The 70,272-nt window shown below is 36.5% G+C and overlaps 3 protein-coding genes, 2 long non-coding RNA genes and 1 pseudogene across 6 annotated transcripts; 1 reads left to right on the forward strand and 5 right to left on the reverse strand.

Moving 5' to 3' along the window:
* Positions 1-6,622: 6,622 nt before the first annotated feature.
* On the reverse strand, positions 6,623-11,221 carry zgc:56493 (Thioredoxin-like). The gene is made up of 5 exons (XM_027145798.2): positions 11,067-11,221; positions 8,977-9,081; positions 8,211-8,276; positions 7,098-7,163; positions 6,623-6,949 (listed from the first exon to the last, which is right to left on the reverse strand). Exons 1-5 carry the CDS (start codon positions 11,088-11,090, stop codon positions 6,887-6,889), a joined length of 324 nt encoding a protein of 107 aa, XP_027001599.1. The 5' UTR covers positions 11,091-11,221; the 3' UTR covers positions 6,623-6,886.
* Positions 11,222-20,685: 9,464 nt separating this feature from the next.
* Positions 20,686-29,780, reverse strand: faah2a (fatty acid amide hydrolase 2a). The gene is made up of 11 exons (XM_027146068.2): positions 29,341-29,780; positions 27,636-27,718; positions 27,409-27,545; positions 26,381-26,590; positions 25,602-25,721; positions 25,373-25,508; positions 24,719-24,836; positions 24,515-24,634; positions 23,807-23,918; positions 23,511-23,699; positions 20,686-21,710 (listed from the first exon to the last, which is right to left on the reverse strand). Exons 1-11 carry the CDS (start codon positions 29,530-29,532, stop codon positions 21,490-21,492), a joined length of 1,638 nt encoding a protein of 545 aa, XP_027001869.1. The 5' UTR covers positions 29,533-29,780; the 3' UTR covers positions 20,686-21,489.
* Positions 29,781-34,577: 4,797 nt separating this feature from the next.
* tesk1a (testis associated actin remodelling kinase 1a) lies at positions 34,578-56,025 on the forward strand. 2 transcript variants are annotated; one of them, XM_027146052.2, is made up of 11 exons: positions 34,578-34,781; positions 36,476-37,119; positions 43,816-43,937; positions 44,116-44,164; positions 44,269-44,415; positions 45,302-45,384; positions 47,530-47,620; positions 48,869-48,952; positions 50,309-50,395; positions 51,025-51,121; positions 53,155-56,025. In XM_027146052.2, exons 2-11 carry the CDS (start codon positions 36,940-36,942, stop codon positions 54,225-54,227), a joined length of 2,013 nt encoding a protein of 670 aa, XP_027001853.1. In that variant the 5' UTR covers positions 34,578-34,781; positions 36,476-36,939; the 3' UTR covers positions 54,228-56,025. The 2 variants fall into 2 exon arrangements, with proteins under 2 accessions (XP_027001853.1, XP_027001852.1); XM_027146051.2 differs by having other exon boundaries at positions 36,600-37,119.
* Positions 56,026-56,685: 660 nt separating this feature from the next.
* On the reverse strand, positions 56,686-57,482 carry LOC113642378 (annotated as a pseudogene).
* Positions 57,483-65,370: 7,888 nt separating this feature from the next.
* On the reverse strand, positions 65,371-66,639 carry LOC125141092. Its single transcript, XR_007140452.1, has 2 exons — positions 66,464-66,639; positions 65,371-65,847 (listed from the first exon to the last, which is right to left on the reverse strand). It is a non-coding gene; the product is annotated as an uncharacterized LOC125141092 (long non-coding RNA).
* A 65-nt stretch (positions 66,640-66,704) lies between these two features.
* LOC113637536 lies at positions 66,705-67,925 on the reverse strand. Its single transcript, XR_003439397.2, has 3 exons — positions 67,135-67,925; positions 66,913-67,002; positions 66,705-66,778 (listed from the first exon to the last, which is right to left on the reverse strand). It is a non-coding gene; the product is annotated as an uncharacterized LOC113637536 (long non-coding RNA).
* Between the last annotated feature and the right edge of the window lie 2,347 nt (positions 67,926-70,272).

Raw genomic sequence — 70,272 nt, forward strand, 5'->3', positions numbered from 1 at the left:
CATTACAAAAACTGTGATTTCACAGTCTATACCAAACCAAGAATTCACTAAAGATTTACAAGTCACAGATCCTCACATGACCTTAGCAAGTTGTTGCAGTCTACAGAGCACATGAAGGCAATAGATGAACAAATTTACACCTTAGCATTCAGCTTGACCAGATCCTCAGAGTAACTAGCAGAAGACAAATGCTCTGTCCCAAATGCCATATGACACACTTACACTAAGCACTCTGTATTTTAGAAAAATCCTAGAAAAGGAAACAGAAATGCTCATTCTGAGAAGAACTGGCAACCCATCCAAGTTCACACCAGAGATTATGGGCTAGACTTCATTAATGTCATTAATTAATAATAAAGATGGATGTATGCTTGTTCACTGCCAATACATTACGACACACTAACACTATACACTCTGTACTCTGGCTTCTAGTGTATGACTTTTAGGAGGGTCGTATCCTATCAAATAGAACTCTCTGTGAAATATTTCTGTGACAGGAAGTATAAGTCCTTTGGCAGTCAATGGCTTGACATGCTGCCGCTAGCATTAACACAATACATTGACCTAAATCTAATATTACAACTAGACACAAGACATTTACAAGACCTCTTGTCTACTTGAGTGGTGTCGGCCATCTTGAAAATGTCCAGTGTCTGGTAGCCAACCCTGTGTCCTCCACATGAGTGTTGAGTGTTTGAAGTGTCCAACAATCCACACATGGTTTTCCCAGTTGAATAAGCGACTCATCCTGGTTACTCAAAGTGCACTTCATCTCAGATGAATTTTCAGTGTGAACACACAAATAAACTAAATAATGGCATTGACCAGTGCACAACTGTGCATTATGGGATGCGAATAAAGAGATGTGGGGAAAATTTGGGGAAAAATGCTTGTTCACTGAAAATGTGAGTAAAAGAAGACATTTTGTGTGTGGATGTGAGTGTGTTCGTGTATGCTGTGTGGGGTGAGAACGAGAAGAAGAGTCTCATTAGCATAATTAAGACCACATGCTAAAGAGCAGCACTTAATTTTGTTCTGCAATCAATCACCCTTCCTTACCTTTCCTTTCCTTTGTCTGACTTTCGTTCTACCTCTCCCCCCTCTCTCTCTCTCTCGCACACATTTTCTCAGATTTTTTATTCTCTCTCTCCTGATGATGATGAATGGAAACGTACCTGTGTGACACCATCATTACTCATCTTCAAGGGTGAGATGTTGTAGCACACAACAGGAGAAAGAAGAGGATGAGGTTTTGTTTGGGGTCTGTTTTAGAGGGGTTACACACACACACACGCAAACAAACACACACACACACACACACACACACACACACACACACACACACACACACACACACACACACACACACACACACACACATTCCCCATGGGGTGCCGTGCTAAATGGGGGTCACGTTGTCTAGCGGTAACTTCTCCATTAGTGTAATAAAGATGGCTTTAATCTAATAAAAGCAGGCTGCGTGAATAAGCCATCTGGAAGTGGACACTAATCACAAGCTAATTTTACAAGCCTAAATGTGTACAAGAGTTTCTGTGAAACAATAATCAAAAATTTGCTTTTTTCTAAACTTCTGAAATACCAGCTAATCATCAGCATGTGTGCTTTTATTTTGGTTTTAGATTTTCACACTTGTTACCACGATTCAATATATGGTAATAAAGATTAACCCTCTCCTGCTAAAAGAGGCCGAGCCAAGCAGCTGGATGTTCTCAGTGGGGGTGGAGCTAAATTCAATTCCAGAAAAACAAACAAACAAACAAATAAAATACCATTAATAAAGAAATTATCCAGATCCACTACACTGCAATATTGCAACTATCGACATTCTTTCCTGCTGTATCCAAATTGTACAGCAAATATTACAGATCACGTTACAAATGACAATCTGCAGCTTTAAGGGGTCAACAGAGAACATACTTCTTTGACAAGGTAGAAAAGTACAACATTGCAGATCTACAATTAGCTCATAGGCATGACAGACAGACAAAGGAGCCACTGGTTGGTGTACTACAGCAACATTCTGGCCACTAAGCTGTGTGTGTGTGTGCGTGTGTGCGTGTGTGCGTGTGTGTGTGTGTGTATGGTGGTCTGCTTGATGGATGCTCTTGAAACCCTGAATGCAGCAGAGCCACAGAGGTTCAGCAGATAAAGCAGTGTAATGAGAGGAAGCTCTATTACCTTGTTCAGTTTGTGATAAATAACCCTGACACACACAAACCTCTGTGTCCTCACAGATCACTGAGGAGCAGCTGCTTGAATAATGTTACTATCTGGCGCCCTCTAGTGTCAGGGAAAATGGTAACATGCATTGAAATCAAAGCGCTGAAAGCCAATTACGGATGTACGATGATGCTGTGCGATTTAGAAAAATAATCATTTAGGGACAATGACGTGGCACTCTGAACACATCACTTTCTTACAAAACATGTCACACACGCCTCTTAATGCTGCACAGGTCATTTTCAGATCGACACACGTCACATTTCTTAAAGCTCCCCATCACACATATCACACATTTTATTTTTTGTTGCACATTTTTTTTTCTATTTTTTATAATTTTTTTTTTTTTACCAAATACACCACTTTACGCTTTCTTATCAATCCACATAGAACACACCTCATTCTTAACAAAGCACATCGCAGCAAAGCACAGACAAGAAGACAGATATTTAATGTCATTTAGTCACACAAGCCACCACTTATTTATTATATTTATGTAATTATTAAAGTTCATATTTCTATCCTTAATAATTTATTATCAAGGGCCTATTTATCTATTTATTAACCTGTTAGCCTGGTCACTTGTATTAAATGGGTTTAATCCAAACCTCAAAAACATGTAGGCCTATAAATAATAAATAAATGCCACTTCATGCCTTACATCTGTCGAAAATGAGCTCTGTCGAATTTACTTTACAGTTAAAGAAAAAAAAGATTTCTTAACAATATAACCAGATAATCTAGCAAAATGGTTGAAATATCACATCCTAATTAAAGGTAGACACTCTGACTATATCTGGAAATAAACCGAATAATAGTCACACATTTTTCAAGGATTCATCCTGTAGACCTGTGTGTAATGCTGCATGTCACCAGTCTCAAGCTCTTCATTACACCATTCTCCAGCAGATGGCAGGAGAGTGAATAAAAATGACATCATTGACACGCTTGGGAGGTGAGGGACGCATGGACGCATGGATGCATGGACGCATGGATGTATGAAGGGAGTAATAAATAGATGTATGGATAGAAGAAGGGAGGGAATGAATAGATGGACAGATGGAGGGATGTGTGGATTCATGGACAAATGGATAGATAGATAGATAGATAGATAGATAGATAGATAGATAGATAGATAGATAGATAGATAGATAGATAGATAGGACTTGTCAAGACAGCAGATAATAACCATAACCTTATGTATATAAATATTCTATACAATGATACAAACAAGATTCATGAAGAATTCTCACATTCACGTCTTCCATCCCTTCTTTTCAGCCTTGCACAGTGACAACGTCTCTTACTGCACAGGTTGATTTTATATACAAGCATGTTGGAAGCCACCGCTGTGCCAGATATACAGTTTTATATTACATTGTAACTGTTGAGATAAAACGCTGTCTCTGTCCACAGTGCTGAAGAATAAGAAGCAGAAGTATTAGAGCTCTCCATGGTGCTGGTGTTTAACTATAGCAAAGTGCACGTTTTCTACTGAAAGGTCCCTGACTCCACATTCACATTTGATATATACACATTATATTTATTATCATTTTATATATACAAATATGAGCAAAAGTATTTAGACCCCTGACCAATTCTCTTTCATTTCCAAATTATAAATGGTATGCTAAATTTTATTCTGATGGATATTTTATTTAGGGTAACATTGTGTTTTTGTTGGGAAATATATTTAGTAAAGATAAAAAACATAAGTATCTTGCTTGCATAATTATTTAACCCCCAACTAACTGCTTTAAGTCTTTTGGATACATTTGCACACAGGGATGAAGGGATTTTGACCCATTCTTCTTGGAAGATTTTCTCCAGGTTTTTCAGATTGGGTTACACTTTGCTGCAATTTTCAAATAGAGCCACAGATCAACAGATCTTTGACAGGGCCAATGTAGGACATTTATCTTTTTTGTTTATAAGCCTCTCTAAGCCTTGTGCTTAGGACCATTGTCCTGCTGAAAGATTTAATTTTCTCCGATCTTTAGTTTAACAGTTTGAAGCAGGTTCTTTTGTAGTATTTCCCTATATTTTGCTCCACCTGTTTTTCCTTTGATTCTAACATGATGCCCTTCCCTGCTGATGAGAAGCATATATGCAAACGGAAAGGACTCGAAATGCCATAGCAGCAGAAATGATATAATTTGGCATTGTATGACATTTCTGCCCCGTGTCTGAAATGTTTACATTACATTTATAACATACAGATTTTAGAGCATCTCTAATATGATCGGTCACGAACGTAATCCCTACATGATATAGTCTCAAATATCTTAACATAGAGACAAAGTGAATGCTTATAATAGACCAGATTTTAAAAGCACTTCTATTTTATTTTTATTACACAACCAATCATAGTCTTCAAAAGAATGTCATACCAAGTAACAGGGATAAGCCCCGCCTCCTCTCGAAGATAAAAGTTGTATATTCCTTGCTCAGTGTTACTCTATGATTGAACCTGAATCCCTCCTCTAAGCTAAATTAAGAGCTTTCTGAGATTATCCTTAGAAGCTTAATGTCTGGGCCCAAATTAATACATTTTTAATAATCAGAATTAACCTTGTAGTAATGTTATGATCAGTAATACTGTATATAAGTGATTAATATCACTCAACACTATCAAAACAAACTAGGTCCCAAGGATGAATACAACACTGACAAATAATAGTATTTACACAAACACTGTATATTTTTGGCATAGACATAAAAATCACACCTCTATGCAAAGCCCACATCAAGGCCTCGTTCAACCAATAGACTAGTGCCATTGAAATACGCTACAAAACAAGCAAAACAATGCAAGATAAACCGCAGCTGCTAGCAAACTAATTACTAGGCTAGTTGAATGTACTCAGTTTTGCTAAGAGCAAAAGAGAAGTAAAATAATTGTCTAGTCAAGTATTTTACAGTTTTATTCTTTCTAGGCTAAATGTTATATACGTTTATGATCAAAATGCCTTACATGATGAACTGAAGGAATCGAATAACTTCAAACAGATGAAGTAATCAAACCCTCCTTAGCGGCTTCTAAATCACATGATCAACAGCATGGCTCTCTATGAAATGGAAATTTTACCATTCCACATGAATATAATAATAATGCAACATTTTCCGATGGATACGTGTCAGCTGAATGTAAAACCTCATTGCATTAGGTTTAATAGAGAAGTAAATTGTGACCATGGGGTATGTTTGTTTGTCTTTCAATGTTATGCTACTTAATCATAATCATGGTACTTAAGCATTCCCGGAAACACAGCTTACTTTAATCAGTACTGTGAGATAGCATCTTTTCTTTTATGTTTCTTTAACTAATATTTGTGTACTGGATTTATATTAAAAAGGTATTTTATATATGATTATATAATAGTTACTTTCTTACCATCGTCGCTTTTCTTCAGCTTGATATGAGGGTCTTTGTAACCTGTACTTATTCACAGCATCTGTTGGGTGCAGAGATAATTACACACCTAATAATCTTATCTAGATGGAAATTCTTAACTGTTAAAGAAGGAAAAAGCAAGTCTCGTCTCTAATCAGGAAAGTTCTTTGCTCATCCAGACAAACACCAGCTCATCCATGGGGCAAAGCTCCACATTATATACATCAGCTATTCATCAAATGTTAATTTTCATAAAATCTTCATTCAATTCCATACATTTTAATTTCTGGTGAAACACTAATGCCCCCTTTCGAGTACCCAAACAAGTTAAAAAGAAATGTTCATATTTGACAGATAAGCCTATTTCCATATAAATGTGTGTAGTTTATTTACTTGTTTTTAAAAATAATGTTATTGATATGAATACTTGACTTGTGACAATAAAGGTGACTTGATTTTATAATTAATTCATCCATGAGGCAAAAAAAAAAAAAGTATGAAGATACTCCACTGTGCTCATGTGCCAAGAGGATGTTTTAAGCTGGAGGTCACATTGATTGCTGTGGTTGGAGTAAACAGAGAACTTTAATTCATACTGTTACATAGGTATCTATATAAAGGCAAAAAATTTACTAAAAACCTTCACACAGTCGTACTGAAATATTCTGCTATTCTGAATAGAAACAATATTCCACTACTGCATGCATCTTAACAGGGAGTAAAATTATTTACAGCATACACGTCCTGGATTTCTGCGGATTCCACTGAACTGCACACCTGTACATTTATTTCATAATTTATTTCTGACACATTGTAAATAAATTAGGAAATTTATATCCTAGTATATCTTATCTATCCTTTCTGTCTTCCTTATTCCCCATCATTCATCCACCTTCTGGTTGTATAAAGACAAACTATTGTAATATTGTTTGTGCACAGCTCATCAACCACTTGTCTTTTTTCATAAAAGAAAACAAAAAAGAAGCATTTTTTATGCTGTAGATCTCTGTTTATTAAACCTGATTTAATGAGCTGTTTTGAGTTACACGGCTTTAAAAAAAGTTATATAATAAATAATATTTATTAATGATAATGAGTATCAATAAATTGAATAAGGCATACTTGTTAGAAAATACTATTTCTAGAACTCATGTCATGGAATGAAAAGTTCATTAGGCAAAGAAAATTATTAGTAAGGTATGAGAGACTGTAGGATGTGTTAAGAGTCAAGTTTCTATTTATATTCATGCTTCACTTGAGGGTCTTCACCAGCTCCTCCAGTTTTGTCTGATTGGCCCCAGAGAACTCGCTGATCTGCAGCAGAAATAAGAGTAAAAAAAAAAAAGCATCACTGTGAGATAGCTATGGAAGAAGAAAACGTTATGCATGGCAGGTTGTAAAGTGCTGTTGTTTTTGTGTGTGTTTTAACATGAGTGAAAAAACAAATCAGAGAAAAGCATACCTTCTTTCCTTCCTTGTAGAAGTAGAATGTCGGCATGCATCTGATCTCACAGGACTGGGCCACATCCTAGAGGGGGGAGGGAGAGAGAAAGGAAGAGAAGAGAAGAGAAAGAAAATAAATAAAAGCAGCATTGATGTATCTCACTTTTTTTTCAGCACCAAAACTCAATGTCCTTTTTACACTCAAAAATAGTTCGGTTGCATTTCTCTCAATCTTCAAAACATTACATCCTGGTGTGCTGCTGTTCACGGGCATATTCAACATAGCTTGAACTTTACACTTACATTATTATTGAGTATGGCATTTTATCCAGGTTAACAGAAATGCTGTCTCTCTCAGACATGCATTTAAATGCTTTTGTCCATTTAGGGCAGTGCTCTAGAACACTGTAGAAGCAGTAATTTCCTGTTCTTTCATATACACTAGCTAGGACATCTGATCTCTCCAATGCTTTTAAATTTACACGAATACACAGTACAGCAGTAAAGTAATCTCTGAAGCAAGATTTAGACGACGAAGCCAAACAACCGAGAGAGCTTTTTATGGACCATACAGCTGAATCACTAAAATAAAAAGGTCTACATGCAACATCAGATGTTGTTGGATACAGAATCAAACACGAATATATTATTCAGAACAAATCTGTTATACAAATAAACACACTATTCAGGTTTTGTTTGTTTAGGAATTAATAAAAGATTCATAGACATGCCTTAGAAAATACTTTTTCAGCATCCTTAGTAACTGCCTGGGTTTTGATGGTTTAAATTTGGTTACTAGTCTTTATGTTTTCTGAAATAGAACCAAGTAAATTTGTTAAACATCAGAAAGGTAGAAACATAACTGTCTGTGCAAGATTATAAAAATTCTTCAGACACACACACACACACACCACCACACACACACACCACACACCACACACACACACGACCAATTGAACTGGGATAATGAAGCTGTGCTTAGTGAGCTGTCAGAGACAGACGTTACCACAGAAATGACCAAAAGCCTTAGCAAACACCTACTGCAGATTTAAATCTAAATACATGCACAGCACTAAACAGACGATCTCACACTCTACAGCACTGAAATAAAAGACCAGCAGAGATTACTAACCTGTGCATCATCCACATCTACCTTGAGGAAGACCACGTTGGCATTATCTGCTGACTCAGAGAGTTGCTGAAAAGGAGAAAGGGAAGGTTAAGGATAAATATGTCTAACTAAGAATTAAAATGTTAGTAAAGATGTTGCTGGATTGGTTGAGGAGAAACTGAGTTAATGCTAAAGATAATCCATTTACAATACCCAACTCCATGCAACAAAAAAAAACAACAACAACAAAAAAACTCTATATAGAAAGTTCAGTGTGTATTCCATAGTCTACACAAGCAGATTTCTTGTACAATTAATAGCAATGGTTGTCAAATGAAAAAAAAAAACTTCAGTGGATCTATTCACAAGATATTCCCAATTTGGATGATAGATTGAGTCCCATGGTGTTCCAACTGCAGTCTGATTGGGTAACCACCATGACAATTTCCCTTTGCATTAAGTAAGTTCCAAGCATCCTGTACAGAGAACCATCCTCAACCTCACTGGACACATTTGAGATTAAATGGAACATCGACTGCACCCCAGACCTCATCACACATCAGGGCCTGACCTCACTAATGGCTAAATGATCACAAATCCCCACAGCCACACTCCAACATCTAATGGAAAGCCTACCCTGAGGTTATTATAACAGCAAAGGGGGATTCTGTCAGGAAAAATCTGCATGCATTTCTACCCAGGTCAAATCAGCACACCCAACCAGGCCTATGAAGTCTATAGGTGGCCTGATAGGAGAGGCACTATGGTAAAAGCTGGATTTACTCACTTTGAAGAAGGGAGCGATACCCTGGCAAGGGCCACACCATGTAGCTGTGAAGTCCACAACAACAAGTTTATCACCTGCATCAGCCAGAGCTTTATCAAAAGCTTCCTGTAGAGGGGGGACAATATTATAGGAAACATTAAACCTGCTAGACAGAACATTAAGACCCATATTCATAAATATTCTTAGAAAATGTGGGCGTTTCCACTTAACATTAGAGAGATGATTTAATAATTTAGTGCTATAATGGAGTTATTTACATTAAATCTGTTATACACATTTTAGATGATCTCTAATATGATCGGTCACAAATGTAAACCCTACACGATATTGTCTCAAATATTTAACATAGGCAAATAGCAATACTTTAAAAGCTCTCCATTTTCGTTTTTATTGGGCAACAATCACAGTCTTCAAAAGAAAGCATAATAGCAACAGGGTTGAGCCCCACCTCCTCTCTAAGATAAAAGATGTTGTATTGCCCTTGCACAGAGTAGCTCCGAGGTTGGGCCTCCGAGATTGGGCACTCTTAGAAAAGACTCCTAGTTAGAAATTTTTAACCTAAATTAAGTGCTCTCTGAAATTATATATCATAGAATATTTATGAATAAGGGCGCTTTGTTTTTTCCTTTTAATTATTATTATTGAAACTAAAATCAAATCATACACAATTAGAGAGACACACACATGCACATCATTTTATATAAACACTAATTTCCAAATACTGTAGTTGTTGCATCTGGATAATGACAAAAGACAAGAAAATAGCAGTTCAAAATTCCCACGTTTAGAAAATAACCTCATCCCCCTATTTTATTCTAAAGGGATCTTAATGATTGGAAATGCTATGTGCAGTTACATGAATACTTGACTCATGTTTAAGTAAGACACATAACTGGCTGTGTTTAATTCCTTTACACTGTAAATGTACAAAATATGGGTTATGGGACAAGGAAACATCTGAAGACTACAACCTCCATAATTATTACAGTAATGCCAAGCCCACGTGTTCAGGTGTTCATAAAAGTGCTTAGCATTACATAAAACTAAGGGGGAAAAAAACCCAACAACAAACAAGTCAAAATGAGAAATCACACGCGTGAGAACTTAAATCCCATTACACGTGAGATCCACGTGTTTGAGCTGCAGCGCGCGCGCACTGTTAGCACTGACAGCTAACACGGTGTAAAACTGTACATTTATTGTAGGACAGATTGAGGAAAAACATTTTCTTCAGCAAGATTTCAGCCTCAATTGTGAACTCGAACATCAAACGTGCGTGTGTTTAATGTTAAATAAACAGTATATAAGCTGAAAAAGTAAAACGTACGGCGTAAGTAAACCTAGAAACTTAAAGGATGTTAAAAAGTCTCTCAACTGACGAACACAAACTAATAAATCCATACAAACGATCCGAATAACTCCAGTTAAAGCATAAACCGCATTCTGCATTCTTTCTCCTTGAGATATCGACATTTTGTCTTCTTCAGGGAGTTAGCTTAGCGTAGAATAGATTAGCATAGATAACGGTTTTTTTGTTTGTTTGTCTTTTTATGTTTAAAGCCCTCACAGACTCTGGGTTTTTTTTTTATGAAACTTTAACCCAATAATTCAGTGTTGAACATGTTAAAAGGTTTATCGAAAACGTGTAGATGTTGTTTTAGGTCTGAAGCCGGAGGACGTCAGACTGCTAACGCGGCTAGCGCCATTTTACACAACGGCTGAAACAGCGGTGACAAACTAATACTAGGAGAATACTAATACTAGGAGAATTAATACTAGGAGAACTGGAGTTAGGGTTTTTTGGCACATAAGTAACAAAAACACCATCTACGTATAACGAACACTTTAAAGTTAAAGCTATACGAATGTGGTTTGGTTTGTTAGGAAACTACACAAAAAGGTGCTAAACCTGGTAGATAAATAAGTCAGTGATGCTGATTAAATGTTTATAATCAGGATGTTTATATTTTAATATCTTAATAAACAATACACAGAAAAATTATTTTATAATCAGAAAGATTTTATATATAACTTAATACACAATACAGAGGGGGAAAAACCCACAGATCAAAAGCACCACTCGTGCTTACCTGATTCTCGATGATGATGATCATGATGATTAGTTCTTAAAGATTAAAAAACAGAAGTAAAAAAAAAACTTTCCTAACACAATTCTTTAACTCTGGAAGCTCTCACTGAAATGCTGGCGTCGCGCGCTGGGCTCTTAACCAGAAGCCCCGCCCCTTACAGGAGTAACATTGTAGTGGGTTGCCATGTCTTCAGAAAATAATTCTATCCACACAAAATACTTAAATATACCGTTACCTCCGTTATCCACCACCACGCTTAGTAAATATGAATAAAACAATAATTCGTTATTTCCGACTGAACGAACTGTAAAAGTATATTTTACTTATGAGCTATAGTTTACTATAGTTGCTGTGCAATAAAATTTGGTCTTGTTACGCGTTTATTCCAGACATGGCAACATGACTGTTAACTGTGACGTTACATAATGCTGCATTTCAGGGCAGGGCGCCATGTTGTGAGTCACACCGTCATAATATGTCATTTATGTAAATGAGTGGAAATCGGGAAATAGAAGGACAGTTGATTATCAAAATGCTAATATTTGCAACAGCAAATAACGTGCTAATCAATTTCAGGTGACATTCTAATTTCCCCACCAATATTTATAAATAATCATGATTTAGATGTCATGTAAACGGTTGCATAATCACACACACAGGTTCAAGCACAATTCACATGAGCTCATGACTGATCTCGGTCTCTTCCAATCTGTGGAATGTTCTAGAAAAATTTCTGACTAATTCAGGGACGTCTCTGGACGGGATGTCTGGAGGGGACGTCTAATGGAACATCTGAGGGGACATCTGAGGGGGCGTCTGGAGGGACGTCTGGGGAATGTCTGGAGGGACCAGAAGGTCATGAGTTGAAATCCCAAGTCCACCAAGCTTTCACTGCTGGGCCCCTGAGCAAGGCCCTTAACCCTCTGTTCCTCTATAAATGGAAATAAATTGAAAGTCACTCTGGATAAGGGTGTCTGCTAAATGACTGAAATGTAAATGTAATCTTATCCGGAAAGGGCCGATGTTGGTGCAAAAGGTTTTCATTACAACAAAGCAGGATCCACACCTGAAGTCTTGGCAGTCTGTTGTAAACCAAGATCAACTGATTCTAAGGGTGATTTAATCAGCTGAATTGAACCATCGATTAAACCTTTGTGGAGGAGTTCGGACACCCTTGATCTAATTTGACAAAGTAAGCAAGGGAACTATCTAAGTACAATTTTCAAAAGCCATTTTCTCATACTGGACAATTCACAGGGTAAAGTACACATTACTTTTTCAGTGTAAGAGGTTTTTACACTTCTCTTATTTCGAGTAACTGAGTTCATAAAAATGAGTCTTAACATATCTTAAGATCTTCTTAAGATCTTAAGATCTTTACAGAAAATCCTTAAGAACAGCATAATAAACATTAGTCGAGTTTACATGAAACATCCCAAGAAGTATTATTAACTCAAATGAATTTAAATCAGAGCCAGTAATACAATCTAAGAAGAGGATCAGATTTAGTTTCTGTGTTTGTTTCCGTTTCTGAAAGACTGGAAAATTTAACTTGATATGCTGTCACAATTTACTGTGAAGCTGGGATGCAGTGCCATGCCATTGTAAAACCTGTTTAATTTTACAGCAAGGTCATCTTCTTTTAATAACAACAAAGATTTTTGCACAATATGGACAATAAACCTACAAGTTAATATTTTTCATATGAATTGAACCATTAATTTTTGAAAACATCAGCAGAGTTATTCTGCCCTGTGTGGGCCATTCTGTACATAAAAGCATTTTTCAGTTAATTTTGGGTCAATTTGAGCTATTTAATGCCAATTTCTGCTGGTGCTACTGGAGCAAACCACTGAAATCTCTAATGATGGTGTATATAAATGTAGGAATGATGAAGCAGGTGATTCTCTGATGAGAGGTTGTATTTGTGTTACTATTATCTATCATTTGAACGAGCACCGGTCGGCATCAAATGAGCCGAGTTTCCAAGGAGACAAATCCTAAATGAGATTCTAGTGCGAGATGTGAAGCAGAAAACATTTCAAATAACCAGAAGTGGACAAGAAGCACACTTACATTCATTGACAAACCATTAATACCATTTGAGTAAGAGACCAACACACACACACACACACACACACACACACACACACACACACACACACACACACACACACACACACACACACACACACACACACACACACACACACACACACACACACACACAAGAGAGCAGATGCAGGGGGTCTTCTAATGCTTTTGTTGAAAATTGCAAGAACGCATTTTAAATTCAAGTAAAACGAGACAGTTAGAACTCTCTGAAAAGCTTTATGAATTAATTATTCTTCAAACAACAGCATAAACACTGATAATAGATAAAATGCAATATAAATTGCAGTTAATAATTTAAAAGCTTCAATGACATGATATACAGAAGAAGCTTTAGATTAGCTTTATCCTGAGAGGAAGAAACAGTCAAATCATTCTTAGGGGGGAAGTCGTGGCCTAATGGTTAGAGAGTTTGACTCCTAACCCTAAGGTTGTGTGTCCGAGTCTCGGGCCGGCAATACCACGACTGAGGTGCCCTTGAGCAAGTCACCAACCAGCCAATCACAAGGTAGCAGTACATCGTATGGCATCATGAAGATACACATCAAAAGCTACAGTTAATGTTCACATCAGTAATCAGAATGAGGAAAAATGTGATTTCAGTGAATGTTGAGTTCCTGACTGATGAGATAGATAGCCTCAGATTCCTGTTCTTGGCTGACAAGAGTGAAACCCAATGTGGTCTTCTGCTGTTGTAGTTCATCACTGTCAAAGATCAGCTGGTTGTCCATTTTGTGATACTTTTCTCCTCATCATGGTTGTAAATAGTGTTTATTTTACTTACTCTGAACATCCTGTCAGTTCAATCCAGGCTTTCCCTGAGAAAACACAACAAGTAGAAACGGTAAAGATAAAAACAATAAAACATCTTGTGAACAATACAGTGTAATAGAAAATGTGAAGTAAAAATTGACAGGAAGATTTTTGACCTTATTGGAGTCATGAATTCTCACTTTTTACGATTTGTCTCATTCACATGCCCAGCTTGTTTTTGTACATACACTCCTTTGTTTCTAGGTGAACACTTATGAGCTTTGACTTGATGCTGTGTTCCTTGTTGCTTGGTTATTTTACATTGTTGTCCTTGTCTCTTATTTGATTTTAGTGCTACTGTTTTTGTCTCTGTCTGCATTTAATGCATTAATTTATCTCTGCTATCTTTCTCTGCTGTCCATCTGCCTCTGGTTCTCATTTATTACACTGTATCTCTGATCAGCTCTGGACATCAAGATACCACAGACATGTGACTAAAACTCCAAGCCAAGAAAACCCCAAGAAAATAATCACATGATAAATTGGAGGAAGTGAAAGCTGCATGACTCATATATAGAGTTTAATGTAACTTACAGGAAATAACAAAAAACAATTATCTTAATTTTAATCCTTATATTATGTGGTGCTCAAAAATGTTGTTCTCCTTTTGGCTTCAACCGTCAGGGGTCGCTACAGCATATTCTTGGTCAGCATATTTCATTTTGCACAAGTATTATGCTGGATAATTTTCATACACAACCCTCCAATTATATTCATGCTTGGACCAGCACAGTGAGTGCAGTGGCCTGGTTTGTTTCCTACCTGGCTATCAAACCGAGGACCTCCATACAAGCTAGACCATCAGGGACCCATGTGGTGATCAAAAGTACTAGTTGTAATTTTCTCACTTTTCACTGGTTTCTGAAACTGTACCCTTGGCATAATTTCTTAGCTGAACACAAAAAAACTATAGAAAATATTTAGAAGAACATGTAATTTTGTAGTTTATTGTGTACATATATAACCAAACTGTGATTCATAGCTATTTAATGTGCGAACAGAAATAAATTAAAACTGAAAATAAATTTCTGAGATTTTTCTTTGCATTGTGTCTAAACAAAGAGAGTCAGAGATTATGACACATCCCAGGAGTGAGCAGAAAAAAAAGGATAAAATAGTGGCTCTGTTGTGCAGTTAGTGCCATTTAATTCTGTTTCTGCTAAAATTAGAGTCACTGCATGGTGACGCATCAATGCAAAACAATACAAAGTTATTCTACCTGATTAGCTTCATTTAATGATGATTTAATGAAATTTTCTCATTCTCATGTCAAGAAGGCTTAGTGAATATTTTGATGAGGATGAAAATGATGGAAATCAAATGCTACGCCCATCCCTCTCACTGGATCTCAACATAACTGATGATATTCCTTCATCACTGCCTTACAATTCTCTGTTTTATGTTAGGTTTTCCTATCAATCTGTTACCTTTCTATAACGATTATTGCTGACCAGAGATTAGAATGATAATTCTGAGTATGCAGTTAGTCTGTAGTCATCATACACTACATTACAAAATATCAATCAGGACCAGCCATTTTTTTTTTTTACATCTTACAGTATTTCCATCACATTTACTTAGTTTCCAGTGTAGAAGTGGTGAGGGATTTACTGACTTTGATAGTTTCTGATCAAATCAGTCAAAAGTAATTGCAAGCGAATACCACAGAGCCTAAAAAAATTGCTTTTCATAATAAATGTACATGGCACAGCAGATGCCAATATTAGATATACACAGACATGAAATGAATACAAAGGATGATTGTAAATAAGACTGATTGGCCACATATGTATAAGAGATTTCATATTTCGAGCCGTGAACCGTCTATTCTGTCCTTTAAGGTGTCTCTTTGATTCTCCTCTGTTACTCTCATCCAGTTCAGGGGCATTTCATTAAATTCTATTCAATAACATGTTAATCAACTGCTTTGAAAACTGCTGCAAAATTCATGAGAATGGTGATGAGATGGGTTCTAATGGGTCTATAACTATAATTAAGTAGCACCCTTTGAAGTCTTTCTGTATTGTGTGGTGGCCAGCTGCTCAATTTTTTCACCCTCTCTCTCTCTCTCTCTCTCTCTCTCTCTCTCTCTCTCTCTCTCTCTCTCTCTCTCTCTCTCTCTCTCTCTCTCTCTCTCTCTCTCTCTCTCTCTCTCTCTCTCTCTCTCTCTCTCTCTCTCTCTCTCTACTTTTACCCAGTCTAGGAGTCTCTGGAGTGAGTCATGGTCTTTGTGCATCCATCAATGCACCTTAAATCCCTCTATATGCAGCTGCTTAATGTTCATAAGAGTGTGAATGTATGAAACAGACACCATCACATGACAGGACCAAAAATATAAATCTACAGCTAAAAACTTGAATTGTTTGTAGTTCACTTTCTTTTATAGTTGTGTCATTTGTTATGCATTTATATATTGTCACTATGTATGGTTTAAAACACAAAAGGAAGTGCTGCTGTTATAGGAAAACACCTTCTGAGCAATCCGAAGAGAGAATTCAGTAGCGTTGTGGTATAATTTAATGCAATTCAGACCTGTATTAAAGGCTTTTCATACATTTATGCATGTACTGCACCATTATTATCTGGATTATCTGGACTATTACCTGGATTACCTTATTATCAGGTAATTAAATCAGCTAATGAAATAAATAACTGGTGTAAGTATTTTTATACAATTTATTATGAAACAATGTTAAAACTTATACTTTACACTGTGTTTTGTAAATAAGCTTGAAATGAATGGCTTTACATGTAGAATTGCATGTAGTGCTTATCCTTTGCTTCATATTGAAAACTTCATATTGAAAACATTCCAGTTATTTTGTGCTACTGTAGTAAAACTGGTATGATCCCAATCCTGTGTACCTGTTTGTAATTCTTCGATGTTGTAGATGGCGATGTGCCCACAGACAGCGATCCAGCTAAACTCCTTCATTTGTGTTAGAGCAACACTGCTGAACTTTCCACCCACCTACCTATGCAGGGGAATAATCCTGATCCTCAAATAGGTTATACTTCGATATATATCAATCAGGACCAGATGTTTTTTTAAACAAGAGTTTCTACTTGCCTCTGCTATCATTACCCTGAAAAACTTTGTATATTTCTGTTGTATTTGGGTCAGGGGATTTAAATATTTGCTGTCTGTTACATTTTCCCAGTATAGTCATGGGAGTGACAGAGATAGGAAGACTTTTTCTGGTTACATAAGGTATTACCATTGCAGGCAAATATACCGTTCTAAATATTATAGCAGTACAACTAGAGAAGTAAGCAAATACACATAGTAAATAAGTCATAAGAACGTTCACCAATCAAGTTAACAATATACAATACAGAATTTCTTTCTGTTTCTCTTCTGTTTCTTAAAGCAGAAGCATCTAATTTCTCAGATCTAAATCATTTCCTTAAATTTTCAATTCTGTATGTGTGTGTGTGTGTGTGTGTGTGCCTGTGTGTTTTTGCACAATAAACACTGTTATAAATGTATAAATCCTACTTGGACACTTTGGTGTCTCCTTCACACCGTGTCTCCTTCCTTTGTTCGAGATCAGCTGAATGGCCTACAAATGTATAAACACAAATTACTGAAAATACTTAGTGTATACTAAAGATCTCTACTGAACTCCATCTAACAGCACCTGTGAAACAATTCCAATACAAAATATCATTACACTTGTTTTTACTAGTTTCAAGACATTTTGCAAGAAAAAAATCTATTAAACAATAATTAAATCAATTCATTCATGATCCTTTAGATGAACTTTAAAAAAAGAAATGAATCTATCTATCTATCTATCTATCTATCTATCTATCTATCTATCTATCTATCTATCTATCTATCTATCTATCTATCTATCTATCTATCTATCTATCTATCTATCTATCTATCTGTTCTACCTTTAACAGATGCCTTCAGAATCTTGGTACTGCAAGTATTTTATTAAGGAAGTATATTTCTAAGAATATGTTTGTTAGGGTTCGACAATTACTATCTGTTCTACTACTAATTGTACTATCTGACAATTACTATGTTGTAATTCTGCTTCATTTTTTATTTTTTATTTTTTGCACAAAATCAACTTTATATCAAGGGAACTCCAGAAATTAAAATGCACAAATCAATTCCTAGGCAACAAAGTCAGCATTCTGAACCAAATCAAGATGATATGTGTGTATGTGTGTGTGTGTGTGTGTATGTGTGTGTGTGTGTATGTGTGTGTGTGTGTGTGTGTGTGTGTGTGTGTGTGTGTGTGTGTGTGATGCCATAGACAGATGCCTGTTTTGACATATTCCCTATACAGAACATTAGATATATTAGGAGCTAATGTTAATAAAAGCTGTTGCAGGATGTCTTCAAGTCATTGAGGGCTGCAGCACTAACATTTATTTTAATTATTTATCTGATTATTCACTAAAATAAAAATGTCCTTCAGAAAGGAGAGCTGATACCACGGTTCTCTGAGTATGAACGTGCATCTGCCTGCTAATTGTGAGAGTGCTGACACCTTGTGGTGCACCTTTTTCAATACACAGAGGGTGTGACATAATAATTTTCATCATTAACCCAGCATTCAGCATTTAAAAATAAATGTAATCTTACTATAAAAATATTATGGAACAGAGCATAAAAATGTTCTTACTGAAGATGATTGAATGAATGAATGAATGAATGAATTCTCTTAAATCAATGCAAAAATTTCTTTAGTTTATTATAGTCAATTTCTTTTTTGTCAGAAACCTGGATCTTGTGTTTCTGGCAGTTTCTCTTCTTTCAGTTCAAAGTCTCTGTTTTGGGAAATGTAGCCTTAACCATCATCCTGGATTAGAAATAAAAAGACAAATAGAGAGTTTAGTTACATTTAATCTAACACAGAAATTAAAATAACAGAGGGTTAGTTGTGCTTTGAAACTTCAGCAGATTCATTCATTAATTTTCTACCGCTTACCTGAACTGTTCTCGGGTCACGGGGAGCCTGTGCCTATATCAAGCGTCATCGGGCATCAAGGCAGGATACACCCCGGATGGATCCCATCGCAGGGCACACACACACTCTCATTCACTCACACACTACGGACAATTTTCCAGAGATGCCAATCAACCTACCATGCATGTCTTTGGACCAGGGGAGGAAACCGGAGTACCTGGAGGAAACCCCCGAGGCACGGGGAGAACATGCAAACTCCACACACACAAGGAGGCGGGAATCGAACCCCCAACCCTGGAGGTGTGAGGCAAATGTGCTAACCACTAAGCCACCGCCTTCAGCAGATTTGAAAGATGTTTTTAAATCTTTTTAAAATGGGGCATTAAATAATCTTCTATCATACTTCGAGGCACATTTTCTGTGTTTTTTTCTGGGTTAAACTTAGAAGCAAATCCAAAATTATTCAGCAGCAATGCAGTGGAAATAAATCATGAATATACATGTCAAGAGCTTTAGTTACTGTTCACATCAAACATCAGATTGGGAAAAATGTAATTAAAACGTAATGTGAAATGTAATGTGGTGACTCAACCGGTTAAGGCTCTGGGTAGTTGATTGAAAGATTGGGGTTCGATTCAATTAAAATTTATTTGTATAGCGCTTTTAACAATTCACATTGACTCAAAGCAGCTTTACAGAAGTATAGGAACAGAATTTTTTTTATTAGAATACAAACAAATAAATTTAAGTTACTATTTATCTCTAACATCTATCCCTAGTGAGCAAGTTTATTCTGACCAAACCATGCTGGTCTGTGAATTGAAGACTCATGTCCCAGGCCCCATGTCCCTACTTCGATGCTCAGCTTGTGTTACTGTCTGTGTAGTGTTCCTCTACACCCATGTCCATGTGCTTTTTCTCCAAGTTCTGCAGTTTCTTCCCACCTCCCAAATAACACACCAGTACGTGGACTGGCTTAGATAAATTGCCTGTAGCTGTATGTGCATGGTGCCCTGTAATGGATCTGGGTCCTTTGGACTTACCAAAAGTGTGAGTAAGGGTGATGGACTAGTGCATGTTACATCCAGGATGTATTCCTGGATCTGATTCAGTATAAAGCAGTGTTTTAAAGTGTTAATAAATGAATGAAGTAATTATTCTGGACAGAGACATCACTAGCTTGTGTTCATCAATAAACCTGGAGATGAGGGTCATGGACACTCACTCAGCATTAAGAGGTAAAGGAGCAGATTTTCAGGATGGTATCTGAGCCTGTGTCCGGGATCATGTGTAACATGCCCTCCCGAAATATCCGCTGCACATCCGCGTTGTCCTCGAACCGGAAATGGCACACGTGCCCCTCACGTGTCACACAGTGTTTTCAATACACTGTTATGCATCTCTGATGTCTGCATTGCACAAACTATGTATTAATAAATATAATAATAGCTATACAGCATGAATTATACTTCTTTCACTATTCTTTTTCCCCCATTGTTTGTTGCCGCAATTTGGGAAGAGTAACTAAGAAAAATGTATGTATCAAATAAACAACCTTGAACCCTGAAAACCACCTGTATAACATCAGTGCTCCAAATGGCCTTAGACCCTTATTCTGCTTTGTGTGGGTGTGTGCGTATGTGTATGTTAGTGTATGTGTGCGTGTGAGGGTCTGTTTGCTGTATGTGAACACACAAATCTACACAGACACCTCTAAGAGTGCCTTCACATTTCAGTTCTTTTTAAAATAACCATACTCAGTCCTGTTAAAGTCTGAAAGCTGTTTATTTTACGGAAATGTTTTAATATGACACTGCATTTCATTCCTACTCCTTGTTTCTTTAATAAATGTGTTTACAGGAATCTGCTATACTATTCTTCTGTTTATAAGTCACAATAAAATGACATTCATTTTTGTAACATGTTTTACACATTTCTTTCTTTCACTCTGAGGCATTTCTTAATAAGATTATTTTTATGTGTATATTATCATCTCTATAGTGTAATTCTAAATGAAAAAGAATTTAAATTACAAAATTACATATTAATCTGTCATACTCGAATAGTGTTAAATATGTAATAGTGTAATTCTAATTTTAAAATAATTTAAATTACAAAATTACATAATAATCTGTTATACTTGAATAGTGTTAAATATTTCTTTTACTTCTTTCTTTCTTTCTTTCTTTCTTTCTTTCTTTCTTTCTTTCTTTCTTTCTTTCTTTCTTTCTTTCTTTCTTTCTTTCCAGTAAAATCTCATTGAACTCTGTGGCATGTTTTAATAATACACATACTTCCCTTTCCTGTCTTTCCTTTCCTTTCCTTTCCTACTTTCTTTCTTTCCTTCTTTCTTTATCTCAATAATTTAATAGTAATTTAATAGCTAATTTATTATAATTTTACAAATGAATCCCTGTGCCATATTTTATTATTACTACATACAGTATTTACTTTCTTCCTTATTCCTTCCTTCCTTCCGTTATTTAATATTCCGTTAGCCACATAATTATGTGGAAACTGTAAGCTTTGAGAAGATAAAGAAACTAATTAATGCATGGACAGTTTAGCGGTTATGTAGCATTACTGACATTATTCGAGATGCTGTTCTGTGTGTGTTCTGTGTGACCCGGCTCTCTCCATCCACCAAAAGCTTTCTCCATGTACAGAGCGGTGGCCAAAGAGAGGTGATCCTGTAGCTTTCCTGTGACAAGCTGCAGTCCAAGAGGCAAACCCTCCACGCTAAGTCCTATAGGACACTGGGTAACTGGCAGCCCTAGGATATTAAAGATTCCTGCACACAGAGAGACATTTACAGTATAGGAGAAAAGCAAGACAAGTAAAGTGAGTAATAAAATTCTTTCTTATTACTATGCAAGTCCTTTGGCTTGCTAATACATGAGATGAGAACATACAAAACCAATAAGAGCTCTGATAGAATTGGCTATGTTACAGTACGTTTACAAAACCCTAATTGAGTTGTTTTCACTTTTCCTTATGAGTCCCAAAACTGTCTCTAGTGACCACTTGAATGGATTTCTTGACCACTTTTTGAGGTTACCCATGCTTGCTGGGTTTATTGGGCATTTTCATAGCATTGTGTGTAAAAGGATTATGGGGTTCCTCTAGGTGAGTATTGCCCACTCTGTCCACTAAACCCAAGAAGACTTTCTTGTTCTGCTCCTTGGCTTTCAGATGTGTTGCGCAACAATCAAAGAGAGCTAAGAGAGCTATCATCTGAGAGAAAGTGGAAAAACTCACAACTTGATGCAGATCTTGACTCTTACTGTATACTCCTGGCCAAGTTTTCTTCAGACCTGACTTCTGACAAGACTTCCTTCTACAAGGAAAAGCTTCGACACAAGACCCTCGTAAGTTCTACAACATCTTCTCTTCTCTACTCAATCCCCTGGCTTCACTTTCTTCATCTTATTACTGCAGCAGACTTTGCTTCTTTTTACCACAAGAAGATTGAGAAAATCTGCAGGACTTTCACTTCTGCCCCGACTGCACCTACATCTCACAGTCTGGATTCCCCTACTCCTTTGTCGCATTTTTCAACTGTAGCAGCAGAGATTTTAGAGCTCATTCAGTCTTGAAATCCTACCACCTGCCCACTGGATCCATTCCCTTCCACTATGCTCCAGACCATCTCAAAAGAGCTTCTGACCTTCATCACCAAGATCATCAATAGATCCCTAACATCTGTTCAGGATCCTGCATAACAACCTGATCTCCCCTACAGTCACAGCTCTGAGTCCTTTTCCTCGCATGTTGCTGTGATATGCTCATGTCGGCCATCTCAGGACTGGACTACTGTAACATACTGCTGGCAGAGCAACCTATAAACGCAATTCGTCCTCTGCAAATGATCCAAAATGCACCTTCCTAAGTTCTTGCATACCACCCCAGTGCTGCCTACAAAGCTAAAAATGGACCAGCTCCCTCTTACCTCAAAGACCTCATCACTCCTCGCACTTCACCTCGCACCCTCCAATCTATCAGCACTGTTCAACTGGTTCACCATCTCTCAGGGTAAGAGGCAAGTATACTACAAGACTCTCTTCTGTTCTGTCACCAAGGTGGTGGAATGAACTTCCCCTACGGGTCTGGACAGCTGAGTCACTGGCGATGGTTTAAGACCTACTTCTTCATGGAATACTTGAACTAGCACTTTCTACTCTTTTTGTTATATGTGTGTATTTAAAACAAAACAAAACAAAAAAAGTCTGTAACCTAGTGAACCAGTGTTAATGTATTCAATGAAATGCACTTTTGTATGTTGCTCTGGATAAGAGAGTCTGCCAAATGCTGTAAATATAAATGTAAATGTATCGTTTGCTACATGGCAATACCAGCGACGAGGTTCATGACAGTTGACAAGGTCTTTAATTTTGGGACCATCTCAGAAAATCTCAATATGGCTACCTGCCAAAGTGGACCTTGTTGACACTTTAGATATGATTATTCAGGGTGAATTGGCACCAGATGACAAAAAGGCAAAGGGTGCTTTGAATGCTTTAGATTTGTGATGGAGAAACAAACAGAAAGAGATTAAAACATAACATAAATACAAGGGAGTGTCAAGGCTGACCTGTGTAAGAAAAATTGAAGGGAGTGAACAGAGGCTGGTGGTGTTTAGGGGCCAGTTGCGGATGTGAAGGATATAATAGCACTCCATCAGTACCCAAAAGCTCCTCCAGATCCTTTTGCAAACTCTCTTTCTGCTGCAGAATGAACGGAGATGGCTGTGAGCTCTGAAACATCTCCACCAGGGCCAGACCTGAGCAAAAGAGACAGGGAGCAATATAACTGGATCCTAGAAAGTGTTGTGATATCTATCCTCCATATATACTTCTCTTTTATATACACAGAAACAGAAGCATTTACCTATAGCAGCCATGGTGTGAGAGGACAGTCCAAGAAACCATTTAAAAAACTCCCACACAGGCCACACCTTCTTCTCTCCTCCACCCATCAGCTCAGCAAAAGTAGTAGGGAGCTGATAAAAACAAAAAACAAAAAAAAACCTCAGTTTTGTCTTAAAACTGATAGTTGACAACCTAAGCCCTCATCACCACCATTTACAGGATGTTTTTTGTACTTGTGTAAACTCTAGAGACTGTCAAATGTGAAAGTGCCAGGAAATCAGCTAACCATCCCATCACAGTTTGACAGTCACAGTGATCATACTTTATCTTCAATCTAATGTTTCATTTAAACCTAACTAATGTTATTGGCTGACTGGATAACAAAGAACCTCAGCATTGTTATGTCCTGTAAGATAATTCTTACAAGGGAAAATGCTAAAGAGAAGTCAATAGTGGAACACAGTCGCTAACTTTTAAGGATTCACTTTCAATTATCTTACTGTACTTATGTGTATTCATGTTCCATTGTATTCCTTGTGAACATGCCTCATTCAAAGAAATACAAAAGAAATGAAATTTAAGAAAGATAACTTCGGTCATTTGGAGAAAATATCCTACAGTACAGTCAATTATCCTATTTTTATATAATTGGATAGTAATTACCTTTTTTTTTGTTTAAGATTGTGTCTCTTAACTTTTATTAACCCAACAAACAACACAACCAAACCTTTCCATCCTTGCCAGGCGAGGACATCATTGCTCCCCAGATCTGAAAGGAATATTTGAGCTGAGGGATGCGCAATTCTTGAACTTGGACCCCTAAATCAGCCTTTAAATGTTCAACCACCTGAAATACATAAAGCCATTACATTTAAGAAGATTGTAATGTTTGTGTGTAGCTATTAAAAAATGAGTCAAAACAAACACACACCCTCTTCTGTGCCTGAATCAGTTGTGGATCTACAGGAGAGAGAAGATGTGATCCTCCATCATGAGGAACAGAGAAGAACCGAAGTTTCCTCAGATCCACATTGGTAGAGAGGGATAATCTGTGAGGAGGTACAATAGATTTATGGGATACACAGGTTCATACGTGTTTACTGAGATTGCATTTCTGATTATGCAACCTGACGATGAATTGATTTCCAGTTTAAAACCATAGTATATAGTAAACATCGTATAGCTCATATAGAGGCACTGGATAAAATCATTAAATAAGGCATTGGACCTCAAAAGCAAAAGATTTTAAGTTTAAATCCTAGCAAATCAAAACCTGACTTAAGCAAGGACCTTAACCATCAACATGTATAAAATGATACAAGTCCCTCTGGATAAAGCATCCACCAGATGGCGATGGTGCTATCTAAGCTCAGTTTGGCGTCTGTCTAAGAAACTGCAACTCTAGCACCAGTAGATGTCCCGAACACATTCGCTAATTTGGCTAAAAGCATATATGGAGATTTTTCAAAAACTAGTATACATGCACCTTCAAAAACTAGTATACATGCTCAGTCTCATTTTATTTTCAGTCTAAAACAAACAGGAGTGTGGAAATGACACCTAAAAAAAATCTGATCGGAGTTACTTTTCTGCATTGGGTCCTGCCATAATCCTCAACATGGGCAGAAGATCCTCAGCATAGCGACACATGGGGCCTGTACAAAGGAAACTTGGCTGCTGTCCAGACGCTGGGGGATACTGACCTCTGTTATTTACTATACCTGCAGATACAGACAGACAGAAGCAAAATGACAGTGCACCTTATTTCAGATTACACAAGACTACAGCATTTATCATACACACTCAGTTCCTACCTGCTGTTGGCTTATGTCCAAAGATACCGTTAAAAAAGCAAGGAATGCGAATGCTTCCTCCAATGTCTGATCCCACTCCAATCACAGAAGCACCACTACCTATTATACTTCCCTCTCCACCTGAAAGAGTAGTGAGTGAGAAAACAGATTTGTATTTGCTATTTTTTCTGTGCATTTTTTCTGAAAACAATAATTCAGCAAAAAACTCAAACTTACTACATGACATATGAAGCAAATCAGCCAAGTTTGCCTAAACTATTCAAAGGTTCAACCAAGGTTCAATCCCATCTAATAGCTAAAAATAACAAAATTGGTGTGAGTTCTAATATTTATTGATTTGCACTTGAGGCTGGGTTATTTTAGGCAGATTTGGCAACCATTCTCTTCACCAATTGCGATGTGGTCACTGAAGATGCCAAGTGGTCACTGAAGATGCAATAACCAATAATAAAGAAATGGTGAGAAAAAAAAATCAAAATAAATTGCAGACAATATAGTTAAACAACGTGTGTGCGACCTGTAAGTTAGTCATGACCCAGAGTTAGAAAACATACCAAAATAAACAATACCATGGAGATCATAAAAGCAGATCCAGGACAAACGGATCTCTCACCATCTCTAGAGAGAAGCTTGGTGGTAGTAGCATTGTGTTGAATGTTACTCTTGGCATTGCGGTTGCTTATCTTTGCAATTTCCTTCAAGGATGGGTGGTAAAAAAAGGAAGGTGGATAGAAAGGGTTTAGGTGATTACTTATTCAAGGCACTCTATGTGTACTAACCTGAGCTGCCCCCTGCTATCCTCTCGAGATCATAAGGGTTTCTGGTAATGCCATAAAGGTGGTTGTGAGACTCCAGCCACATGGCCAGCTCACTGCAGTTGGTCACACCAAGTGGAATAGCTCCAGCACGCTTTAACAGAGCTACAGGTGGAGCATCCACTCCTGAAACCACCGTCCTCCTGCTAAGCAGTCCTGTAGAATTTGGCATGCCTATGAGAAAGAGAAAGAAAGACTGAGAGATGGAAAAAACCTACTGGTTTTATTACAGAAGGGCCTATTGGCTTATATTATACTGTTGGTGTGTCTTTAGAACGGATTCATGGCTCTATTGAATTGTTCATGTTTTTTGATTCCAGTTAACACGCTATATTCAGATATTCTGTCAGACAACCACAGCAAGCTATCAAGCATGAGCATTGTAGTTAAACTACCAATCCTATTATTTTATCAATCATATTAATAGTCAAATTCACATCTATTAATAGAACAGTATCTCAGAAATTATATGAATATAGTATTGCACACATTTTCACTTAATTCATCAACAGCAATACTACATTCATAACATTTATATCACCATGTTCAAATAATCAGTCATTGAAAAATTCTATGTTTGACTTTTTTTATTTTGAGTCTATGACAATATTTCGCTGCCTGTTGTGTATGACTGTGTATGTGAGCAATACAATTTTAATTACAAAAAATTGTGAAGAAAACAATTGTTCATTTTGGAATTATGATTTCAATATCGCTTTAGGAACACTCATGGTTCATAAATTCATAAATAGAAGTTAGCGACTCTTTCAGAAATCTTGTGAGGTTGGCTTGTACAGTATATGGAACAAATATAATGTGTCATATTATGCTATGTTGTAGTCTGTAGTATCACACCCAGTATATTCCAACATGACATATACTGTCTGCATTACTGTACCATTTTGCATATACCACAATCTTTCGTTTCACTAATTATTTCAGCTAAAGGACAGATTCTTATTAAATGAACAAACATGTGGCTGTAAACTTACCCTGCAGGGCGAAGGCCTCTTTCACGGTAAAGGGTACACCGAGGAGAGGAAGCCTGTCCTCCAGTACATCCTCACCTCCTGTCTCCTCCTCTATCAGTTTATCCACTTGTGCTGCTTCTTGGAGAGCTGCAGCAAACCTAAAAGAGAAGGAAAGAGAGACAGAGATCAGTCTATAATCAGTTAAAAAACAACCCCATAACAAATAAGAACATTTAAGGCTCACTCACCTGTCTTTAACCAAAGCATTGATTAGTGGGTTGACTTCCTGGATGCGATCGATGTAGGCCTGAACAACCTGGACACTTGTTACCTATGGTACAAATAAGGATCTGATAAAGAAACTTTAAAGACTTTCCTGCTCAACATGAGGTAGATGCCACACTAGTGGCATTTAAGTTTCTTCACTAAAATGTACCTTTTCACCTTTTCAGGGCATAAAGCCTGTGGGCTATTCACAAGGGTGTTTCCTAAACATGCCTTTAATGAGAGATGGTTGTGGGTTCGAGTCTCGGGCCGGCCACGACTGAGGTGCCCTTGAGCAAGGCACCGAACCCCCAAAACGGCTCCCCAGGCGCCGCAGCATAAATGGCTGCTCACTGCTCCAGGTGTGTTCACGGGGTGTGTGTGTGTGTTCACTGCTGTGTGTGTGCACTTTGGATGGGTTAAACGCAGAGAACAAATTCTGAGTATGGGTCACCGTACTTAGCCGTATGTCACTTCACTTTCACTTCACTCACTTTCACTTTACTAAATTCCATTAAAGTGAATTTAGTCAAATTAATGCATACAAGTTAGACATTTTTTTTTACATATAATGCCATAATAAATATAACTGCAATAATAATCATACTATAAACAATTTGGGACTAAATATTTTAATGTAAATATTTAGTTATTATATATATGTGTGTGTGTGTGTGTGTGTGTGTGTGTGTGTGTGTGTGTGTGTGTGTGTGTGTGTGTTATATAAATACTATATTTTAACTACTAAAATAAACTGTACCTTTTCAGCTGCAGTGTTTCTTATCCAAAGATGATAATAATGTTTAAAAATAACTCTCCACTGCTATGGAATTTGGTTCCCACATATTTAAAGCCATGTTTGGATTAGGAAGTAAGCCTTGAACAATAGGCTGCTCATTGTCTTGCCCTTTATACACTCTAACATGTCCAAGTGCTGTACACAAATCTGAAGACATCTACTAAACTAAAAAGGCAACTAATATAATAAACTATCCCTTTTCAGCTTGCAGGAATGTTGCAGTGTTTCTTATTCAAAGATTTGCAAAAACAACAACAACACAAAAGGGGCGGGGGGAGGGTGTCCATAAATCTTGGTCATGGGATTCGTTATTATTATTATTATTATTATTATTATTATTATTATTATTATTATTATACTAACAACAACAACAACAACAATAATAATAAGTATTATTATTATTTCTTTTTAAAACAATATTTTAATATTTATTATTATTGTTGTTATTATTATTATTATTATTATTATTATTATTATTATTATTATCGAGCCTACTTATATTGAAAGGGTTAAATCCAAACCATAATAAAAAACCTTGTGCCCTTTTTGTGTAAATAAATAAATAAATAAATAAATAAATAAATAGCGACGATTTAATTTCACCTATTTCTATAATGATTATAATATTTGTACAGATGAATTAATTACATTGAAAAGTGGCAACAATATAGCCTTCCTTTAAACCTATGAAAAAAAAGTTGTTTAAGGTAACAACAAAACTACACTTCCCATAATTCCACCCGAACATTTCACCTTGCAGCTGCTCCCAAAACAGAAAAAAAAAGACTCGCCACAGCCGTTTAAAAGGAGGTCGTGTTCAAATTTGGGTGTTTTTTTCTTGTCGGGATAAAGTGGAGCATTAAAAGTGAATCAGTGAATCGGTCTCTCACTTGTTTACGGCGGATGTTCCGCGCGAGCTGAACCGCGGAAACGCGCAGCAGCGGCTCGGTGATGCGGGGAAGCCCGAGACCTTCTGTGCGTCCTCGCTGTTGTGGTGCGAAAAGGCTGAAAAGTGCTAAAATCGCTTTAACGCCAACACGCAACAAACAACACCAAAACCTCTCCCACCGGGTCGAGGCCATTGTGAACAGATCGGGAAGCGAGGAGGAAACGAACTGCTTTATCACAGTGAAATTAAACCGGATTTAGATGCTTCACTGCCCCCATCATGCAGCGCGGTGCAACTACTGTACGCATCAGGTGCACCTTCCCGTGCTTAATAAAGCCTTTTTTGTTTAGGTAGAACAACTCATAAATTTGACATGATCTTGTAAGGAAACAAATATGGGCAAAAAAATAACCCTGAGATAATAGTTTAATATTTGGAAAGGATAAGGCATGTTTCTGAGATCACTATTAAACTAGAATCAGAATCAGATTCAGAAGGTCCTTTATTACCAAGTGCGCCTGCGCATACAAGGGATTTGTTTTAGTGTCATACTCTTCCAGTACACATAAACAACACACAGACATAGATCAAATTAAGATAAGAAATTGGGTGAAAAAATACACATATTTAAGTTAAATTGAAATATAAATTGAAAAATATATAATAAATTAATTTCAAGCATTTGGCAAGTGTGCTTATCCAGAGTGACACATTATCTATTTTTATACAACAATTGAGGGTTAAGGGCCTTGCTCAGGAGCCCAAGAGTGGCAGCTTGGTACACATGGGATCAAACTCACACAACCTTTTGATTAGTAGCCCAACACCTTATCCACTAGCCTACCGCATACCAAGTAATATATAAATTGTATTACAGTACAGTACAAATTCATTTTTACATACATTAACAGGAATAATTATTCAGATAAAGTATACTATAGCTGAAAAAAAAACTAGCTATTTTTCAGGGTCTATAATATACAAATAAATATACCTTACATGGCAACCCACATCATACCAGTGTTACTCACATCAGTGTTTAAACCCCGAACACTTCAGGCCCTTACTATATAACTGAGGTATTTGTTAAAATAAACTTTTTTTTGATGTTTGTAGCATATCTAAAAAATAATACATATAATAAAATATAATGTGGGTATCTAAAATTTAAGCCCATGTCAGATTTTTTTGCACATACTTTACAGTATTTTTTACATTTTACATTACATTTTACATTAGAACAAATCTCCTTTGTAACAATATCAGAAAGTAATGAACTTCCTCTGAGATTGTTGAATAAATAAAGCTCATGTCTCTTTGCACATTTAAGGAGAGGATATCGTTTCAAGTCAAGAAGCTTTTATTGTCATTTCAACCATATATACTGTAGCTGTTGCAGTACACAGTGAAATGAGACAACGTTTCTCCAGGATCATGGTGCTGCGTAAAACAAAGACAGGGCTAGGACTTAGTAAGTTAGTCCTAGCCACATAAAGTGCAACTGTGCAACTTGGTGCAAACAGTGCAGGACAAGACAGACAAGACAGTGGAGGACAATACAGACAAGACAGACAAGACAGTGCAGACAAAAGTTTACAAGACAATACACAAAATACAAAAAAGACAGTACACAAAAGACAGTAAACAAAAAACAGTGCCGACCAACCAGTGTCAATACTGTATGTAAATACTGTAAGTTCAGACAATACTGCGTGCAGTAATACTCGAATGAACACAGTTTCTTAGCAGCAGGTCCCTGAGATAGTGTATAAGTTTGTGCAAAAACAGCAACAACTGAAATATTGTACAGTATGAGCAAAATGACTGAAATGTTAGGCAGTGTGTGCAAAGAGCAAAAAAAGTACAAATATTGTCACTACACCACATGACCATTTAGACCATCATAATTACATGAAAATAATTTCACAAACCAAAATATTAAGTGCAAAGGCATTATTTCATGAGCAGTCTGTTTTGTGCAGGACAAACACAGCCAAACTGACAGAAATGTCAGTTAATGCTCAAAAAGTGGCTTTGAGATCCTTCTATATAAATCTACTATAAAATATACCTTGAACAAAAAGAAATAGACATTACATTGAACCTCGCTCTTAAAGCCCTTTGCGAAACTAGGACCAGACTTGTGCACTCTTTGTTCTGTAAATTGCCACATAGGTATATTTACATTTACAGCATTTGGCAGGCAACCTATCTAAAGCAACTTACATTTATCTCACAGCTGAGCAATTGAGGGTTAAGTGCCTTGCTCATGGGACCAGCAGTGGCAGCTTTGCAATGGCAACTAATAGCAATGCACATGGCTTCTATTGTAGAGCCCAATACCTCAAATATCTTCCTGTTAGATCTCGAGTCCGTGCCCAGTTCCATGTCAGTGGATGTCTGCACTTCTAATGGACTCCAGTCCATGTCCATGTTCATGTCAGTGGATCTCTGCACTTTTTAAGGACCCCAGTCCATGTCCATGGCAGTGGCCGCCTGGAACTAGGACCAGACTTAGAAGTGGATGTCTGCACTTCTGAAGGACTCCAGTTCATGTCCATGTCAGTGGATTTCTGCACTTCTGAAGGAGTCCAGTCCATGTCCATGTCAGTAGATGTCTGCACTTTTAAGTTACTCCAGTCCATATACTATTTATATTCAGGAAACCCTTTAAAGGAGGACACAAATGCAATGATGCTTTGATGATGCAATGATGCTCCACAAAACATGCTAACTACGCTAGTAAACAGTCTCCACAAGAACGGGCGGCTACAGCTCAGAGATTGACGGCTAATTTACAGACTCAGCAAAATCTTTTTCACAGACAAACTGCGATTCAAGAGTCAAGTACTAAGGCAATTTTTTTGCTGGCATTCAAATTATCAAAGGCCAGTAAGCCTTTCTCTGAAGGCGAATTTTTAAAAGAATGCATGGTTGAGACAGCAGGTCTCTTGTGTTCAGAGAGCAAAGGCAAACTTTTATGCTTCACTTAACGAAGCCACGTTTCCAAACCTCCGGAGGATGGCACAGAAGATGCTGACGTTGTTTGGTTCAACCTATGTGTGTGAACAGACATTCAGCGTCATGAACATCAACAAAGCCCGTCACAGATCCAAGTTAACTGACCAACACCTTGGATCTTGAGAATTGCCACAACAAATATAATGCAAGACATTGATGCACTTGCAAAAAAAGGAGACCAACAACACTGTTCCCACTGAAATTGAATGGGAGTTTATTACTACTTTATTAAATTAATAAATTTGTAAAATAATTTTTACAATAAACTAAGCACAATGGTGTTTTGCTGCCTGTTAAAAGCCAAATCTTTTCATGTAATGGTTTTAACATTTAATTTATATTAGTTCACACAAATACACCAATCTCCTATTCTAGCCCGGCCCCTCTGTCAAATTTTAGAAACCATTGTGGTCAAAAAGTTTCCCCACCCCTTGTCTAAATAAACAGGTCGAATTGGCTCCTAATGGCCTAAAAATACACTAGGTAGTGTGAAAGACTAGTTATAGAATATGTAATACACAAACTTGTGTGTTAGGGATTTACATTTACATTTACAGCATTTGGCAGACGCCCTTATCCAGAGCGACGTACATACAGTAAGTGCTTAAATCCCTAGCATTGAATACATTAATGCTGGCTCACTAGGTTACATACTTACGTAAGATACCATGAGTTTAAAACATTTGTTCAAAGTTACAATGAAAGTGTCAAAGTGGTTTTTTTTTTAAATACAAAAGATAGGGAAAGAAGTGCTAGTTGAAGTGTTTCCTGAATAAGTACTGTAGGTCTTCAACCGCCACGTGAAAATAGCCAGTGACTCAGCTGTCCGGACTTGTGGTATGCGAAGGTTGAAAACAAGCCGGGAAGCTGCATTTTGGATCATTTGCAGAGGACAGATTGCGTTCATACAGTACTGTAGGTAGACTTGCAGCAGTGCATGCTAATGCTATGGATCTATTGATGATAGTGGTAATGAAGGGCAGATGGTTTTGGAGATGGTCTGGAGTATAGTGGAAGGGAGTGGATACAATGGGCAGGTGGTAGGATTGCAGGACTGGATGAGTTGTAAAATCTCTTCTGCTGCTACAGTTGAGAAATGTGACAACGAAGGAGTGGGGAAATCCAAACTCTGAGATGTAAGTGCAGTCGGAGCTGAAGTGAAGGTCCACATATATGTACATATGTGAACATGGGGCAGTTGAACATGAGGAGAAAGTGTTCAGCATCCTGACTGTCTGAGTGAGGAACATTGTAAAATAAATCAAGAATTTTGCTTAAATTTGATTTGAAATCATTTCAGAATGACTAGTTACTTAATTGTGATAATGAACAATATACATGTTCATAAGTTGCCTTGTTATGTATAAACTATTGAGCATGAATTAATAACAATCTTAATAACATTCTTAACTGTCCTTCTTAAGCCTTTAGGTTCTAGTGTTAAGTGATTTCTGCAGTTCATGCTTTGAAAACTGTTCAGCCCGATGTTGTCAACTGACAGGGAAAAGGGCTGTAATTCGTGGGGTCACTAAATAAATAAATAAATAAATAAAATAAATACATATTAATATGAAAAAAAATGAAGTACTTTGTACTTCATTTTTTTGTGTCTAACTCACATACTATGTTGTAGTGTTCAGTGCTTTCCTTTCAGTAACCAGGTTAAGAATGATTCAAAAAACTCCTGAATGTTTTTTGTCCACTACAATATTTAAATAAGATAAAATACAGGGGTCCATGTCTAATAACATTTTACAACCTCTATATTATGTGACGTAAAATAAAAGAGAAACTGTTCAACGTTCATTTCGAAACTGAAACTTTTCTTTCCTTGCTCTATTTATTCACTTATGTAATTTCTCTGGAGTTTATTTGAATAATGCCTGGCACAGTGACGAGGGAGTCAGGATCTATGACTGTGCACATCCATCACCATCTGGTTTGGAGCAGCAAAAAAAAAAAAAGAAAAACTGGTGCTCCCCTGCCCACTCCCCAGGATTTGTACCATACAAGAACCAGATATGTATAGTCTGTATAGTATAGTATATTGTTATTTATGTATGTACTTTTGAGAGTCACAAACAGCTGGAACTTTGTGTGTTTAAACATCAACACACTTGGCCAGTAAACCTGATTCTGATTCTGACAGCGAACATGAGCGCCGCTCTGCTCTGCTTGGACTGCGCATGCGCTGCACCCCGGCGTCCGCTATATCCCTCCCCTTTACAGGCGCGCCCCGAATCCTGACCAATCAGAGCGCAGGATTAGCGAGCGATGGCCGAGACAAGCCGACGGTAATCCGAAGATGGGCCGACGCTGTAAAAACCAGACCAAGGTGGAAAGATTAACGACCGCAGTATCGTCTAATCACGACTTCCTGTATTTCCAGTTGTTTGAAGAGAGATATATCGCGGAAATAAGGTAAACTGCTGTCTATTTATGTCTATAATCATGGTTAAATACGGTCGCATAAACGGGATTAAACCGGCGAATTGTTCACATTCGGATGTTTTATAGAGGAGGGAAAAAATACTTTAAATGATGATCAGTGGACATGAAGGTAGTTGTGGAATTGCGGATAAATCATAAATCCCGCATAATATTGAGAGTAAAATCCGCGCTGTTAGCGCGTGTAATCCGGGCAGAAGGATCTCCGCAGTGGATCCCTCACTATAATAATCCCCTATAATAAACTGATCACAGCAACGTGGTGAAACTGCTCCTCTCTCTCACACCTTACTTCACAAACATCTCTGCGAATAACTTGACTTATTATTTCAGTGTTGGATATGTAACAAATAAACGAGGGGTTTTCATCATTTCATTCTTGATAGAGGGTTGCCAGATTGAATACAATCCCTCACATTAATAATACAAAAAATTGTATATGCAAGCACAAAGCATTTATAACTTCCTAGTGAGTTAAATTAGACCTACTAGTTACTTGAACCCAATAAGTAATTATATGTGCAGGTGGCTGCATTTCTAATATTTATATTTTTAAAGGGATAATTTTTGGGTTGCCAGATTTGATACATTGTATAAATATGTCTTTAATGACCACAAACCATGCTCAACTTTAATCAAATTCTATCCACAAGTACAAAGCATTTATACTGTCCTAGATTAAAATATACCTATTCTGTTGGTTTCATTTGTACTTATTTATCAGACTAATAGTTTGGATGAACTGGGTAAAGCTGTCTAGATAAACCTGATTTAAATTCTTTGAGAGACTTTGTAATTCAGTAATATTTGAGACAAATTATGAATTCAAGTTTATTCAACCTCATTCTCAACAAACAAACAAATAAATTAAGCAGACATAGGCCTACAAGTTACTAACACTGACTGACAAGTAGTGTTATCAAATTTGCTATCAGTTTCTTCTGCATCTTCCAGTTTGATCTGTAAAGTTGTTTTAGACCTTTCTATATAGTTACTCCTAAGGTCTAAACAATGAAATAACGCTAATCAAAATCATAAAAAAAAACTCTTACCCCAATCTCTATACGAGCACAGTAGAGTTTATCCAATTTTACTGGATTAAAAATAGCAGGCAGTAACAGACCCATTTGTTACTAGCACTCTATTAGAAATGAAATCCAATTGAATATTTAAGCAGTTTATCCTATTTGTGCTGTAGATTTGGTTATTGCTAATGTGCTTTATTTTTTTATTATATATTACTAATATACTAATTACTATTATTAAAGATGCATTTTGGTTGAACATCAAATTTGAAGAAAAAAGTTCATTGATTCCATTATTTAGGTTTCTCTGTACTTGGGATGAATGTTTGGTTAAATTGTGTCCATCCATCCATCCATTCATCCATCCATGCGCTATCTTCATTAACCTCTTTACAGTAGTTTATCCATCCCAAATGTATTCAGTCCTTAACTGTAACTGAATTATCTATAATGTAAATTAAATCTACCATCACAAGGGAATTATCCCATCACAGTTGTATTAAAAAAAACTACTCGGTTAAGCAGGAAATCCACGCAGTCTGACTATAAGTCTAATACAGCAAAGGCACCACAGAGGTCATAATTTTCTTAATAAGAATATGATAAACATTATAGATTTATTGTTATTTCTTATTTCAACAGCTCTGGCGTATTTGCATTAGAGACGAGTACAGGAGAAGGAGGGCCAGGAGTGTTTATCTTCTAGCTTTGACCACCCCCAGCCATTAAAAGCGTCATTAAACACTTACTGTCTTTTTCATCCTAGGAGCATGCATACTTATCAAGTTTACAAAGGGAAGTAACCACAGGGTGATCACACACAGGAGAGAACCCAAGACCAGAGGCTTTAGATGAAATTAAACCTGATATACCCTGCAAATGAAAAAAATAATCATCTGGAATTTAAAACAATTTCACCACAATCCTTTGACGTGTGCTTAGTAAAAGGACGCTCATCGGTTTTTCCTTTTCTGGAATACAGACCTGTGTGGACATCACGCTAAGAGCCGAGACGCTGTTTCAGCAAAAGGATTATTTATATTCTTTGAGCCATGGGACGAGTATCCAACAGGACTTTGTCATAACCTGTATTTGCATCCATCACTATGGATCAGGATGAGACGAACACAGATATTTGGGAGCCGCCTGTACATGGACTCCATGGGCCAAACCGCATGCGCCCTTCATCATACCGGGCTCTGCGGAGCGCTGTGTCCAGCCTGGCACGAATCGACGATTTCTTCTGTGAGAAGATCGGCTCTGGTTTCTTCTCTGAAGTTTTCAAGGTGAGTTTTCTGTTTGTTTTTCCAGAATAGAGAATAGTTACTGTAAACAGCCCTTTAATAATATCACAGTGTTTGAACATGTATTCAATTTTATTATTTATGTGATTACAAAATAATAATTATTATTTAATGTTATTCAATTATGATTTATAAAACATAGCAATAAAAAAATTAGACACTTTTAATGTTTCTTTAAATGGTTAAAAAATAAAATATAATAAATTGCATTTGTAATCATTATTAAATAAAAATGATTATTAACTAATTTAATTTTGTTCATGTGAATGCTATGAGTGTTTTGTTATAAGAAGAATAAAACACTTTAGGGCATCAGTTGAAAATGATCTGTAGAACAATGATAGATTTAAATTCATTAATCAAATGCAGTTTGTGATTTTTTTTTTAACCATTTAAGTTGTAAAATGTCTATAAAGCATGTTTATTTATTTAAATACATCCTGTTATAGCCCAAAGAGTTGTTCTGATATGAGCCTCTAGTTGTCTTACTACAACAAGGAAAGGAACCTTGCCATGTTTACTCAGAAACCAGAAATCCCATAGTCTTGACAATGGAGAATCACAAAGAGCTGACAATAAAGACTCCTTCTATAAATGTTATATAAACATCTTCACCAGCGTAACTATTAGAGAGAATTTTCTTTAACAATTTCCTTTTACAAATTGGATGTTGTTTGGTTTCATTTTTGTGCTGCTTTCACCATATATTTGTGGCATAATCCGCAATCCCTGTGAATTGGATTCTTTAGATATTACTGTACGTCAGAATCAGAATTAGAGTCTGGTTTATTGGAATTAGGTTCAAGCTGTTTGTGACTCTCAAAAGTACAGACATAAATAACACTATACTATACAAATAATACAGACTATACAAAACAATGCAGATGTGATACAATAGACATTATGAGTATTAAATATGAGTACAGAATATATGACTGATCAGCTATGTACATAAATTGTGGGAAGTGCAAATAAAAATATTGTGCAATATTATGCTTTTTGTGCAATATACAGCAGCAGTAGTGTGTAATGTACGGATGATGTGATGACTGACAGTCCTGATAATGCAGTACTTATGATCAGAAGCAGTGAATATAATTATGGTGAGTTGTTGATCAGAGTGATTGCCTGGGGATAGAACCTGTTCCTGTGTCTGGCAGTTATAGTAAGCAAAGTTCTGTAGCACCTGCCAGAAGGGAGGATCTGAAAGAGGTTTGTGTCCAGGGTGCGAATGGTCAGTGATGATTTTTCCTGCCCAGTTTCTGGTTCTTGTGTCATACAGATCCTGGGGATTGGGCAGGGGGGCACCAATAATGCGGAACGAGCATATTAAAAATGCATACATATTTCTTGTCAGAACTGCTGTTATAGAAATATAAACAACACCTCTTGACCAATCAGAATCGAGAATTCAGCAGATAGAAATAACAGTATGAATTTTGAATCTTATCAGCCATTCATAATAATCGTAACAGTACAACTCTTTCTTATCACCATATTAAAACATGCCGCTTTACATTCATCAATGGTTAATAGGAATGATCTCTCCTTCTGTACTCTTCAATAATATTTAACCAACACCTTTGGCACTTCTTTGTAAATCTTAGAAAGCTCCTGTTTGGTGTGAATTGGTAACCTTGAACAAACATTTTTTGTTTCTCGTCACTTCCTTTTGCATTGTTTGAAAATCTCCTGTGTAACGGTGTACAAACACTACATGACCTCTGTCTTGTTTGCTTTTGATATGAATTGTGTTGAGTCATTTGTGACGCAGGAGAATACATTACGTTGTGCGTTAGATACAGAATTAGATACAGAACAATATGTGCAGTATTATACAGATGTCAGAGGATTTCTTCGCTTTACAGATAAATGCAATGTAAACACTATTGTGAAGCTTGTTTCATGACAGCTTAGGATTTTGTTTTTCACCCTCTGTAGTATGCAGACTATAGACCACTTACGCCGATGCAACATTGGATTTATTACCAAATGGAAAGCACTCGAACAATCAAATTTATTGATCAGAATCGCATTTGTAAGATTGTGTAAACTACAATGTAACGACTAGTTTATATGATTTTCCATCTCATCTGTGCTCTCATGCTGGAGTGATATTGATCACAATAACAATCAAGGTTGTAATTCTTTCTTTTTGCATTGATGTTTTGCACAAAAGGAGTGTTAAATCACATTTTAAAGCTCTTGAGGTTGGCATCTAATTGGGGTTTGACATTTTGTGTTTGACAGTCACACTGTTTAATATCGCAAAGGTTAGCATAATGGATTTATTAGGCCTTTATTTTTTTTGTAGTTGCATGCAAGTGCTGAATGTCATTACTGTGATTTGCCTACACAGATGGCAGTGTGTGTGGGAATGTTTAGTAGTTCACAAGTTTTCTTTATTTTATTTTATTTTATTTGTACAGTGCGATAGACATTATCACAAAGCCAGTTTGCAAAAAAGTGGATGTAGATTTATCGTTTCGAAACAACTTGTTTCAAATATTCATTGTCTAAACCTTCTTTTATTTTCATCAGCATACTTTTACATAACAGCATACTTTTTGCAATTCATGTACATTTTTTTAAATCAATTTGTTTCAATTAAGTGAATACTCTCTCTTTATTCCTGATTTGTTGCTATCTATCTATCTATCTATCTATCTATCTATCTATCTATCTATCTATCTATCTATCTGTCTGTCTGTCTGTCTGTCTGTCTGTCTGTCTGTCTGTCTGTCTGTCTGTCTGTCATCTAACTACCAATAAAGCATGAGTACTGTATTAAATGGAGGGAAAAAGTACAATTATAAAAATCAGAACGTTATCATAAGCAAAACAATCTAAAATGATAAAAATATGGATTTCATCAAATGGAAGTAAAAATGTGAAACTTTATTTTTTAAATACTGCAGTTTATCATGATGTAGATGCTACATCATGATATTGCCCAGATCTACTCTGTAATACAACTTGAAACAAAATTCAGGATTTTTCATCATTATGATTTATCTATTCATATAGTTACATAAACTGTATTCAGAGAATTTGTGTTGTGAAATTTAATTTAAAAACTACAAGGTGGTAAAAACATTCAGTGTACAATTTTCCCTGATATTTTAGTGCATACCTTCTTTCCATTGCTGATCACACAGAGAGATGTGTATGATATTGTCTCTAATTAAAGCATTTGGGTGAAATTAATGGTGGCAAACTTTGTAGGTGTTAGAAGTTCACCCAAAATAACCATACAATACAAAATGAAGAGAATTCTCAGAAAATAGCAGTTCTGTATTTATTGAAAGACTGAAATTAATGAGAGTTGGTGCTCAGTGATCTTGATGTGTGTAGGTTGTTGGCATGTGTGTATTATGTGGATGTGGTCAGACAAACGGAAAGCCACAAAGCCTATTAGTGCTGAGCAGCCAGTAATATCGTCACTGTTCCTGACACTCGTACTATATAATGCAGAATGCCTGAACATGCAAATCAGCATATAACTGCAGCAGAAGTCTACACAGCAAATCTGTGTTCAGTGCCCTGCCCAGTTAAAGACTGAACTCTTCTGAATTAGAGTCTTTCCTTTCTGCTTTTTAACTCGGCTCATGTTGATCTATGGATGTATGAACTTGGTGTTGTCTGTATGTAACTCTTGTCATATTGTGATGTGGATGCTTTGTATCATAGTTAAATCTGAAATGATTTAAGAGAGCTGATATGTAAGGAATATGATGTTTGGGGTGTGTGGTTAATGGAGTATAATCAGTGATGGTGTGGTAGGATGTAGCTTAACTCAAAGTGAAGCTATATTTATAGCATGCTCTGAAATCTTGTACTACTCTTATACATATATTTTTAAACAAACACACACACACACACACACACACACACACACACACACACACACACACACACACACACACACACACACACACACACACCAGAATACTCATTTTAAAGCACTGACACTGGAGACTCCTTCATTCTCATTTTTACTCGTGTATTGAGCATACAGAAACTCCTCATTGTTGTATGTTGCAGAACTGTTTAGAACTGTTTATATATATACCTTACACTGTAAGCATAATATGCAGATACAAATATAAATATAGTCAAATCTGTCATAACAAAAGAAAATAAAACTAAAATTTTCAAAAATAAAATTCATTTCAAATTAATTACAGTTAAATGTTTGCAATTTTTTCAATGATGCTGGGTATCCAATTTTTGTTTACTTTTTTTTTGGAGTCCTGTTTTGAAGTCCTGTTATCACTTATGTCATAACAGCTATAAACATTTGTACTCTAACTGATCTGTTTTATAAGCCATTTATATTTTCTTGCATATTGCAGGAGATCCTCATGCTTAATTGTGAGGTTGTTAGTGCCCATACTATCCCTCATTTCTGTCTTATTGAGTACTGGTTGAAAAAACAAATCATCTGACATATAAATCAAAGGAAACATAAGACTAATGTCTGCTTTCACCATCAGTCTGGCCAGCATATTGCAGCACAATCTGCAGCTAACAGATTGTATCCCTAATATGAAACTGAGTGTAAATCACACACAGCCCGAGTGCCAGGTCCAGGATGAGTTACATTTCATGCTGAGTATCAACAGACATCGATATCAAACTATACCATGGTTGGGATATTCTGTGAGCTTTCTTTCCAGAGATGTTCCTGTTACGATTGTGGCTTGTTTCTATCCTTGTTATATTGTAGCAGCGTTTCTAATTTCTAATTGGATTCTAATTACCTCTTGTTGCACAAGAGATAGTGAAAACCCCTGAATGTGCATGGCAGCAGCACTTCATCTCCAGGTTTGAGAAATGACCAGGTTCCATGTATCTTAATAAACATTAATAATAAAAACATTAATAATTGGACTGGACTAAGAATTTTGAAGCTGGGACCAGAGTCATCTCTACTTTCTGAGGAGAGTATCTTCGACATCTGCAGGATGATGCTGAAGATGTTCTACGAGTCTGTGGTAGCCAGCGCTATATTTTATGCTGTTGCGTGCTGGGGCAGCGGTCTGAAGGTAGCTGATGCCAACAGAATGAACAATCTCATCTGTAAGGCCATGATGTTGTGGCAGTGGAGCTGGACTCTCTGACTGTAGTGTCAGAAAGAAGGATGATGTCTAAGCAACTTGGCCGTCTAAGACAACATCTTCCACCCACTCCATGATGTCCTGGACAGATACAGGAGTGCGTTCAGTCACAGACTCATCCAAATAAGGTGCTCCACAGAGTGACACAGGAAATCCTCCCTACCTGTGTCCATCAGACTTTATAATTCCTCTGTGCAACACCATCTCACTGTGCAACAATATACCTGCATAGTTATTTAAATTCTAGTTTATTTATATTTTTGTATTTATTACCTTAGTGTATATGAGTCTCTATTTTTATATTCTTATTTTGGTGAATTTGAGATGCATTAACAGACTTAATTTCCCCTGAGGTTTAATAAAGTATTCTTATTCTTATTCTGATCTTGTGTAGAATTACCCAAACTGCTGTGCTAGACTTGATGGATGGCATAGACTAGCAGGCAAGGAAGTAGTTAATGAAGCTTGCTCACACTTTGTTGATGAGCTTCATTTCTAAGTGCACACGGTTTCAGAATCGTTTTAGCTGAGCCACCAGCTCATCTACACGAGTGTGTTTAAGTATCGATACGTCCTTAAATTTAATCTATCACACATTTATTGCACAGGTTCTTGCACCCAGACAAGGATGAGGTTCCTTCTTTAGTCTGGTTCTGCTGGTTCTTAATGCCATCTCAGGCAGTTTTTACTTGTCATCATCGTCTCTAGCTTGCTCATTGGGGATAAATTTAAAATGTATAATTTATATCCGAAATTTATATATTTCTGTAAAGCTGCATTGTGACAACATTCATTGTTAAAAGTGCTATACAAATAGAATTGAATTGATTTTTTTTTTTGCTTATCAGTGTAGTCTTCTGACTGTAATTTGTAGCCTGTTTTTAAATCAATATTTAACTACACAAAAGCAAGTGGCCTAAACAATAAACATGTCTAAAACCAGTTTATTGCTTTGTTTAGTCGATCATTTTTTATTAGTTGACTGATTAGAAAAAATAAATGCTTCTGCACCCTCTATAACCTGTATATAGTGATTTCCTTCTCGTCCTTCTCATCCTGCTGAAACCATTGTTTTATTGTTATTATTAGTATTTGTAGTATTAGACAGATCATAGTCTGACAAGGATCCTTCTCTCTGCTTCTGTCACCATTGAGTCAAGTCTGTCCCAGTCGCAGTGCCGCAGCTCTCTTTCTGCAGCTCCCCCCCAAGCAGACCACAGCAAAGAAAAGGACACTCGTGACCACAGATTGTTAAAATATGTGAAGCAGTTATTTGCAGATGTTAAAGGATGCAAAGAAGTATAGACAGCTCTTTCCTTTCCTGAGGAGTATTATAAACCCTGTGTATTGTCTTGGATATTGTATCAGTGTCGTGGAACTTTGACATTTCATCCCACTCTGTACATGTTTGTGAATATGATCATGGCAGAACAATTTCCTTGTTTTGACTTGATTTGTAATTACATAAATGTTAAAAGTGCTTACATGTGTAATACCAAGAACCCACAGTTTTCTAGAGATGCTCGGTTATTCCTGAAAGTTCCTCTGTGTGTCTCAGGTCCAGCACCGGATCACAGGGCAGGTGATGGCTTTGAAGATGAACACGCTGGCAAGCAACAAAGCCAACATGCTGAGAGAAGTGCAGCTAATGAATCGTCTCTGCCATCCCAACATCCTCAGGTCTAACATACACACACACATATACACACACACACACACACACACACACACACACACACACACACACACACACACACACACACACACACACACACACACAAGCACTAAACTCTCCACTTATTTTTTATTAGTCTTAAATTGTCCTCGGGTGACCATTTGAAAATGTTTTTTTCAACAGATTCTTAGGTGTGTGTGTCCATGAAGGGCAGCTTCATGCTCTCACTGAGGTGAGACTTTGATTTTTATAACACTGTAAAACTGAAGCTCCATACATTTAACACAGTGTATAATACTAAAGTAAGAAATTGCCTTCTGGTTTGTTTGGTTGTAGTACATCAATGGGGGTAATCTGGAGCAGCTACTGGACAGTGATATATACTTATCCTGGGCTGTGAGGATAGGACTGTCCTTGGACATTGCACGAGGACTACAGTACCTTCACAGCAAGGGGATTTTTCACCGTGACCTCACTTCCAAGGTGGATACACACACACACACACACACACACACACACACACACACACACACACACACACACACACACACACACAATTACTAAGGAATAAAATATGTTGGGTGTGCTGTTATAGGAAAATAATCAAAGACCTGGAACATCAATGAGAGCTTCTGAAATGATCTCATACCTCATTATTTTTCCAGAACATTTCATTTTTATTTGTTAAAGAATGTCATAGGTTTTATCTGTGAAACAAGTTAGTGATATCAGTGATAGCAGTGATATAGTGATATGTACACTTCAGGGTGGTACAAGAACAAAATAACAAACAGAAACACACTAAGATTAAAGACTAATTGACCTATACATACACACAACTATTACCAATTACTAAGAAGACAATTACCTTCTCTACCCTCTTATACCAAACAAAATCAGAGACAAAACCCAATCTCCAACAAAAACACATACACAAATACACACAGTATTTACAACACAGTTATATTACAATCAAAGCAGCCATGACCACAGCAGGGAATAGAGCACACTCATAGTAGAGGCAGAAATTGAAACCAAAACCTCAGGAGCCAAAACATGAAATGGAATTTCACACAAACACATCAACACGGCAAATAAGCCTTGAAGCTCCTGTTACTGGTTTCTGTTCCAGTTTTATAGGGTTGCCGTTAATGACTTTAGATTGTGGTGTAAGTTGCTGGAACATAAGGAAGGCCTGGGCTGGAGTACGGAGTGGACCACACATACACACACACACACACACACACACACACACACACACACACACACCAGAATACTCATTTTAAAGCACTGACACTGGAGACTCCTTCATTCTCATTTTTACTCGTGTATTGAGCATGCAGAAACTCCTCATTGTTGTATGTTGCAGAACTGTTTAGTGCGCTGTGAGAATGGCGTTTTCACTGGTGTGGTTGGAGACTTCGGTCTGGCAGAGAAAATCCCTGATTACAGGTCAGTGTGTTTTTCCATTCCTGCAGATTCATGACATGTTCTCTGTGATATGGCTGCACATAGTAGTATATTATTCATATTCCAAGTTGCATGTAAAGTAATGATTGTGATTTTGTTGCATTAAATCACATGCTATTCGAAGCACCCTGTGCTGTTCTTTATACAAGTCCAATTACAAAAAACAATTACCAGACGATATCAGACATACTGTAGGTTGAACGTATAAACCGATGATAATCAGGCACACAGCACAAAAGCTCGAGAAGTCGCTCAGAGACTAAAGGAGTTTACAATACTGGATGTTTGACCTGTGACCTGATCCTGTATTGAAGCACACAGGCTTTCAACTTGAGCTTCACTACACAATACACAGTCAGTGTTATTTCACAGATGCTAGAAGATTAAAGAATGTTAATGTGAATTAATGTGGTTTTGGTTTGAAACTGAGGCCGGTTACTCTCTGATACATGGAAAACCTGTAGAAAACCTGAAACATGGAAAACATGGAAACACTCTGAAACATGGAAAACATGTAGGAACAGAGATAAATTGTAATAATTTAGTTATCAGTCATATGAAGCAAGGTAAAACCCATCAACCTACCGGTATTAATATCGTTAGATTCTTAATAATCAGATATTGGTATTGGTGCACAAACCTTTATTCATTACAAAATTCATTATATTCATAATTGACAGTTTCTATATTATTGTGCAGTCATTATCATTGTATATGTATTATGACTTAATGTGTCACTGATATTTTTTTAATTAACCTACAATCTGCTTTTGTTATATATATATATATATATATATATATATATATATATATATATATATATATATATATATATATATATATATTTCAAACATTAAGAGAAATGGCTATAATCAAGTAATTAGTACATTTGCAAATCATACGGCTAATATAATGAAGTGGCATAAGATTTATCTTAAATTTACCTCTGAGTATAAGATACATAGATGATTTCTAGTCTGTAGATCAGGGCTATTCAGTTAGTTGTCATGGGGCCAGATCATAAAAAAGCATCACAAATGAGGGGCCGGAGAGATGTGGCTTTACAACATCAGTGAATTTACCTATTTTTTGTGAAAATACTGAAGGAAGAAATAAACGTAAAATATTACCAAAAGAAATAAGAAATGATACTAACAAAAGTTCTCATATGTCATCGTCCTGTTTCTCATTACGTCTCACAGGAGAGGATCACCTTAGGCCACTCACCTAATGTCACGTGACTCCGGCTCTGTGTCACTTCATAACTGTTGGGTCCGTTTTCCGACCTAACTAAATTTATTATAGAGATGTCTTTTTCGCCATAGGCTACTTGAAGGGCTGGAACAAATAATCTTGCGGGCCGGATTCAGGCCCGTGGGCCGCCAAGTGTATAGATTATCCTGCATGGATCATAGAGGCTCAGTCTGAACACTTTACCTGAATAATCCTTATTTTTGCTGATGTGGCATGAAGATGTTTGCCGGCATGAAAGTATGTCTCCAAAGATTCCGGAATAAGATAATGACTGTGGATTTGAACTTCCGGGGTTTTTATTAAGTGTACTTCATTGGAAAATTAGCAAGCTTGTGAGTTTTTCTAACATATAAGTGCTCTATAAATGTTGACATGATCCACTTTCTCTCTTTTTATATCAGCTGTGATGTGACTGCATGATCCAGTAATGCATTACAGGTGGCATCCTGCCCAGTTTAATCAGTATTGCTTCAATATATATCATGCCTTTGTCAGACCTACGTTCAATCATGGCAGTAAATGTGTACACAGTTTGACTGGAAACTAGACAGCTGATATTATTTGCATACTGCTTCTTGTTCTTGACAGGATATCCAAATAACTTTCCCCTTATACAACCTGAGCGGAAATATTATCCTCAATTACACTTGCATCTATTTCTATGTTAACTAAACATATATGGATGATCTCATGCAGACACAAATATCCACCTTTATCCAGTACCTGCTTTAAATTATTCAGTCAAATAGGAAAGGTCAGTAGTTGCTAGACTGTGCAATGTAAGTCTGGACCTAGGAGATGGAGGGGTTAATATATATATATTTTACCCCTGATATTTTATCAGTTTATGTAAAACCTGCCAATGACTTGCAGTGACGGGGTGGAGAAGCAGCCTCTATCCGTGGTCGGCTCCCCTTACTGGATGGCTCCGGAAGTGCTGAGAGGAGAGATTTACGATGAAAAGGTATTTACATTTACATTTATGGCATTTGGCAGACGCCCTTATTGAGTGACTTGCAGAAGAGCTTTATTGTCTCTATCAATACTGTTTACTCTCACTGCTGTTTACTCTCACATACTGGTTGGTGGCTCAAGCGGCTAAGGCTCTGGGTTGTTGATTGAAACATTAGTCTTAATAACTTAATACATAATTTACGTTTGTCATAAAAAAGTAGAATAAAAATAACAAATTAGTTATTATTTAAATAAAATAATATAATAATTCCAAAAATAAAAAATAAATATAGTCCAAAAAAATATAGTCCAAAAACAAAGTTTTTTTCTTTTTTTTTTTAAATTTTTTATTAAAAAAAAGCACACAACTTGCAAACACAATTACAAACAACCTCTTTCATAATAACTTAATACAACCAAATATGATGAATTCCCATTAGGTGCATCTTAATTTTAAGTATGTGTCCTATACTTAATTTTATATGTAGTCTGTAGACTATGGTTTTCTGCTTTGATCGTAGAGCCTCAATCTAAATGATCCTTAAAGAACTCATTTAACTTTTTTTTGCTGATGCAGCATCAAATATAATTATAGTTATAGAACTATAAATATAGAATTACATGTACAAGCAGTGTCTGGTTTATTTTATGAATCTGAATCATCACCCTAAAGGAATCTGAATCATCACCCTCCTTCTTATACACAAGGGAGGTTTGTTAGAAATTGACATGTCTTGTAGACTTCAGGAGATGAAAGTCTACAGAAAGCACTGCAGTATAATGCTCTTTTAAAATAACAGGCTGTAAGTGCAAGCAGGGGCAATAAAACCATTTTTGTCTTCAATACAGAGGATTTTTTTTGTTTGTGAAAACATAATAATAACAAAGATAATAATAACAACAACAACAACAACAAGGACAAATAATAATAATAATAATAACAATAATAACAATTATTGTTATTATTGTTATTATTATTATTATTATTATTATTATTATTATTATTATTATTATACAAATATGAATAAACAATATCGGTACATTAACTCCACTTCATGTTATTTTTATTTTATTTTTATTAAAACCTTTTTCTAATGCACTTTTTATTGTGTTTATTTGCTCGTAATACAGGGCATTGTTCAAAAAGAATTTGTAGGAAGTTAAATAAAAATGTAACATTATAAAAAGTAAACAATTGTTTATTTTCCAGTTTATGATATAAATCAGACAATAATGCTCCATCGGTTTCTCACCACAGGTGGATGTTTTTGCATTTGGCATCATTCTGTGTGAGATCATTGCTCGGATCGAGGCCGACCCAGACGTCCTACCTCGAACTGAGGTACTGCGATACAATACATTACCATAAATGTGTTAAGTGTTAGAAGCTACACATATGCACTGAGTTCTTCATATGTTACTGATATTTATGTAAAGGGGTGTTCAATTTTTTTTTATAGTTAGACATGCAAATCAATTCATATCCTGTTCTGCCACAAGCAGCATTACAGATCTCAGCTATTCTACTATATATATATATATATAGTAGTATTATATATATATATATATATATATATATATATATATATATATATATATATATATATATATATATATAGTACTATATACATATATATATATATATATATATATATATATATATATATATATATATATATATATACACACACACACACACACACACACACACACACACACACACACACACACACATATATATGTATGTATACAGTCAAGTGAAAAAATTAGGACACCCCATGAAATTCTGTGTTTTTTTTTTAAATAGTTGAAATTTGATCTCCATTTTAACATTATTGAAAGATTCAGGTAATATAACTAAACAAATAAAACCAATGAAAAATCCAACTTCTTGTAAGGATAAAGTAAGGAAACCCATAAACCTATTTGTACTTAAAATGGATAATATTACCTACAGGTGTTTCACATCAGGTGTAAATTATTAGAACTTTGTTACAGAGCATTTTAAAGAAGTCTCATTTAAACCTCAGATATCTTGTTTGGTTTGGTTCATAATGGTGAGATCCAAAGAGCTCTCTGAGGCCTTCAGAATGAAGATTGTTGATGCTTATGAGTCTGCTAAGGGATATAAATGATCTCCGCAATTTCACTGTCCGGAAAATCATTTACAAGTGAATATTTAAAACGACTGCCAACATGGCCAGGTCAGGATGTCCAAGCAGGACGCCCAAGAGCAGTCGGCAAGATGCTTAAAGAAGTCTCCAAAACCCTAAAATATCATCATGGGACCTACAGCGAGCTCTTGCTACAGTATATCAAAGTGCATGAATCTACAATAAAAAAAAAAAAGGTTGCAGGACTTTAATTGTCATGGGAGGTGTGCAAGAAGGAAAACACTAGGGCAAGACTGGAGTTTGCTAAAGTCCCAAGACTTCTGGAATAATGTGATTTGGACAGATGAGTCTAAAATTAAATTATTTAGACACCATAACAGAGAGAATGTTTGATGTAAACCAAATAGAGCATTTCAGCAAAAGAACATCATACCATCTGTGAAACATGGAGGTAGAATTGTTACGGTTTGTGGATGCTTTGCTGAAGCAGAAATTGGTCAGCTCATCATATATATATAAAACATTTGTTTAATAATATGTCATATGTGATAGTCACATTCATCACTGCTTCTGTCTTTGTGTAGGATTTTGGACTGGATGTGGAAACCTTTGAGCAAATGATTGGAGACTGTCCAGCTGATTTCCTTAGCCTGGCTGTTAACTGCTGCAATGTAAGGAACAGAGAGATAAATGTTATAGAAAAACAAGATGTATCCTATATGTGTGTTTTTACTGTCAAAACCCATTTCACTGCTTGTGTACTTTTCCAAAAAAAAAAAAAAAAATATATCCACATTAGGCTATTTAATATCTTATGTTGACTTAATGGAGATCATTATGGAGATCTTTTCCAAGATGGTGGCACGGCAGTAGCACGCAGCGGCCACTCCGGATCCAATCTTAACTTCTTGACTTCATTAAACTTATGGAGTCTTATACTGAATAATAGCTAAAAGAATTGAAAAAAGTTTTCGTATTGTCGTATTGTATTTTCACATAACTTAAGGATAAGAAATAAATCACAACAAGGTATATTTTTATAAAAAAAAAAAGAAAAGAATTCAATACAATGTGTTGTGATCTAGAGTGTACTTAAATATTGTCCAGTGTTCAATGTATTGAAGTGTTTTATTTCTCTTGTTCTACAGTTATTTGCCACCAATTACAAAAAAAAAAAAATACATTTAATGTTGTGGAATAAGAGCTATTAACAGTCGTTCCTCTATTAGTCTGACTTTTTCTTTTTCTGCAATCAGATTTGTCTTCCATGTTAAAGTGTGTTTCTGCCCTCTTCTGGTAGATGTGTGCAAAGAGTCGTCCTTCCTTTGCTGACATTGTTGTGACCTTGGAGAGGATGGAGAGGGAAAGGGAAAAGACTGAGGCACCTGTTATTCTAGGTGAGAATACCATACCATTACATTAAGTATATTTAGAAACGAACAAGGTTAAATTCACCACATTTAGCTGAATAAGATAAATAAAATATTCTGAAGGATGCTTATGTTCACTATTTTAGATGTTCTTTCACATTGGTATTCAAAGCAACCTGACCATAGAAAAAAAAATATTCTTGAAAAGTAAATTAGAAAAATTGAGAAATTTTAGAATGGAAACTCTTGAGTTACACGAATATGAAAGGGATTTTAATGGGGATTTACATGTACTCTGGTTTGCTCCCCCAGTCCCCAGTCATGTGTTGTAGGCTAAGTGGCATCTCAAAATTGTCCGTAGTGTGTGAATGGTGTGAATGTGTGTGAGTGTCTGTGATTTGCAATGGTTTGACATAGGGCTGAAACGATTCCTCGTGTAACTCAATTGCAGAAATTTATCGAGGCAAATTCCTCTGCCTCAAAGCCTCTTTTAATTAGTTTTAAAGCTCACGTCATGTTCTTGTGCAATTATTGTGTGTGTGTGTGTGTGTGTGTGTGTGTGTGTGACAACATGCTTACGTCAAAACGGAAGGAGACGCGAGGAGTTAGCTGTCTTTTGACTTTAGGGCAAAATGGAAGGGCACTATAACAATGGCAATGAGCAAAGAGAAGAAGCAAACAGGAGAAATTCCGGCCACATCCACACCATCAGAGCGTCTGTTTTCAGCAGCAGGAAACATTGCTTCAAAGCACAGGGCAAGCCTCAGTTCCGAGCATGTTAATATGCTTACCTTTCTTCATTGTAATCACATGCTCCTTTAAAGACTTTTAAAGCACACACACGTTAAGAGAGAAAGAGACTTATATTCTGATTAATATATATATTCTTAAAGCACTCGGTGTGAAACCATGCATGGACACTAGTTCCAAGTTCCTGTCCATGTTTTTTGCCTCTTAAATACCACAAAGCATTCCAAGAAGACATTAAATCTTTTAGTTCAGTTCTGAAAGTTAAGTTGCATGACTTAAAGGCAGTATTTTTGTTTTATTTATTTATCTATCTATCTATCTATCTATCTATCTATCTATCTATCTATCTATCTATCTATCTATCTATCTATCTATCTATCTATCTATCTATCTATCTATCTATCCATTTATTTATTTATTTATTTATTTATTTATTTATTTATTTATTTTAATGTATGCCTTAGTTTTGATACTTTAAAAAAGTAATTTGAAAGTAATTTATTTAATTTATTTAATTAAAATTTTATCAGAAAAGGGTTCATTTAAAACCCAGAATTTTTGACAGTTAAATGTACTTAATTTTTCTCAGTCAACTTCGTCATTGTTCACAGTACAAGTACAGACAGAGAAACAATGAGTAATATCTAAATGTTTATTTTTGATAGAAAATATTGTTGTATGCATTCAATGATATGCATTTAAAAAATAAAAGTTAATTTTTCTAAAAAAGGAAACCAATTAGTTGTTCATTTTAAGAGACCCGTCTTATTTTCTCTTGTATATTTAATATTGCTCTTTAATTAAGCAAAAATACATTTTATCCGATTACTCGATTAATCAATGATATTTTCCTTAGATTATTAAAATATTCGATAGCTACAGCCCTAGTTTGGCACTCTGTCAAAGTCCTCTAGGATTGGATTCATGTTCCATGCATAGGATAAACCGTACAGAAATTAGATAGATGGATAGAGAGATGGATGGATGTTTTGAAGCTGTTTGTAAGGAGTTGTTTATCTAACATTTAAAAAAGGAGTCTCCAGTACTGAAGTGTTTCATGGACGTTCTAAAATTATAAATATAAAAGAATGAAAAATTATATCATTGCATTTTTTAATTAATATAAAAAGGATGTGGTGTTAGAGTCTCACAGTCAACACAGTGGAGGTGTAAAGCAGTTGATTCATTACCTATAACACACGTTCTGAAGTGTTTTGTTTATCACATATTATCACTTCACTCAGCGAGTAGTAGATATTTGTGTATATTATATTCCTCTGTGTCACACGAGTGCTTTTTGATTTTCTTAGAACCCGTAGACACCGATGAGAGCCCGTACAGGAGGCGGAGTTCACCTTACCAGCTGGGCACTCAGCGCCTGGCACGGAGTCAGTCAGCCCTGTTGCCACCTGCCTTGAGTCCGTGTATGGGTACACCGGTGCGTCTCAACCCCTTCTCCCTACGCCATGACCTCAATGGTGGGAGAATCAAACTCTTTGACACACCCAGTAAATCACTTATCTCCCTGACCTTCACTTTGCCCCCACCCCCTGAGCCTTCCTCCTCTCCACCACTTTGTGGACCTTCCAAACTTCGAGGCCCCCCCCGCCGGTGCCAGTCCTTACCCTGCACTCCTGATCTGGGTCGACCTTTGACCTCATTCCATGAGCTTGAAACTGAAAGCATGGAGGAGAAAGATGAAGAAAAAGAAGAGACAGAAAAGGTAGTCAATGGGTCAGATGATCTTGGGCAGGACTCTGGCTTGGTGCTGGATCTGGAGATGGTGTCTTTGGAGAGGGTGGACGAAGAGGACGAAGTAGAGGAGGATGAAAAAGAAGGAGAGATGGAGGGACTCTGCCGGGTTGAACCCATGGACTGCAACAGCTCCCCTGAAGCAGCAGAGGGTGCTCTGAGATCAACAGCAAAACCTTTCCTTCACGGTTCGTATTCATCCTCCTCTTCTGTCAGCCCGCAGCCTAATGGCTGGACAGTACCTATTTCAAATGGACCTCCGTCCCTTCCACCCCTGCCTCACCTGGACAATAAAAACAGCATGCTGGGAGTCGGCCGGGTGCCTTGGGTGCGTCTCAGTGGATACCGCGGTCATCGTGCTCCTGTCCGCCTGGCTCCTCCTCCCGAACAGGATGACATCATTTCCTGTCCGGGTTGTTGCCTGGTGGGCTTTAGCTTTCCATCATTGTGCCTGCGTGGAGCTCAGCCTCCTCGCCGAACTCCACCTCTCCGCCCATACAGGAATCTTAATGGGGGAGATGCAGCAGTTGGCAGCTCACACAGCGGACTGATGTGTCGAGGAGCAAAGGGCTTGGCTCCACCCACAATGACACGAGAACCGGGTTTGCCACTTCCAGAGGCACAGACGTAGTTAGAGCAGCGCCCTCTAGAGTTCTATCACAACACAGTGAACATATTCTAGCCTTGGCACAGTGGCTGTGCCAATAACCACTATGGTTAGACTATTACTGCTAATGTGGGGTGAGGATGTAAGGAGACGGAGTGTTGGGATTTTAGGGTGTGTGTGTGTATAAGTGTGTGTGTGTGAGAGAGAGAGGGAGAGGTGAGTGAGGTGAGGTATTATAGAAAAATAAAACAGATGTACAGAATGGAAAGTCTGTCTGTGGTATTTTAGGATACAAAATACATTATTTGTGATGAATTTGGAGAAGGTGCTATCTTAACCACATTAGACCTTTAGCTTCATAAGACACTGTGGTAACAGTCACCCTAAAACAGAGTGTGTGTGCGTGTGGGTGTGTGCATGTGTGTGTGTGTGTGTGTGTGTGTGTGTGTGTGTGTATGTGTGTGTGTGTGGAGCAGGTGCTATTTTAGTCACATTAGACCATTTTCTTAATTTGCCACTGTTGTAAACTTTGCTCGAAAACAGACTGTGTGTGTGTATGTGTGTGTGTAAGATAGATAGAGAGAGAGAGAGAGAGAGAGAGAGAGAGAGAGTATAAATGTGATGGCAATTCAGTCTTATTTATTTATTAAAAACACTTATTCAAAGCTGAGGATTAAAAGATATACTAGTGAAAGATTGTGTGTGAGTGTGTATGAGTGTGTGTGTGTGTGTGTGTGTGTGTGTGTGGGGGGGGGGGGTTCAAAGTTGTTTATATGTCTAGAATCAATGTGTGCATAAAGTCAACATTGATTAGCAAAGCTGTACATACCGGTTCAATCTTTTTTAAATCTGATCGAAAACATTTGCTTGTCTTATAAATTCTGTCATTTCTACTGTCACCCTCTAGTGACACACTGAAATCTTGCTGGCCAGGTTTTTGCTGCTTGTTAAAGTACTACTGTGTACATGTATTTACAGATTTAAAACCAGATCACACAGGATAGACGATTCAAAAAGTTTACGCAAAACAAAAATCTATTTAAAATCACATGCAGGTTTATGAGTGAAACCGTCAGCATGAGTCATAAACTGATAAAGATTTTGTCATGTTTTCAAGATGGAAATCCATCCAAATTGTAGAAATCTGGAAAAAGACACATATCCTGTGTGTTCTGGTTCACTCCCCATCTGATGTAACAGCATGATTTTGAGCTTAACCTCATAAATCCATCCAAAGAGTTCACTCCAGCTTGCGTAAGTCCACCTGCCTATAATGTGAGTGCTGAAAGCCAGTGCATGCAGACTGTACAAAACACTACACTGTAACGTAAAATAACTGCATAGAGCTTGAACATAGGCTAAAGGTCTGCCTAAAGAGGTGCTGTTTCCATTTCTCATATCTAACAAAAAGCTTTGTTTGAAAATGAGACATGTACATGGTGAAATGGAAAAACAAACGCTGTTTCCAAAACAACTGAATGTTCAAATGCAAGATGAATTTAATCCTGAGATCAAGTTTTGTATTTAAAGTGTTAATCAGATCATAACCTACTACTGAGGCTACAGAGTTTGTACAGTTTAGTTCTAATTTTCATCTCTTAGACAATAAGGGAAGCTTGTGATTGACATGATGGATGTAAAGGCTGAATTACATTTGGTTCCTAAGTGTGTATTTACTGTGTAAAGGTTAGCTTCTTCCCCGTAAAAAGCACTTAGCACAATGATTATCGTCATCGTTTCTGGGACAATTAGCTTTAATAAATGTTAATGATTTCTGTTATTATTTATTAAACTGTTTTCAACATTAAAATATTGACTGTAACTTGGTGTCTGGCTGCTTTATAACATCTAGTGGGGAATTTTCTGGGTGTGTAGCATTGCCACTTAACATCTGCCGCCTGAATGTGGTCCCTTGTTTGAGCTGTAGCCATGATTATGAAAAATCAGCTACTGAAGGTAAATGAATTAATGAATTTATGCCATCTTGTATGCAGGTGTTTTAAATAGTGCCTACATCGTCCCTAAAGCCAGTAATTGTGGGATTAAAAAAATACTGATAAAGCAAATAGTATTGTATGTTTGCCGATAAATGCAAAACATTTAGGTATAAAAACAGGAGCCTATTTTTTAGATTGGATTGTTAAAAATAAATAAATAGATAATAATAACATTTGCCTGTCATTAGATGGCGCTATATTTACAACAATAATATTGTGATTAATCTGTCTGTGTATGTGCTGAAGTAGAAGCACCGGAGTCACTCACATTGCTGCCTGTTGTATTATGTTACATTTGTGACTCAAATGCATATGATTTACATAGAATTTACTCAGCTGGGCACAATCAAATGTAAGCCTGTAGGAAAGTTCTATAATTGTGGGCACAATACAATTGACCATTGACCTCTTTATCCCTTTCCAAGTCAATTTTAAATTTAATCAGAAGGGAAGCTCACTTTTTTAAATTACTTTATTTGTATAAATTACTGTATTATGCAATGTTTTCTAAGTGCTACAGCAGCAACTACAACCAGTGCAACCGGTAATGCATAACTAGCAGAGGTTTGCAGGAAATTGTTGCTTTTTCTGCTTTCTCTTTTGCTTGCTCATAATCCATTGGAGTTTCTCTTTGAATTCTGTCCATTTCCTCTTGAATTGCTTGTTCAGCCTTCTGCAGCATTTCATTTGTGTAATGACTTCCACCATTTGTTGTAATCAGCTGATCTATCTGTTCAAGCAGCTTAATAACCTGTTCTGGATCCTTAACCTCATTGTTGAATACAAGGACTCTTCCACTGGTGGTTTGAATACATTTCTCCAGGTCAGAACCTTCTATTACAAACTCCTGAATGCTCTTCTTCCTTTTTGCCAGCTGGTCTCCATGTGTAAATAGCACCATGATGTACTGTGTAGATCCTTCACCAAAGATTTCTTTGATTATCTCCACTGTATCCTTCTCTTCTTTGGTGAATCTTCCGGGTTGTAGAACCACCACAAACACATGAGGGCCCGGTGCACACAGGGATATGCATGTCTTGATCTTCATTATAACATCATCATTTGTAAAGTTGGTGTCAAAAAGGCCTGGAGTGTCTATTACTGCAACCTCTCTCCCATTTAATATTTCTGACTCTTTTTTACATTTTGTGGTCAGAGATGAGCTAGACAATTCAGATTTGAATGCTTCTTTTCCCAGGATAGTGTTTCCTACAGCACTCTTTCCCACTCCAGTCTTTCCCACCAGCACAATCTTCAGTCCACTAGTATTCTTCTGCTCCATTTCCACTGTTAAAGGACAAGTATACCATTACTCCTGAATTTATTTTCCTTTTATCTTTTCATAGCTGCTGTATGTCTGCAAACTGTGCTGTATTATATAGCACAGAACTATTATCTTATTTTCACATCTGAAGATTGTATTTCAGGGCTGTATTCTGATATTTGTGCTTACTGTGTAGGAAAATTTAAATTTACAGCATTTAGCAGTCATCTTTATCCAGAGCTACTTTTTCCCCATTTATCCAGCTGAGCAATTGGGGGTTAAGGGCCTTGTTCAGGGGCCTAGGAGTGGCAGGTTTGGTGGCCCAGGGATTCAAACTCTCAACCTTTCGATTAGTAGACCAACACCTTAACCACTGAGCTATCACTTCCCTTAGATTGTTTTTCTAATAAGATTGACAATGGTTTCCTTTCTTCAGTCTGTGTTTGAATTATATTTGTATCTAACGAATAATCGAGCCCTTCCTCTCTCATGTATGTAGCGATATTGGCTCGCGAAGCAAGGTAAATATTTATAAGTAACTATAACGTGTTATAGTGACTTCTAAATATTTTAACCTAAGTTGAAATTAACGGTAATGGAATTAACATTACGCTTATTTGGTCTGTTCGTCCGGGGAACAGGCCGTGTAACCTTTATTAATTTTATGAAGGCGGTATCTTCCCGGCCAAGAAAGATTCGCTTCCCGTTTACTTTATACCGTAATTTAAATTAAATTAACTTAATAGATGCAACAGAGAAATCTCTGAAAAGTCAGTTAGGGTGGGGTCAGACGTTCTTCCAAGTTCTCCTGAAGATCAGAGCAGTTGCCGTTCTTGGAAGTGAAGCTTGCTGGAACTTCTTTGAAGGAAGATGGAGTCGTCTCCAAGCTGTTCCGAAAGTCTGACCACGGATTAGTGGTGTTTGTGACAAGTTAAAGGTCGCGAACTCCACCCATCTTTGGGGAGATGACCAATACTTCGGTCAAGGTTTTGGAGGGAAAAACTCCCTTTGTTTCAGGTGTCTGTGGGCGTGGTTTAGCTATCCAACTTTTAGATGACTTTAAAGTTTTATCCAGGGTGTATTAAGACGGTATGGCACCTTTCGTGCTCAAATAAAATACACCATTGTTTGAAAAAAGAGTAACCGATAATTTTGTGGTCATTTGGATACTAAACATGAAGGGTAATGACGGTATAAAGGCAGCGGTACATTACATACAAAGATCAGTAATCGAAGGGTAACTGATGTTAATACGCTATTGTGTTCTTATAAAAGCAAAGAAACAAAAATGAAACTTAAAACAAGATGCACTTTCATTAGGGAAGTAAAAGGAAAATGATAGCTTCGTATACATTCTGACATCAGGGGCATACAGCATTAGAACAGGTATACATTAACATGCCATGATCAGTTATTACAGTATAACTGAGATTGAGAGTGAGAACCTTAGAGTACCTTATCTTCGGGTTTTATTAGTAAAAGGAATGTCTCATTGTGTTTGTGTGTGTGTGTGTGTGTGTGTTGAGGGCCCCTATGAGTTCAATTAGAGAAGCCGCATGGGGTTATCTGGTCTTTGTGTAAGCTCCAGTCATTCTGGAGCCAGGTGTGTGTGTGTAAAACTGGGTTGCTCATCGGTTAATTGAGGAGTAGATGTTGAAATTTAGGGTGCCTGGGACATGAAATCTAAAATGACCTGTACCAGACTCTACATGTGACATGAGGAGTGTTGTGTGTTGCGAAGCAGCACAAATAAATTGTAAACAGGTTTACTCTTGCCCATGACTACCAGTGTGCTATTTTCTCAAAAACTTCCATAACACTACAGACCTAATGTACAGTAATAGCACGACCTGCAACACCCTCCTCAAACCAGCATAAAGAACCCTCACCTAAGTTTTAGCCACTTCATTAATGCTAGTGCAATGCATCATTCCTCCGTGTTTATACTAAGCATTTGGTTATTTCTGTATCTTACCGCGTTGTCTGTTCTCTCTTACTATGATTTTTGTCTTGAATGTTTTTTGCTTTGTTTTGTGTATTGTGATTTCCTGGTGTTAAACTTATCACCTGTTATTTGTATTCTGTTTTTGGATTAGGTTTAAATCTGGGTTGTTTGTGACTGTTATTAAATCTCATTAAATCTAAGCACATTTTAGAAGTAATGGAGGACTTTAGCATACATGGTGAAGTTTGTGTAAAATATGTGTGTGCATTAGTTACTGCTCAGTAATGTGTTATATGGTTAAAATAAACCAAATTTACAGCCATTTATGTGATAATTACAACTAGGACTATGCTGAAATATAATGATAATTCACAATAATTTTTGTGTTTCTCATCTTTTCCTGCATAATCATCATATTTATCTTTTTATTTTTAAATTGTTGTTATTTTTGTTTAGCATCAAATTACATTTAACAGCAAATTAATTAAATTGTATTTCCATCTCCATGCAACATTTTCTATTCCTGTATTTGATTATACACAAAACATCTATATTTCAATGTTTTTATATAAATGAAAATGTGTAATTATTTTATGAATCATAAACATTTAGGATTCGCTATATTTTAAGACAGGATCATGGACTATTACAGATACATACGACATAAATAGATTTATAAATTATGTTTTAAGTTCACAAATAATTTCAAACGTTTATTCTGTTTCAATGTTATGCTTTATCAATATTTATTTAAGCTTTTACAAGCAGTTATTTTGTACATGATAAATCTTTATATACAATTGTGATTCCAGCTAAATATTGATAAAGCATAACATTGAAACAGAGTTCTGTGCATAGTGTGTTTAACTGCCTTCCTTTTCATTAAAACTCTGTTTTGCTGGTGCTTTGGCTTCCGCCTCCATCACTTCGCCTAACAGTTGTGGTGTATATTGCTGTTGTTACTGTTGTGTATATACAGTACTGTATACTACTCAGGTTATGATACACACCCTCCGTGTGTTTCAGGATTGGATGTCTGATATTCAGTCCTCCTTTAACGCCAAGTTTTAAAAAAAATGCAGCCTGTTTATTGGTCCAAAATGGGATGACCAGTATATTTTATAAATATTTATAATGACCAGTATAATTCGTACAGAATGTATTTATTCCTTTTTATTTTAAATAATTTATTTTAAGAAAAAAATAGAGAAACCAATAAGACATGTTTTTTGTTGTTGTAAAGTCTGTCATTTATATATATATATATATATATATATATATATATATATATATATATATATATATATATATATATATATACGTATATATATACGTATATACGTATATACGTATATATATACGTATATATATATATATATATATATATATATATATATATGTATATATATATATATATATATATATATATATATATATATATATATATATATATGTATATATATATATATATATATACTATATATATATATATATATATATATATATATATATATATATAGGCCCACTGACTGGTTACAAGATTGTAGACACCTGTGATGCTAATTAGTGGACACACCTTAAATCAACATGTCCCTTTGGTCACATTATTTTCAGTCTTTTCTAGGGGTACAATAATTTTTGTCTAGGCCTGTTCCATGAGTTTATTTTTTAAAATAATTCCGTTGAAGCATGGTTGAAAAGCAATGTCTGACTTTCTTTGGTTAACATTCATAGAATTTTTATTTATTATTACTTTTGCCACACTGAAAAAGTAACACATTTTTGTCACATTGAATTTTTTTCATGACCATTGTGGGTTTTTCTTTCATTGACCGAAGGGTACCAACAATTTTGTCCACGTGTGTATATGTACAGAATATACATTATTTTTCACTTATATTTTCATATTCCATATAGTTTTTTATATATATAATTTATACTTTTTTTTTTATTTTTCTACCTCCTTTTGGTTATATTTTTTATCCCTTATGTTTGAATACGGGAAAGATGCAAAAAGCATTTCACTGCATGACATACTCTGTATGTATGTGTATGTGAAACATAAAATTTGTTACAAATTGTTCTGTAACACATCGGTATGGTGTGAAAATACCCTATTCCGGATTTTCATAATAACATGTTTGTAAATGTGACCCAAAATTATATTTACTGGAATGCTTAAGAACTGTCCTTGTTTATGTGAAGTGCTATTATATTATCTTTTGTGCATCAATGTAGAAAACCATAGAGCTAACAGACAGAGCCTAGCCAAAAAAGTGAGATTGTTTGAGAATGTAAAATAATCCTAATCCAGCGTGTTGGCAGATTATATCTTGTTCAGTCACGATTAAGTCAATGAAGTTTGGTCAAATTTATTTTGCATTACATGAATTAAAAGTTGAAAGGTCCTGCATCAAATGTATCAAACATTATATCTAGATGTCCATGTGCAAATAAAGTTCACCAAATAAAATGATTCAGTTAAGCAAAACAATATTTGTAAACCATATTTCACTTGTACTGTATGGTGGCTGAAAAGTGCAAAACAAAATAACAAATCTGGAAACAAAATAACAAATTTGGAAACAAAATATCAATTCAGAAAACACAATGACATTCCAGAAAAGGTAGGTATAGTTTGCGAATGGAAGTTTTACTGTTGATTGGACGATACATCTGTCACTCAATAGATCTGTATCTATGTAAAAAAAAAATTATGAAATAAACACAAAAAGACAAAGACAAAGTGTAACCGGAGCAGTCGCGACGGCAGCCGACCTCACCGGCGCCATCAGTGGCAGAACCTCTCCATCAACTCATTTCTTCCCTCATTCTCCAGGAACTCTGAACCAGAGACGTCTTCCAGAATTTAAAGGATCTGTTCACTTTAGCTCCCACCTTGACCGTGCTTGTTGGCAAGAGCACTCACTCAAGTGCTCTGCTACTAATCTCAAATTAACCTTAACCCTAATGCATCCTGGGTACCAGCCTCCATTATTCCTATGAAATGCTAATCCCCTGCAGTTTACAGACGGTCCAGTGCAGTGAACTAGTGTGGGAAAAAGACCACCAATGGCTAGAGCAGAGGGCTCAAACTAACAAGAGTTTTGCATTCAAGAGTCGTAGACAGATGCACATTTTGCCTAGCCCTCTAATTGTTTAGTGATCACTTAACCTGTGCCTGTTCCTAACATTGATTTTTGTCTTACTTTATTAAACTTTAATAAACTGTTGTGCGTGTTCACTTCGCTTGAGTTCAATATGGTATTTTTGTCAAACGTGCATGTGAGTGGGATGAAAATACTTCAAAGTTTCCCAGTAGAAGCAAGATCATTTGAGTAAACAATTTGTGTCAAGTTCGCTCTCAAAATGGAAGGGGAAAAAAGGTGATGATCATGTGTGCCCATGTGTATGATGCGGCTCTTTGCGGTAACACAGTAAAAATGTGGCTCTTGTCTCTGACTGGTTGGCCACCCCTGCTCTAGGATAACGGGAGGTCCGATCGTACGATAACTTCCGCCTCCTTTTGGCAACATTACACTGAAATAGAGCGTGCGGAGCGTAATGCAATCTAGGAGCAGTGATTCGCCAAACCTCCCTTATGTCGCACACATTTCTTCTGATTTTATTTTGTAGTAACGAGTAACGAAGATGCTTAGTGGAAATATAACGGAGTAAAAGTATACATTTTATCTAGAAAATGTAGTGGAGTAAAAGTGAAAGTTGACATAAATTTAAATAGCGAAGTAAAGTACAGATACGTGACATTTCTACTTAAGTACAGTAACAAAGTATTTGTAGCGGACTTGATTGTTAGCTCTCTGCATTATTTTTTACTAGCCTTTCATAAGGCTAAACACGCACTTCCAAAGTCTTCGATTGCTGAAGATATTTCTTTATTAAAACGGCTGGAAGTGAATGTCGGAGGGACATATCATTCACACGAAGGTGGAACGCGAATTATGGAAATCATTGCACAGACTGTCAGTACAGAACTAAGAGAAAAGCTGAAATCAGCTGAATGTTGGGGTCTACTATTTGATGGATTGGAGGACATAACAAAAACGGAACAGGAAATTGTGTACATTGTGTCTGTGTCCAGCAGCGGAGAGTTTGCCATTGCTTTCCTTGGATTAATTAAACTTGGAGCAAAATGAACGGCGCGGGACATAACGGAAGGCCTGGTTAAAATGTTCAACTATTTAGGCTTTGATGAATGGCGGGCAAAGTTAGTCGCTGTTTGCACGGATGGGGCTGCTATCAATGTCGGTACGTACAACGGCATTTTACCGAATCTACGGCAAATGGTTGCGATCGGGGATTCCCTTGTGCATGTTCTGTGCACTGCACACACCCTTGAGAACTGCGCGAAATCAGCTGATCGGGGGTGTGCTATTGTGTGACGTTTAACGTCTGTGTATTGTGCTGAAGGAATGTTTTGGAATGATTAATTAATTTCACATTATGTGTCATTTTGTGTTAAAAGTAATCAGTGACAACCCAAGAAACACAATATGTGGTGTTCCAATAATAACACAGAGATGCATTTAGTGTGTTCCCAAAATAACACTGTGTTGTTTTAACACATCTGTTTTTAGAGTGAGTTATTACTCTACAGTATGCTGTAGCATTCATTAACAAAGTTTTAAATAATATATACTGTATACTACAATTTACTATAGTATGGGTATTTAATAACTACTTTAGTACTTTTTTATGTGGGCAGAATTTTTATGACCGGACACACCTGATCCATAGACATTCATGGTATAGTTTGCATACTGCTCAGGCCTGTCTTTGTGCTTAGAAACCTGGACAAGAAGGCTTCATATACTAGATTTGGCACACATAGCTGAAGCATTTACTTTCTCACAGTGACAGGTTTTGGAAGGAGGGAAATGGTACTCTAATGGATAAACTAAATAGGCCTGTTTGCCATTTTTAGTAGAGCTCAAAAGAAAACATTTTAACATAAATAAATAGGCTAGAGAAGATGAAAGAGAGCATACATTATGTATAATGTATGTATAATCTAGGTTTTGGCAACCAATAGGCCTAATAGTCATCTACTACAAGTAGCCTACAATCGGAGACGACTAGACGATGGTCTTATTTATTAATGGTATGTTTTTAATTATCATAGCAGCATTAACATAAACAGATAGCCTATGCATATACAGTAAGCCCAAACAGAAATGCACAGTTTATGTGTGTGGACCACTGACCAGGTTTTCCTCAAGGTGTGGGGTCTGTTTACACAGCCAGAAACAAAGAAACAAAAAGCTTTATTTTATCTAACCCTATTGAGCCTTCAAAGTGCTCTCTGAAACTACACCTGAGATGGCTTGTGTACGTTGAAATGAGAACATGAAAAGTTTGTTGTAGAGCTAAGCCAAATATATCGTTAGAAAGGTCTTGACCTGGAGAGTCAGTATGAAGAATCTACATGGCTCCTGCTTTGAAATACTGACCTTTGAAACATCACCTTCGTGCATTTTTGAAGGCTTATAATTAGGCAACAAAAGGGGCTACAGACATGGGACCAACTGTTAATAAGAGCTCTTGACCTCAGTTATCATACCAATATAGTCAACAACTTGGGACACTGTCAAATATGGTTAAAATTAATTTAAACCTATTTAACAATTAAATATTTAAAATCTGATTGCATATATGTGTTTACAATCCCCTAAACTCCTCACTGTACACTCAACTCACTATTTACAACCTCCAATTATAAGAAAAACAAATGTTTTAGAAACTACAATTCCCTAAACTTGACACAAATCAACACTAAAATTGTAGTTTCTGTATTTTCCTTACAATTTCTGTAATTTCCTTACACTGTCTTGTGGATTATGACTGTAAAATCATTGTACAAGTAATTTATTAAGTTAATCACTTTTCATTGACCTCTCAAGTGTGCTGTGACAATGGCTGAAAACATGACAATAACTCATCGTGGAAAACATTTTATTTTTTACAAACTTACAGTATTTGTTTCAAAGGATTCAACTGGAAATTTAAAGAAAATCTGCAGTGCTAGTTATCATATTCATCCTCACTGTCATCCTCATTGTCATCATTATCACTATCATCATTGTATACCAGTGTCTGTATGCTTGGCATGGGGAGGGCCTGACACAAGTGGGGGTTGTCTGCAGGAACAATGTCTGGTACATGTGGGTGAAACATCACAATGGCTTGATGTCGTTTTCTTTCCAGCTGATGGAGACGTTGAATGAGAGCAGCTTTTGCACCAGGCTGCTCAGTGTCTTTGATGGCAGAGCACAGAAAGGCATGCTGCTGATGGAGGTGTTCAGTTACACTTCTCATTTCCTGGTAAAGCATGTGCTTTTCCTCAGCTGCCCGAGCCTTCATATGTAAGGCATCAATCCCTCACCTTTTTAGACTCCTCGAAACATCATCATCTTCAATCTAGAAGACAAAAGAAAACAAAGTGTTATGTCATGTTACCAGGTGGTCTCTCATATGATTGGCAGGTTGTTAGTTTGTCAGATGGTTACTAGTGACTGCTGTGTGGTTACTAGTGTTAAGTAACTACATACTTAGTGTCATCAAAGCAGAAGTAGACATGCCAAGAGGGATCACATGCTTCCTGAAAATCAATTGTCGCGGGGAAGATGCAGGGGCCACAATGGTCAGCAAATTATTATTATTAAATGTTATGTACACACTTGATCAGAGAACAGTAACAGACAGATTACTGCTTTTACTCTGTTTCACCCTCCTTGTGTGACTCACGAGTCCCAGATCTACACATTACAAAAAGTTCAGTAGCTAGCAAGCAGAAAGCATTACTGTGGTACACCTGACCAAACATATGTTACAAGTAAGGCCTTGGTGATAATTGATTACTAATTACACCACATTCAAGTATTGCAGAATTATTGCAAATCTTCATTTATAAGCACTGTTGACAGTTTCCTTCAAAACTATGCTGTTACTATAATCACATGTTGAAGCACATCAGCAGGGCACATAAAGACAGCTGTAATTACCATAGTCTTACATAAACACATTAAACTCTTACTTGAACTTGTGGAACTGAATCAGTCTGATGATGTAGTCCCTTTTCCATCTACAGACAGTGACTGCAGAACAAATAAAGAAGACCTTACTTACTACTATATTTCATGTTACTTCTTCACAAGCTTACAGGATTATATTTTATTACTGTACATGGAAAGGTAAGTATAACATTTGCAATATGCTTAGTTAATAATATTCATGACCTTCTTACAGTATTCAAGACATTAACTTAAGTTCCTTACTTATTGTTGGTTTCTGTTGGGCTAGCTCCATCTCCCTTTTTTCCATCTCTCCATGTCTCCTTCAGAAACCAACACTACACAACAAAAATAACAGAAACCAAGACACACGTCAATCCTACATACTCTTGTGCAAAATGCACTTGTAAATGGAATGTAAAATTCTCCCATCTTCAACTATTGTTACCTGCTTCTTATGTGTATTGTTTACCTGGTGCCTCTCTGATGACAGATGAGATATCTTCTTGAACGAGAATCGATATTTTCTCTGCTTTGTCTAGTCTTTGCAGGAGCTGCACTTCTGAAAAGACAGTTTAATCTACTTATGCTTCCCAATTTGTGTGTGATTGGCTTCACTCCAGAAAATATAAAAATGTATAAACAGCGAACAACCAGCACAGAATTTTGAAAGGTTATAGAGCAGTTGACAAACCTAGGTCAGTTGATTTCCTCCGTCCATAATGCAAAAGGGCATCAGTCAGTAGGTCAAGGCGATGAGATGGAGTCATCCCCTTTGTGACTCTGGCAAATCTTCGGAGGAAAGACCACAGCCTTTCCATTCCTTCCCCGTCTGTGAGCCCAAACCCATCGAGCCGTCTGGTACTGTACTTGATCTATGATTAAAGCAAAGCGGTAAAATATCACATACTGTACACTGACACTGAGCATGATCCTACTGCTTATAGTGATCACGGTTACAGTGTTCAACCACTTATATGAATCAAATAGCTTGGGGCAGAATCATTCCTATAGAAATGCTGTGTAAATAATTTGTTTATAGTAATCAAGTAGTCCGCTTACGATGTTCATATTGGGTATGTTTGGTGTGTATATGCATATGCCTGCTGTGCGCAGTTGCATGTCATGTGATGTTTTCGTTTACTCACACTGCTCTCTTCTTTGCCTTACTGTATGCAGTCTCAGAACATGCATAACTACAGCTTGGTGCCACATCATCAGGTTCAGCCTGTTGAGGCATAATAGATATGTGGAAGGGTCCAAAGAGTCGGAGTGTTTGGAGTTGGGCTGAGGAGGAGCTTGACCAAGGTAAGAAAACTTTGCAGGGCCAGTGATAGACCTCCTCACCACCTTAATCTTAACATTCCTGAATAATAACGTAATACAGTAATCCCTCGCCACTTCGCGGTTCAAGTTTCATGGCCTCAGTGCATTGCTGATTTTTCAAAAATATTCATCGAAAAATAAAAATAAAAACAAAAACGGTTTCCCAGGATGCCAGACAAAGAGAGAAAATCTCTCAGAGGCTTTGTACATACCCACGGGCACTCACACAAGGCACATGATTGGTTCCCAGAGGACATAAGAACATATTTAATGAGATTATGCCTGAAAAGGTTTTGGATTTTTTTATCGTATGCTAATAAAAAAAAAGTATAATATGACTTGCTGTTTATATTTGTTTTGGTTTTATTGTATTTATATGATATTTGTGTTTTTGTAATTGAATTTTTGCCATGAAAATAGCTTTGATTGCTGACATGGCATTAAATAAAATAATCTGAATCTGTTTGTAGATTCCCAAGTGATAAACAGAGACATCAGTCATGGACAATAGCACTCAGGAGAGAAGGCTTCGAGCCAAAAGACTGCACCTTACTGTGCAACTGTCATTTTCGGCATAAACATTTACTAGCACTATGCATTATATTTCGAAAAAGTAGATTATCTTAATATCAAAACCTTAAATTTTCTCTGGACTCAATGATAAATACATGTCTGACCGTTGGAACGAACCAAAAAATAACTAGAAAATCGCATTCATGACGATTTATGATGATTTTCTTTCTTTGCCTACATTGACGCTAATGCATTAAAGAGGAGGGGGTCCCCTTTCCAAGATGGCGGCTCTATTGACGCATTCGTTCCAATGTGTAGTATCAAGTAAGTGTAGATATCTATTTTATACCAGGCCACAGGCACGTAAAAACATACTCGTAACGTTAATGCTCACGTATGTAACGTAAACATAGGCTAATAACGTAATATATAACGTTTACAAACACCATTTCAACATGGTTATCCCATGTCAACACTCATGCATCGCCGCCTTAAAACACGTTTTCTGTATTGTTTTCGCTTATTGGCTAATTAATAACAGTTTAAACACTTTGTTTTATCATTTAATTGGTCTTACCTGAAATAATTAACCAGGAAAGTGCCCAACGTTGCCACGTTATCCAGTCGACGTCCAGTCATCGGTGAAGTGGATTCCCGGTCAACTGGATTCCTCTGAGTGGATCTGGAGTCTTCTCTTGTAGTTGTATTCATTGATTGAGCATTTGATAGGTGATAACAACCTTCTGAGTATTACAATAGCCACAGCATGCCCCTACTGGACCATATCGATGGGCCCATTAACCACTGATAACATCCATTCAATAGTGTGATAACATTCAAACACAAACTATACCTACCTTCTCTGGTTTGTCTGGAATGTCATTGTGTTATCTGAATTGATATTTTGTTTCCAAATTTGTTATTTTGTTTTGGATTTTCTATTTTGTTTTGCACTTTTCAGCCACCATACAACTGAAATATAGTTTACAAATATTGTGTTTTGCTTTACTGAATAATTTCATTTGGTGAATTTTATTTGCACATGAACATCTAGAGACAATGTTTGATACATTTGATGCAGGGCCTTTCAACTTTTAATTAATGTAATGCAAAATACATTTGACCAAACTTTATTGACTTAATCATGACTAAATAATCTATTTATTTATAATCACAATCTAATCATGAGTAAAAGGAAGCTTGTCTCTGCTGCTGAGAGTGAGAGGGGGAGAGGAAGTGAAAATGAAGCAGCAGTCAGCAATGTAGCTTACAACTGTTTCCCCCAGGTTAGCAATATTTAGGCACGTCAAGATAAAGAACAACAGATGAAAGTAAGTTTATGTTAATGTGTGAAACTCAAATTTGCAATTAAAAATAATGATTGGTGAGATATAAAAAGTATGATGGAATTTTAGTTCCACATAACAAAATAATCTATAAACACAAGAATAAAGTTAGCAATTACAATAACATTTTTAAATTTAAAAAAGTTAAATGTCAAAAACACAAGATTAGACTGATTTGTCACACATTGTTTCATGTAATACATTTACCCTCTTAATGTTGAACCAGATGCCATAGTGGATCCTGTTCCACCATCACCAGAACCAGTAACGGTAAACAGACAGTAAACAGTTCTTCCATTCCAGTAGGACCTGAGGAAATGGTGCTGTATTCATTCTGCAGTTTGACTGTTTTTTTTCCCTCTATTTGTTTCTTTCCAGATATTTTTGAGTGCAGAGAAGGGAATTCTGTCCATCCAAATAATTATTTTGCTCCCCTCGGACCTGATGTTATGCCATTGTTTCAGTTCATTATTAAGCATGTGATGTTATCAAGTATTTATATTATGATAATTGGTCATTTCTGAAGCTTTTATTACAGTATACTGTATTATCTGTATTGTCACATATGAAATTGCATTACAAAAACATCTTTAATAGATATACAAGCTTAAGTGTTGTCCTAATTATAATAAGTAAAATAAGTATAA

This window comes from Tachysurus fulvidraco, chromosome 4, assembly GCF_022655615.1.
Source record: "Tachysurus fulvidraco isolate hzauxx_2018 chromosome 4, HZAU_PFXX_2.0, whole genome shotgun sequence".
In the NCBI taxonomy this organism is placed as follows: domain Eukaryota; kingdom Metazoa; phylum Chordata; class Actinopteri; order Siluriformes; family Bagridae; genus Tachysurus; species Tachysurus fulvidraco.

Excerpts from the sequence above, each read along its gene's own strand:
- zgc:56493 (XM_027145798.2), bottom strand. The coding sequence starts at position 11,090 with ATGATCATCATCATCGAGAATCAG. Across the intron at positions 8,277-8,976 it reads GTATCGCTCCCTTCTTCAAA|CAACTCTCTGAGTCAGCAGA; the intron begins GTGAGTAAATCC and ends TCTCCTTTTCAG. Across the intron at positions 6,950-7,097 it reads TCTACAAGGAAGGAAAGAAG|ATCAGCGAGTTCTCTGGGGC; the intron begins GTATGCTTTTCT and ends TTTCTGCTGCAG.
- tesk1a (XM_027146052.2), top strand. The coding sequence starts at position 36,940 with ATGGATCAGGATGAGACGAACACAGATATTTGGGAGCCGCCTGTACAT. Across the intron at positions 44,165-44,268 it reads AGCTTCATGCTCTCACTGAG|TACATCAATGGGGGTAATCT; the intron begins GTGAGACTTTGA and ends GTTTGGTTGTAG. Across the intron at positions 44,416-45,301 it reads ACCGTGACCTCACTTCCAAG|AACTGTTTAGTGCGCTGTGA; the intron begins GTGGATACACAC and ends TGTATGTTGCAG.
- faah2a (XM_027146068.2), bottom strand. The coding sequence starts at position 29,532 with ATGGCCTCGACCCGGTGGGAGAGGTTTTGGTGTTGTTTGTTGCGTGTT. Across the intron at positions 25,722-26,380 it reads GATAGCAGGGGGCAGCTCAG|GTGGAGAGGGAAGTATAATA; the intron begins GTTAGTACACAT and ends CTACTCTTTCAG. Across the intron at positions 21,711-23,510 it reads CTTCAATTTTTCTTACACAG|GAATCTTTAATATCCTAGGG; the intron begins GTCAGCCTTGAC and ends CTCTGTGTGCAG.